The sequence below is a fragment of the Centroberyx affinis genome, unplaced genomic scaffold, assembly GCF_046629955.1.
Source record: "Centroberyx affinis isolate AG114_WGS23_722 - 3 ecotype Tasmania unplaced genomic scaffold, CSIRO-AGI_Caff_v1 ptg004854l_1, whole genome shotgun sequence".
In the NCBI taxonomy this organism is placed as follows: domain Eukaryota; kingdom Metazoa; phylum Chordata; class Actinopteri; order Beryciformes; family Berycidae; genus Centroberyx; species Centroberyx affinis.
Window position 1 is genome coordinate 1 of NW_027282372.1, and position 70,926 is coordinate 70,926.

Sequence of the window (70,926 nt, forward strand, 5' to 3'; positions counted from 1 at the left end):
CCATCCTTTCCGTGTGATTTCTAGTGAATAACATCAGACCGAACCTGCTCTCTTCTCTATCCACATGAGATTTGTGGTGACTGTTCACTTTAAGGGCAGCGGGTTCCCAAAGTGGGGTCCGGGGACCTGCACGGGGTCCTTGAAGAGGTGCCGGGGGGGGGGGGGGTCCCAAAGCAAACTGAGGACTAGTTTAATTCCACTATTTCATTTTGGAGACAGGAGAGTGAGAGGATGTTCTCTCCCCACCTACAGTACAGACCGTTTTCCACTTCTGCACTAAATCATATCCAGCAGCAGCAAAAAAAAAAAAAAAAATCTTCTCAGCCCCTCAGATAAATCAAACTGGGCAGCTTGACATGAACATATTTTGGAAGTGCTGTCCTGGAGCGTGTAATTATTTGAATGATGAAATTTTGTGAAAATTCATGACGAAATTTTGTGATATTCCCCCTTTTTACAGCAAAGCTTTGTATAATATTTCACTGGACATTGATTCTTTTTATTTGATTTTTCCTATATTCCTTGTTCTAATTGATTCCCGTTTGTGCTTTGTATTAATTTTGACCTAGTTTATGTATTTTTTTTTATGGCACAGAATCAGTTATTATTACACCTGTTATAGGTTATGTATTTGGATCACATGCTTTACCTGGGTCACACACACAACAGGTAGCCTGTTTACTGCAGGTGACAGCAGCTGTAATATATAAGCAGTATAAAACACAGCTCCCACTACACTACACACTGCTCACTCCAGGCTAAATCAGTGCTTTCTGCCCTCAATCCCACACACTGAGCATCATCAGCCCAGAAACAGCCCACGGCAAAGAGGTTTTACACGTTTCATAAAACCTCCTAATCATCTGAGAGATGAGTTTTAATTGGTAAACCGATTAGTCATTCAGTTAATTTCAAGTGTAAGATGAATAACAGCAGTTTTTTATAGCTTCACTAATCAGAAAAAACATGTATTTTTTATTTACAGTAGCTTCAAATGGCGGATAAATCCCCTCTACCTGTTTGCAGTTCAAACCTCGGAGGCAGATCCAGTATCTCAGTGCTGGCTGGTCGCCGCGCGCTCCTGCTTCATGTCACAGACGCGGAGTGTTGTGGGCGACAGGCGGCTCGCTCGGCTGGCTGGGCGCGAGAGGCTCCCGTGAAGTTGCCGCTCGCATCCAAGTGTTCGAGTCTGCGCAGTGAGTGGGGACCGGTGCTGCCTTCAGGCATTTGTCGGAAACACTGGCATTGCGAGGGGGCGTGCGCATGAACGACCCAAACGACCCAAGAAAAGTGGGGGAAGTCGAGATTTTCTATGATATCCGAATTGATACGATTTGATATTTAGGTGGCAGATAACATAGGCTATAAGCCGTGCCAACAACGGTTAAAAACGTTTTTTTTTTAATTTTATTTTTATTATTATATGCTATTTTTTTTGGAATTCTATGTAAATAATCAGTACTGCCATGCGTGTAAAAATTAGCACTATGCCAGTGTTTATATAAGCCCCCCCTCCCCTCATCAGAGTTACATTTCTGTAGTTTTGACGTGTTTTGAAGACACGCCCAGAGCCATATCAGCTCTATGAGTGAACAAAAAACACTCCAATCGACACTTCTAATCTCCAAATCATTGTCACGAATCAATCAACACGTATAAACACTGGAAAGTTTGGCGTGTGCGTTTCTATTTGCTCTCTATACATTTTATTTGTCACGCATTTTAAATGAATTAAAGCATCAGTTATTGTACCTGATGCGCATGTTCTCCCCTTTATTCTGCTGCTAAAGCACAAAGTAGCTCTGTGCTGTGTGTGATTTCTAAAACAAAACACCAGCCACCATAAAAACACTTGTTGCAGCGTCCATTTTGGTTTTTATCTCCAACCAAAAGCACTTGCAACGTCCTCCTACTTACGACTTGGGGTGTCGGAAATTGGAGCTTACGAGGAGCACTTGAAGGCAGCACATTAACTGAAATACAAACGTTCCCTGACTGAGCAGCTGAAGATTGTATTGTATTGCTAGTTAAACAGCTAAAATATCCAGATTTTGTAGTAACATTTCGGTAGAGTTAGTGAAGGGATCCTCCATATTATTGATAAGTCTGTCAAAACTGGATTATAATGTCCATTATAAGATACTGTATTTCATCCTGGTTATCCTAAAACAGGAGGACTGCTGGCGGTGGTTCAGGTACAGCTGAGCTCTGTCTCCCCTTAGTGGTGAACTGCACGTACTACCACTGTAATGTTGCACAGTGGTTCTCAACCTGGGGGCCGGGACCCTCCAAACGGCCGTGACATCATTTATAGAACAGGAAAGAAAATACATATTTCTACTATACAAATCATTATTATCATATCTATTTTTTCTGATTTTTCTCGATTTTTTTCTTTTTTTTTCTTGTGAAATACTGAATAGTTTAAAAGCCTCTAGGTCTCCTCTGATACTAAATCAAATGAGACCACCTGAAAATCATTCCTTGTTCACCACTCTGCATAAGAGTAGGGGTTTCTGGCACAACTTCACCTACTTCCAAGGTGCACGGAGAAGGGAAAAAGGTCTAAAAAGGTCAAAACTCCAGCAACACTTGTAGTATATAGAACAACTTTATTGTTAGACCAACGCGTTTCGGCTTGTGGCCTTCATCGGGGTCAGGCCACAAGCCGAAACGCGTTGGTCTAACAAGAAAGTTGTTCTATATACTACAAGTGTTGCTGGAGTTTTCACCACTCTGCATACAGCCTGTGACAGGGGGTCATGAGTGGTCATCTCTCTTTTAAGGGGTCACCACGAGCCAAAAAGGTTGAGAACCACTGGCCTAGCAGAGGTGAGGTTATCTAAAACACAGCGCATCACTGTCATCATCAGCTTAACAAACAGTATTGCATTTAATACGATTTATTTATTGTGTATAACTTTGCAAACACATTGACTTAAGCTTACATCAGAATACAAATAGGAGCAATAATCAAAGAAACTCCAGAGGTCATTAAAAGCTATTTACACAGCCAGTTCAATGTTCCCACTTTGTACACTGAAAGAGAATATTATACTGTTGATAGGTTTTTATTGTAGCAAATAAAATTGTAAGCAAAGTATTAATAAAAATATAGTTGCAGCAACACACTTTGCTGTATTTGATAAGCATTTCATTAGAGTATTGCACTGCTATTATTTCTCTGCATTTTAGCAACAGCAACAAGAATCTTGGTGATACATGTACATATGCATTTTTGGTCATATACTGCACAGTATAGGTGTCCTCTGCTCTCGTCTTTACAGTGAAATTATTGTAAACATTTTTCGGAATGTCAGTAACAGTGATAGAAGATTTTACATCAATCTTTGTGATCAGAATGTGTAGCTGATTAAAATGATCTCATGAAATTAAGAACACAGTTAACTCTGATCAATGTTCCGCTTTAAAGACCGTAAAGTAACCAAGGTTTTGTTATTATTGAGAGACATGGCTTACTTTAGCTCTGTACCATAAGCAAGGATATTTCGTGAAGCCCTGTCATGAATGCTATAAGGGCACTCGATTACACTGTATATTTACAACTTGATCACATTTTCAGTGTGAATTATATAGATCTTTCCTCTCTTTACAGGTCTACAACATGCAACCAAAGCTTGAAGTTAGCGCTATCCAACATCCACACCAACAAATGTTATCCTGTGGTTGGTAAGTCTGCTAATTCTGCTAGCCATTTTGTCAGGTTGCCAAACTTTTTTCAGTCTCACTTTTCTATCCCACCACTTAATTGGCCAGTGAAATTCTGAACCCACTAGCCACTGAGGCTGGTCGATGAGAAATTTAACTTCATCCCCTGTTCACAAGAAGTTTTCTTACTTCTTAGCTCCATCAAAAAACTTCATTTTCTCAGTGTGCACAGAATCTCTCAGCCGTTGAATAGATGATGCTGTTTCACCTGAAATGGGTTCAGCGGAGTCTACGCCAAATACGTGTGTCGTTTTTTTAGTTATGACAACTGTTTCACTGTTTTCACTCGACATTTGCCTGACTACATGCCTCTCAACCACCATTTTCTTGCCACTCTGTGTTTTGTATGTAGCTTCACTGGTCTCTAAATTTAGGGGCAGGCCTCCAGCGGATTGGACTTGGAAATCGGTTAGTAGCTTGGCATGCTGCGCTTCTGGGGTTGCTTGTATATTTGATGTAATGACATGAATTTTTCTAGATTCCAGTTTGAGAGTGTCTGCTGATGAAGATGAACCTTCAGAGGACAGAATGGTGACTTTCTCAGGCAAGTTGGGCTCAACTGAGATCCGCTCAGTTCTTGTGGTGGAAGTAATGACATTACTATGCACCTCTCCGAGCCCCATAGCGGCATTAGGATCAGAGTATTTCACAGTTACCTTGGTTGGTGAGGATAGGGACAGGCCAAGTTGTTCACTTGTCACTGTAGAGCTAACATCGGCAAAGGCGTCGGATGACTGGACTGAGCAAGTTGTGCTAACGTCCTCCGGGCTCTTTTCACTCTCGTGCTCCTTTTGTTCGGAAATCTTGGCAGGTTCTGATGGAGAAGACAATCCAAATTTGGGGAATCTCAACCAGCCTACCCTCTCAGGACTTTTGACAGGCTCTTGCTTGATATTTGTATCCTTTTCCTTTGTCTCCAACTTCTTTCCACTTCCCGTTGTCTCTGCCACATTTGTGCTATCTGCTATCTCAGTTTCCTCCGGTGACCGACTAAAACTCAGCCTGGGAAATTTGAATTTCGGTTTGCTTTTTATTTCTGTCATGTCATCCTCTTTCTGTACATGTTGAGTTTCAGTAATGAGCTGAACATTTAGTTCATCTGGTCTTTGGACCTCCTTTGAGGGTGTAAGCTGTTCTTCCACTTCCTTTGTTGGAACATCAAATTCAACATCAATGCTCTTGAGGATCTCCCCAAATGATGTTAATGTCTGTTTGGGTGATTTCCCCAGTCCTTGTGGCTCAACTTCAATTTCCAACTGATTGTGTTCCCATTCAGTGTCAACAGGGACATATTCATCTTCAGGTCTGGGTTTTGAAAAACTGAGCCGTGGCATTTTAAATGTTGGTAGTTTGAATTTACTTGGAGAGCCAAGGTCAGCCTCAGTCTTTGGTGCGTCAGATTCTAATGTTGCTGTTTCTTGTTTAGCATAATCAGTGTTGGAGACATCTGCTTTAATATCAACAGATGGAACTTTAATCTCGACTGCAACATCCTCTTTAGGAATTTTCAGCTCAGAACCATCCATGTTGAAATCCTTGTGCACTTCAGGTACTTCTACAGTGGCATCTGGAGAAGCTACTCCAAATTTAGGCAGTTTGAATGTTGGTGTTTTAAATTTTGATGGTGATCCTTCAACATCTTTCAGTTGAACTTCGATCTCAGGAGCTTTAATTTCTGCTTCAGGTTGTTTAACTACCACCATTCCTTCTGGTAGACTATCATTTACTTTTGGAAGACTGACATCAACTTCAGGTTCTTTAACACTTGGCTTTGAAAATGAAAACCTTGGTAATGAAAACCTTGGCTTTTTCAACTTGGCATCAACCTCTGTTGTAGGTGCCTCTGGTACTGAAATGCTAGCAGAAGGCTCTCTTACTTCAACATCAGGGACTTTGACCGTGGCTTTAGCTTCTGGTAGTGTAACATTTGCATCTTTATTTGATAAGCTTAAATCAATTTCAGGTCCTTTTACTGTTGGCATGGAGATCCCAAGATTTGGCATTTTAAACTTGTCTCCTTTTCCCTCAAGTTCAATTCCTGTAGCTTTCACATCTATAGTTGGGCCTTCAGTGCCAATGCCGGATGTTGTAATGTCAGCTGCAGCTCCCCCTTTAGGTATTTTCAGCTCGGCTCCATCAATGTTAACATCTTTGACCAGTTCAGGTACTTCAGCAGTAACATCTGGAGTAGCAGCTCCAAATTTAGGTAGTTTAAATGTTGGCATTTTAAACTTTGATGGTGATCCTTCAACATCTTTTAAGTGGACTTCAGTCTCTGGTGGTTTAAATTCTACTTCAGGTTCTTTAACCTCCACTTGTCCTTCTGGAAGAGAAACATCCACCCCTGGCAGGTTGATATCAATTTCAGGCTCTTTAACGCTTTGCTTTGAAAATGAAAATCTGGGCAATGAAAATCTTGGCTTTTTCAGTTTAGCGTCAAGCTCTATAACAGGTGGCTCCTCTATTGAAATGGCGCCCGTTTGCTCTTTGACTTCAACATCTGGGAGTTTGACTTCTGCTTTAGCTTCTGGTAATGTGATATCTACATCTTTCTTTGATAAGCTTAAATCAATTTCAGGCCCTTTAACCTTTGGCATAGTGATGCCTAGATTTGGCATTTTAAACGTACTTCCTTTTCCCTTTCCCTCAAATTCAATTCCTGTAGTTTTCACGTCTACAGATGGACCTTCAATGTCAAACCTTGGTGTTGTGATATCAATCGTAGCTCCATCTTTAGGAATTTTCATGTCAACTCCTTGAGTTTTTATATCTTTGTCCATATCGGGTACTTCTGCAGTCACATTTTGAGAACCAATTCCAAATTTGGGAAATTTGATTGTTGGCATTTTAAATTTTGATGGTGATCCTTCAACGTCCTTCAGTTGAACTTCACTCTCTGGGGCTTTGATTTCAAATTTAGCAGAAGGTTCTTGTAGTTCAAAATCAGGAAACTGAACTTCTGCTTTAGCTTCTGGTAGTGTGATGTCTGCATCTTTCTTTGACAAGCTCAAATCAATTTCAGGCCCTTTTACCTTTGGTAATGAAATGCCAAACTTTGGCATTTTAAACTTGCTTCCTTGTCCATCAAGTTCAGCCTCAATCTCAGGAGCTTTAATTTCCACTTCAGGCTGTTTGACCTCCACCTTTCCTTCTGGAAGAGATACATCCACCACTGGCAGATTAACTTCAGGTTCTTTAACACTTGGCTTTGAAAATGAAAATCTGGGTAATGAAAACTTTGGCTTTCTCAATTTGGTATCAATGTCTACCGGAGATGGCTCCTCTATTGAAATGGCAGCTGAAGGTTCTTTGACTTCTGGAAGATCTGGAAGATGAACTTCAGTTTTGGCCTCTGGTAATGTAACATCAACTTCTGGGACTGCAATGTTGACATCAACATCAGGGGCTTTAACACTTGGCTTTGAAAATGAAAATCTTGGCAATGACCAGCTTGGCGATTTCAATTTGGCATCAACCTCTATTGTAGGCGTGTCTGGTGCTGAAATGGTTGCAGAGGTCCCTTTGACTTCAACATCGGGGAGTTTGACTTCAGCTTTAGTTTCTGGTATTGTGACACCTATGTCTTTCTTTGATAAGCTTACATCAATTTCTGGTCCTTTTACTTTTGGCATAGAGATGCCAAAATTTGGCATTTTAAACTTGATTCCTTTTCCCTCAAGTTCATCTCCTGCAGTTTTCACATCAATGGATGGGCCTTCAATCTCAGTGCTGGGTGTTGTAATGCCCACGGCAGCTCCCTCTTTAGGAATTTTAAACTCAGCTGCATCAATTTCAATTTCTTTGTCCACATCAGGTACTTCAACAGTAGTAGCTAAGGTAGCAGCTCCAAATTTAGGCATTTTGAATGTTGGCATTTTAAATTTTGATGGTGATCCTTCAACATCTTTTAACTGAGCTTCAATCTCAGGGGCTTTAATTTCCACTTTAGAAGAAGATTTTTTGACTTCAACATTAGGGAGTTGGACCTCTGCTTTAAGTTCTGGTAGTGTGATGTCTATGTCTTTCTTTGATGAGCTTAAATCATATTCAGGCCCCTTTACTTTTGGTAAAGAGATGCCAAACTTTGGCATTTTAAACTTGCTTCCTTGGCCATCATGTTCAGCTTCAAATTCAGGAGCTTTAATTTCCATTTCAGGTTTTTTGACCTCCACCCTTCCCTCTGGAAGAGAAACATCAACGTCTGGAAGGTCGACATTGATTTCAGGCTCTTTAACACTTGGCTTTGAAAACGAAAATCTGGGTAATGAAAACCTTGGCTTTTTCAATTTGGCCTCAAGTTCTGCAGCAGGTGGCTCTTCCATTGAAATGACACCTGAAGGTTCTTTGACTTCAACATTTGGAAGACAGACTTCTGTTTTGGCCTCTGCCAATGTAACATCAACTTCAGGGGCTTCAAGGTTGACATCAACATCAGGGGCTTTACCACCTGTCTTTGCAAATGAAAGTCTTGGCAATGACCAGCTTGGCTTTTTCAGCTTGGCATCAACCTCTATTGTAGGTGCGTCTGGTATTGAAATGGCACCTGAAGGTTCTTTGATGTCAACATCTGGGAGTTTGACTTCAGCTTTGGCTTCTGGTAATGTGACATCTACATCTTTCTTTGATAAGCTTAAATCAATTTCAGGTCCTTTAACTTTTGGCATAGAGATGCCAAAAGTTGGCATTTTAAACTTGCCTCCTTTTCCCTCAAGTTCAGTTCCTGTAGTTTTCACATCTAGAGATGGTGCTGTAATGTCAGCTGCAACTCCCTCTTTAGGTATTTTCAGTTCAGGTCCAGTGATGTTAACTTCTCTCTCCAATTCAGGCACTTCTGCAGTGACACTTGGAGTAGCAGCTCCAAATTTAGGTAATTTGAATGTTGGCATTTTAAATTTTGATGGTGATCCTTCAACATCTTTTCCTTGAACCTCAATCTCTGGGGCTTTAATTTCCACTTTTGCTGAAGGTTCTTTTAGTTTAACATCAGCGAGTTGGACTCCTGTTTTAGCGTCTGGTAGTTTGACGTCTACATCTTTCTTTGATAAGCTTAAATCAATTTCAGGTCCTGTTACTTTTGGCAGTGAGATTCCAAACTTTGGCATTTTAAACTTGCCTCCTTTTCCTTCAAGTTCAGTTCCTGTAGTTTTCACATCTAGAGATGGTGCTGTAATGTCAACTGCAACTCCCTCTTTAGGTATTTTCAGTTCAGGTCCAGCGATGTTAACTTCTTTCTCCAGTTCAGGCACTTCTGCAGTGACACTTGGAGTAGCAGCTCCAAATTTAGGTAATTTGAATGTTGGCATTTTATATTTTGATGGTGATCCTTCAACATCTTTTCCTTGAACCTCAATCTCTGGGGCTTTAATTTCCACTTTTGCAGAAGGTTCTTTTAGTTTAACATCAGCGAATTGGACTCCTGTTTTAGCTTCTGGTAGTTTGACGTCTACATCTTTCTTTGATAAGCTTAAATCAATTTCAGGTCCTGCTACTTTTGGCAGTGAGATTCCAAACTTTGGCATTTTAAACTTGCTTCCTTTTCCCTCCAGTTCAGTTCCTGTAGTTTTCACATCTAGAGATGGGCCTTCAATGCCAATGCTGGGTGCTGTAATATCAACTGCAACTCCGCCTTTAGGTTTTTTCAGCTCTGCTCCATCAATTTTCATTTCTTTGTCGATTTCAGGTACTTCCACACTGACATTTGGAGTAGCAGCTCCAAATTTAGGGAATTTGAATGTTGGCATTTTAAATTTTGATGGTGATCCTTCAACATCTTTTACTTGAACCTCAATCTCTGGGGCTTTAATTTCCACTTTAGCAGAAGGTTCTTTTAGTTTAACATCAGCAAGTTGGACTCCTGTTTTAGCCTCTGGTACTGTAACATCTACATCTTTCTTTGATAAGCTTAAATCAATTTCAGGTCCTTTAACTTTTGGCATAGAGATGCCAAAAGTTGGCATTTTAAACTTGCCTCCTTTTCCCTCAAGTTCAGTTCCTGTAGTTTTCACATCTAGAGATGGTGCTGTAATGTCAACTGCAACTCCCTCTTTAGGTATCTTCAGTTCAGGTCCAGCGATGTTAACTTCTTTCTCCAGTTCAGGCACTTCTACAGTGACATTTGGAGTAGCAGCTCCAAATTTAGGTAATTTGAATGTTGGCATTTTAAATTTTGATGGTGATCCTTCAACATCTTTTCCTTGAACCTCAATCTCTGGGGCTTTAATTTCCATTTTTGCTGAAGGTTCTTTTAGTTTAACATCAGCGAGTTGGACTTCTGTTTTAGCTTCTGGTAGTTTGACGTCTACATCTTTCTTTGATAAGCTTAAATCAATTTCAGGTCCTGTTACTTTTGGTAGTGAGATTCCAAACTTTGGCATTTTAAACTTGCCTCCTTTTCCTTCAAGTTCAGTTCCTGTAGTTTTCACATCTAGAGATGGTGCTGTAATGTCAACTGCAACTCCCTCTTTAGGTATTTTCAGTTCAGGTCCAGCGATGTTAACTTCTTTCTCCAGTTCAGGCACTTCTGCAGTGACACTTGGAGTAGCAGCTCCAAATTTAGGTAATTTGAATGTTGGCATTTTATATTTTGATGGTGATCCTTCAACATCTTTTCCTTGAACCTCAATCTCTGGGGCTTTAATTTCCACTTTTGCTGAAGGTTCTTTTAGTTTAACATCAGCAAGTTGGACTCCTGTTTTAGCTTCTGGTAGTTTGACATCTACATCTTTCTTTGATAAGCTTAAATCAATTTCAGGTCCTGTTACTTTTGGCAGTGAGATTCCAAACTTTGGCATTTTGAACTTGCTTCCCTGCCCATCAAATTCTACTTGACTTTCTGATGGCTTCAGTTCCACTTCAGGTTGTTTGACCTCCAACGTTCCTTCTGGAAGAGAAACATCTACATCTGGGAGATTGACATCAGTTTCAGGTTCTTTAATGCTTGGCTTTGAAAATGAAAATCTGGGTAAAGAAAACCTTGGCTTCTTAAATTTGGCATCAAACTCTGTGGCAGGTGGCCCCTCTATTGAAATAGCACCTGAGGATTCTTTGACTTCCACATCTGGAAGACATACTTCTGTTTTAGCCTCTGGCAATGTAACATCAACTTCTGGGACTTCAAGATTGACATCAATATCAGGGGCTTTACTGCCTGTCTTTGAAAATGAAAAACTTGGCAATGACCAGCTTGGCTTTTTCAACTTGGCATCAACCTCTATTGTAGGTGTGTCTGGTATTGAAATGGCACCTGAAGGTTCTTTGATGTCAACATCAGGGAGTTTGACTTCAGCTTTGGCTTCTGGTAATGTGACATCTACATCTTTCTTTGATAAGCTTAAATCAATTTCAGGTCCTTTAACTTTTGGCATAGAGATGCCAAAAGTTGGCATTTTAAACTTGCCTCCTTTTCCCTCAAGTTCAGTTCCTGTAGTTTTCACATCTAGAGATGGTGCTGTAATGTCAGCTGCAACTCCCTCTTTAGGTATTTTCAGTTCAGGTCCAGCGATGTTAACTTCTCTCTCCAATTCAGGCACTTCTGCAGTGACACTTGGAGTAGCAGCTCCAAATTTAGGCAATTTGAATGTTGGCATTTTAAATTTTGATGGTGATCCTTCAACATCTTTTCCTTGAACCTCAATCTCTGGGGCTTTAATTTCCACTTTAGCAGAAGGTTCTTTTAGTTCAACATCAGGGAGTCGAACTTCAGCTTTAGCTTCTGGTAGTGTGACATCTACATCTTTCTTTGGTAAGCTTAAGTCAATTTCAGGTCCTTTTACTTTTGGCAATGAGATTCCAAATTTTGGCATTTTAAACTTGCTTCCTTGCCCATCAGTTTCTATTTCGCTTTCTAGTGGCTTAATTTCCACTTCAGGTTCTTTCACCTCCACCTTTGCCTCTGGAAGAGAAACATCCACATCTGGAAGGTTGACATCAACTTCAGGAGCTTTAACATTTGTTTTTGAAAATGAAAATCTGGGCAATGAAAACCTTGGCTTTTTCAGTTTTGCATCAAACTCAACACCAGGCTGCTCCCCCATCAAAGGCTCTTTGACTTCAACCTCTGGTAGTTGGACCTCTGCTTTAGCTTCTGGTAGTGTGACATCTACATTTGTCTTTGGTAAGCTGAAATCTGTTTCAGGTCCTTTAACCTTTGGCATAGAAATGTCAAGATTTGGCATTTTAAACTTCCGTCCTTTACCCCTAAGGTCTGTTTCTGTTGTTGTCACATCTATAGCTGGACTCTCAATGCCAATTCTGGGTGCTGCAGGCCCCTCCTGAGAAATGTTTATCTCAGCTCCATCAATTTTGATATCCTTGTCCATATCAGGTACTTCTGCAGTCACATGTGGAGTAGCAGCACCAAATCTAGGTAGTTTGAATGTTGGCATTTTAAATTTTAATGGTGATGCTTCAATATTCTTTCCTGGAACTTTGATCTCAGGACCTTCAATTTCAATTTTAGCGGAAGGGTCTTTGACTTCAACATTAGCGAGTTGGATTTCTGCTTTTGGTTCTGGTAGTGTGACATCTGCTTCTTTGCCTAATGAGCTTACATCAATTTTAGGCCCTTTTGCCTTTGATAATGAGATGCCTAAGTTGGGCATTTTAAACTTGCTTCCCTGTCCATCAAGTTCAGGAGCTTTCATTTCCATATCAGGTTTTTTCACCTCCAGCTTTCCTTCTGGAACAGAAACATCTGCTTTTGGAAGACTGACATCAATTTCAGGGGCTTCTGGGAGTTTGACCTCAACTTTAGCCTCTGGTAGTGTGACATCTACATCTTTCTTTGATAATGTTAAATCAATTTGAGGCCCTTTAACCTTTGGCATAGATAAACCTAGATTTGGCATTTTAAACTTGCTTTCTCTTCCCTCAAGTTCAGTTCCTGTAGTTTTCAGATCTATAGCCCCGCCTTCAATGTCAATGCTGGGAGCCTTAATATCAACTGTGGCTCCCTCTTTTGGAATTTTCATATCAGCTTCATCAATTTTGATATCCTTGTCCATGTCAGATACTTCTACAGTGATATGCGGAGAGCCAACTCCAAATTTCGGCAGTTTGAATGTTGGCACCTTAAATTTGGATGGTGATCCGTCAACATCTTTTAAATGAGCTTCAATCTCAGGGGCTTTCATTTCCACTTTAGAAGAATGTTCTTTGACTTCAACATCAGGGAGTTGGACTTCAGCTTCAGCTTCTGGTAATGTGTTATCTACATTTTTCTTAGTCAAGCTTAAATCAAATTCAGGCCCTTTTACTTTTGGTAACAAGATGCCAAACTTTGGTATATTAAACTTGCTTCCTTGCCCATCAAATTCAACTTCAGCCTCAGGAGCTTTCATTTCCACTTCAGGTCTTTTCACCTCCACCTTAACCTGTGGAAGAGAAACATCCACTTCTGATAGACTGGCCTCAACTTCAGGCTCTTTAACTCTTGGTTTTGCAAAGGAAAATTTGGGCATTGCAAACCATGACTTTTTCAACTTAGCATCAGCTTCTAAAGTGGGTGTCTCTGGCACTGTAATGGCAGCTGAAGTTTCTTTTACTTCAAAATCAGGGACTTTGATCTCTGCTTTAGCTTCTGTTAATGTGACATCTACATCTTTATTTGAAATGCTTAAGTCGATTCCAGGTCCTTTTACTTTTGGCACAGAGATGCCGAGATTTGGCATTTTAAACTTGCTCCCTTTTCCCTCACCTTCAGGTCCTTTACTTTTCACATCTATAGATGGAACCTCAATGTCAATGCTGGGTTCTGTAATGTCCATTGTCGCCCCCTTTTTGGAAATTTTGACCTCAGCTCTATCAATGTTTATATCCTTCTCTACATCAGGTACATCTGCAGTGATGTTTGGAGTAGTTGCTCCAAATTTCGGCAGTTTGAATGTTGGCAATTTAAATCTTGATGGTGAGCCATCAGCATCTTTCAGTTCAACATCTTTCGTTTGATCTTCATTCCCTGGGACTTCCATCTCTATGTCCTTTTGCAGTAATATATCCTGATTTTCAGAGCCGGCGGGTTTCATCTTTTCAAATGGCAGTGATACATCAACACTTAGTGAAGCATCTGCTGTTAAGGACTGCGGCACTGACTTTAAGGATAAAGAGTCTTCAGTGAGTCCTGGTTCAGTTTTTGACTTTTTCATTTCTTGTTGTAATTTATCATCTTTTTGTTCAGAGAGATTTCGTTTAGGCAGGTTAATACCAATGTCAGGGAATCTTATATCTGGCTTTGCAATCCCAAAGCTAGGCATTGTTATCTTTGCCTTCTTTGATTTTTTGTCTGATTCCTTAGGGCTGAGTGTAACCATTTTACCGGTTATTACTTTGTTTTGTTCTGTGATATCTGCAGATTCATATGCAGATTGGATGCCCTCTATTTCTGTTTTCCCAATTACCTGTGCCTGAAGATTGGTTGCTTCTTGTCTACTTTCCTTTCCAGGTATTTTAATATTCTCTTGTTTATTGAGCTCAGTTTTGACTTCGTGGTCACTTTGCTTTGCCTCGAATTTGTAATCCTTTTTAACTTTAACTTCTACTTTGGTCTCACTTATAGGTTCTTGGCAACTTAAATCAACAGGTTTGATCTTTGGCAGTTTGACTGAGGTCCTGGAGATTTCTGGAGAGGCATTTATGTCAAACGTAGTGAAATGTGCCTCTTGTTTTGTTTTGATATCTAGGACTTTTGTAGGGGTCACTTGTGTTTTCACTGATATTCTCTGTGCATTTGCGTCTATAACAGTAATTTCTTCAGGAATCAGTACTCCTGACATGTCAACTTTAGGCAGCTTATATCCAGGCAATTTTGAAACTGCCTCTTTGACACTGTCAACATCAATTGACATTTGTACAGTTTCAGCTTGAATTTCTTCAACATGTCCGGTTAAAACAGCTTTAGGTTCTTTAATTCTTTTGGTTGTGGTCCTCATAGATGGTAAATCCTCCATACCTGGTATCTCAATATCCTCACGTTTGGGAAGTTGTGTTTTGGAAAGACTGCTTTCTGACAGTCTTTCATAAGGATCTTCCTTCACTCCTGTACCCTCAGTCGTAAGATGCTTTATTTTTGTTGTGCATTCTTCAACATTTACATCAATTTTTTGTATAGTGTCTTCCATGGCAATGTCAGTGAAGCCTATTTTAGGCAATTTGAATGTCGGGCTTGTCTTTGTGTCTGTTTTTTGCTTAATGTCCATTGATAATTTCTGCGTTTTTTCTTTGCCTTTCTGTGGAGATTTTCTTATAAGTCCTACGTCAGACATGTCAAGGGAAAGATCGACCTTAGGAACACTTATTTCCATCTCTGTTGGCACAGGTTTGGCAGAGATTACACTGGCACTCTCATTGTTAGTTACTTGGGTGTTGGCATCCATGTGCGACACAATACTTGGGATGACAGCTGATTTTTCATTTTCCGTTGGATCTGTTATTTCAATACTTGCCCCCAGTGTTTGCAGTCTTTTTGGTGAGGATTTTGGTTTTACATCTTGCTTGTGTGATTTGTCTTTCCCCATAATTCTCATTTTTAATTCAGACTTTTCTTTCTTCTTCTTTTTCTTCCCACCAGAGGGACTTCCTTGATCTGCCAGAGCCACTGTTAGATCTGCTGTTTTCAGAGTGCTATCTAGACTGATAAGTTCTACCTTGTGTTGAATGCTTCCAGGTTCAGTCACATAAACTTGGGGTCTTTCTCCTGAGGGGCTTTCAAGGCACTCAGGTGAATGTATGTCTGATGCTCCCTGTGTTTGTCCAACTCCATTGATAGGTCCAGTTGTTGGTGAGTCTGTTTCCTGGTCTTCAGATGAGCTTATGCGGCCCCTCTTCCTCAGAACAGAAAGCTTTACCTTATGTCTTTTCTTGCCCTTGAGAGCGTCTTGAGATTTTATTGGCGACTCTGTGTCACTTGTGGTGGGACTCAGCTCCAGCTTCCTCTGCTCATCAGCCTCTGAGGAACTGTGAGACCTTGTAAAGTGGGACTTCCGTCCTTTGCCGAATGAGGGAAACTTTGGCCATGAAATGCGAGCATCACCATGCCTTTTTGTTTTTCCTTGCTCCCTCATCTGCGAAGAGAAGTCCTCTTCCTCCTGTTCAGCAACAAAAAAGTGGAATGTCAGTTTTAGCCCTAAGACTACTTATCACAAAGAGTCAGAGAGAACTTAAGAATAGTTACCGGGATGACTTCAGGTTGGAAGACTGGTTCACTCTCAGTGATGTCTGGCTGGCGCTTCAGGCAGAGCTTCACTTTGTAAGCCTGAGCATGTTCCAGAATCTGAATGGCATCGTCGTATGTCACATTGTCAAAATACACAGTGGCACTCAGAATCTGATCACCTATGTAAACAAGAGAAAATGTTATACACATATGACATTCATCAGAGGACATACAAGCTTGTCTCATGAGATTTTCCAATGGCCCAAAGGGGGCAGTGCATCATTTGTAAGGGCAGCATGTGTATCGTAGGCTTGTTTGATTTATCAGTTTCCCCATATTTCTCACTTAGAATGGTTACAGTAGGTTTAGTTTACACTCTGTCATTGAAAACATTTGTCACTATCACCGTTTTTCAAGCATTAGCTTACCTTCTTTCACGCTGAGATTTTTTGAGGCAGGTGACTCTGGCACCACTTCCTTAATGAAGAGTCCGTCTTTTCCCCCTCCACTGAAAACAAGACCCTCTGAACATCCATCTTTTGCTGTGTTCACGATCACCCCTGACTCCGGGCTGTGAACCTCCTGCCAATACGTCAAAAGAGAAAGCACAGTCTTTACCTTGAGCCATGTTATTCCCTGCTGCAACAGAACTTGAAGGGATTCACAACTATGGAGAAGATAATGTGGGAATGTCGCACCTTCAGTTTACTCATCTTTGGAGTTGAGCGCTTGTCAAACAATGACCCAAGCCCAGACTTTTTACCTTTCTTTCTACTCCCACCTTTGTGGAGTGGGTCATGCTCCACTTCACCCTAAAAGAAACACCATAAAACTTTTAATTCTGGCCAAACATAATACTCGTCAAAAATTGCAGTCAGAGATGAACCGTTATTTAAATAGGCAAGTTGACAAAGACATTTTAATTTCTAGCAACAGGCTCAGGGATTAGTTGCATGAAGAGGGGAGGGTTATATGCATACACATATTCATACATGGGGGCTGCCCAGTAAAACACCAGTCTTATACTGTTTGGTCTACTGGGGCAATTGGGGATAGAGGGCGTGTCAACACCAAGCATGTTTCAAGCGGTTTATTCAAACTCAAACTTTTACTTCTTTGTGGTTTATTAGGAGTGAGAACGTAATCCAAGCCAACTACAGGAAATGATCCCAAAACGCAAGGATTTATGGGTCTAAAGCAGTGGTTCTCAAACTTTTTCACGTCAAGGACCCCTAAACTGACACAAATTAGACCACGGACCCCCATTTGATAAGATTTTGTCCCAGAGTCCCCCATCTGGTAAGATTTTTGCTTTTAGATGTTTTATTACAGAAAGTGTATGAAACCCATGACCAAAATAGTCATACATTCTGTCATTGTGCTACTTATGGATGGAATTCTAGTGAAAATAAATGATTCCCCTTTTTGCTGGGGACCCCCTTGAACCCCCTCAAGGACCCCTGGGGGTCCCCGGACCCCACTTTGAGAACCACTGGTCTAAAGAGACGGATTTTGACATCTGATAGCCAGCAGTTCCTCATGCTTGGAAAGCCTAGCATAACAAAATGAAGCGACTCTGCACTGATGCTCATATTCAGCTATTTCTTCTTGTTTTCTTAAGTTATGTGAACACCAGTGAAGGTAAATAACAGCAAAGAGCGTAAACAAGTACAGGGTCTGGAATCAGATTTGTTTTGACTCCCCTCTTGTGCCAAAATTCCATGAGTTAAATTCAGTAACCTTTTGGTCACAAGCTTACTTCTCTAACTTTATTATTCTTCTGCCTCTCCAAAAGAGACAGATGAATCATTGATGAGGTGGTGCTCTGTACCTCCTTATCACTGTCTGTGTATTTTTCAGTTTCGGGATACTCCTCAACAGGGGACGATCCTTGAGGACGCGGTCTCTCTCCCTCTATGAACTGAGATGGTTCGTCACATGTCTGGAGTGTAGATACATGGTTACTAAACAGTTACACTGCCTGTTGTTTATTTCCATAACATATGTTGTTGATGTTTTCTCAAAGAATGATGTTTGCTCATTACACCAGATCAACTCAATGAAGCCTTTACAGCTTGAAAACCTGCCTTAAATTGATCAGTCAATACAGGTGCAAATACAGGTACCAACAACTGCTTGTTAAGATAAGACAAAATGATAAAAGGTAAGATAAGATGAAATAAGATAAGATAAGATGAAACTTAATGGATCCCTATGGGGAAATTAGGTCGTTGTAGCAGCAAAATAAGAGAATTCAGCGGGGGGAAAGGAAATAGAACATAAGCGCAAAAATATAATCTAAAAATAAGCACTAAAACAGTAGAAAAAATAAAATAATGAAACAGTAAAAGCAATAAATCAGAATAAACAAATGTATGGCTATGTAAACATATGCTGCAATTTCAACACATTAGACTGTAAAAGTCGGAAGTATGGGAATTACTAACATTTATGGATTTACTTACAATTGTTATTGACAGATGTTATGAACAGTCTCATTTTCTTGCTTAAATATGGATTAATAAATATGAAACATTTGTTACATATGTAAGTATAGACAAATATAAGCAAATATATATATATTTAAGAATGTTGTAACATTTGCTTTATGCATACGTATAAACAGAAGTAGGCCTATAAACACTTAAGGAGCTAACTTATGATTAGCAGTATTGATTGGTTAAAATGATTAGTGTTAACATTATTAACATACCATTTTTCAGTTAACTGAATTGCCAATACAGAAACATTTTCCAAACATTAGTTGCTGGTGAATAAAACCAACTAAAAGATGTCAATTAAAAAGTTCAAGTCATGTCACTCACTGAATCGGCCTCTGCACCAGGCTCTGCTCCCCTCAGCCTCCGGCCAGCTCCTGTTCGGCAATAACAGAGAAAACAGACATTCTTAACATTAATGCATTTAATGACATTTTAGTAAATAACTCTATTTTACCAATATGTTGCATGCTGATGCTTAGCTAAATGGAAAATTGCATTAGTTTATTTTAGCAGCGCCCGTCACAGATCAGCAAATTCCACTTAACTGCAAAGCAACAAATAATGCTACATGTAGCTTTTCACTGAAGCATTTAACAAAAAATCAGACAAAAATCAAACAAAGCAAATGTATTCAGCTTGATGTATTTGTATTTTTTTTTGTATTTTAATAAATTACAGTAGCATCTAAAGTACCTTCTGTAAAGTTATCTCAATCAGACAGATGTTTTAGTGCTATTGCCACGCGTAAATGAATGGAATATAGAAAACCCAAATTTAAATGCACACAAACAGGAATGAAACACCGGTGTTTATCTACAGTACTTCTATATTCTGCACAGTAAGCTGAAACATCCTCCCTGTCTCCTCCCTGACTCCTGGCAGTTGTTTTGAGGCTCTGAGAGACACTGGAGCCGATGATGAGACTATTTAGAGTTCTTCCTGGCAATAATTCCCCAAGGGAGCCGCTTCCTCCGTCGTCTGTTAAGTGATCCAGCGTATCGATCCTGAGATTTGACTCCACAGCTACTGAGCTCGACCTCGAAGGCAGTAGAAAAGGGAAAGTCTGGCTCTGAATGCGATTATTATTATTATTACCAGCTCTGATACTTAATCTCACTTCAGTATGTTTCCATTTTAAACTATCCCTGCTATCAAGCCATTTTGATGTGAAGCCCAATGTCAAGGTTTCCTACACAGGCTTAGAAAGGCTGGAAAAAGGGATGGAAAATGAATTTGGTAATTTCTGGGTCCTAATAAGGTGTGAAATTTATACGACCAGTGTTGGGGGTAACGCGTTACAAAGTAACGCATTACTGTAATCACATTACATTTGTCTGTAACGCAGTAATTTAATGCGTTACGGTTCCTAAATTCAGTAGTAACATTACAGTTACTAATCAAACAATTACTTGCGTTACATAAATTCTTCAATTATCTGCAGGATCTGGGATCTGGAATCTGCAGGATTATCTGGGCGGATAGAAAAAAATCATCAAACGTGCCTTTTCATGCACGCTTGCGCAACAACTTCTGACCTCTCGTGTGACTTTGGCTAGAGACAGTTTGTGCGGGAGAGAGGACAAAAATGGCAGAGCGGTCTACAACTTTCGAGGGGTGGAGGTATGCACATTAAAATTTGTTGCGCGAAAGGACAAGAATGTGACGGTAAAGTTCTGCTAGGCAACTGAGTCTTGTTCTCGCCACAACATTTTTCTGTGAAGTTCTCTTTGGGCTGGTTTTCACCAACTTTGCTGTCGGCTTTGTGGTGTTAAAGAGCATAAAAGAAAGATCTTGTGTATGTCCTCCTTATTAGGATAGGGATTTGTGCTGATATGTGGGCATATGTAAGGTTTAACGTTATATTGTTAACATGACAATGCATCTCAGGCGATGTTGCGGAGTAACGAAAAAGTAATGTAATGAGTAGTGTAACGAATTACTTTCTACAGGGAGTGAATAAGTAAAGTAATGCATTCTTTTTTTTAAAAGTAACGAGTAATGTGTAATACATTACTTTTTTTTGAGTAACGACCCCAACACTGCATACGACTATGCATTTTCTGTGGTGTAAGACCCCCCATCAGCTAATAAAGATCATCAAGAGACCACTGAGCTCAGACCTGTTGGTGCGTCATCCTGTCAGTTGAAAAAAATGGGGTACCATTCACCAAAAATAGCCTTTTAAAGAGGATAATTTTATTTCTATTGCAGACAAAACGTTTTTCTGGCCCCTGTCATCTCGCACATTCTGATATTTGTCGCTGTGAAGAATAATCTTCATCTGTAGAGTGATATGGAATAGTTTGTTAGGTCAAGATGACTATCTGCATAAATCACGCTGAACACCAAACTCTTCACATCAAATTAAGAAATTCAGGTCTGGAAAAAGTATGGAATTTTGAAATTGAAGCTACATAGGAATCCTACAATATGCTCATATTCATGTATTGAATATGCCATAGTGCCACAGCTGCAAAACTAATTCTCCCCCACCTTGCAGTGTATAAAATGTGTTGGGAAATGCTTTGTGTGCCTGTGTAAGTCCATTAAAGCAGGAGATTTCTAGTGTAAAAACATCCCACTGTATCAGGGTGTGGTGTTGCCTCAGCAAGTCGGTGGGTTCAGGAGAGTTCAAGAAATCTTCAAATCACATTAACTTTGCGTTCTCCTTACTGACACTGACAAATTCCCGAAAACACAAACTGCACTCTCATAAGTACAGAACACATTCAGCTGACATGGGAGAATTAGAAATAAAATTAGAGAACACAGAATACAGAATTCACACTGTGAAGTCTGATGATTACTCTCTGGCAAGCCACAGTCTAGACACGTTGTGAAACAGAATAATCAGAAGTCTTTACATTTCAGCTGCCTACGCCGTCAAGTCAAGTGTTGTACAAATCCTAACCATACAATCATAGCCTTGGTTCTCTTTCAGAGCAGGTATGACTAACAGCAACACTTTTTTTAGAGGTTAGAGACAATTTTAGAGGCCATTCTTTGAAAATTACACAAACAGCTCACCTACCTGCTGTTGTTTTCTATCCCTTGGAAATAAAGCTAGGTGTTGGTGTCACGTCGTCCAAACTCCATTTATATTCTACAGGTTTGAGTGCTGCTGCCAAAGTGGCTAAAGTGATTTGTTCAGCCTCTAATGGACAAAGAAGGCGGGACACTTTCAGCCTACTTTTAAGTCGCTGTGTTACCTTGCTTGAAGTTGCGTCATTCACTAACTGAATTAAGTGTTCCTGATTTGAATGCAATTGAATACAGAGCAATTTATTATCTTATTTCCCTGGTTTCTTATTTCTTTTTGCTATTTCTGTTGTGTCTCGTGGACTATAATATGCACTCTTAAAAATGATGGGACATTTCCAACTCATGGATGTATTAGGGTTATATATTTTTTTTTAAACATATTATGGATTGTGGTCAGAATTCAGGATCATATCATTTTCACATCAGCCTGGTCTTAAAATGCAAAAAGATTAACATTCTCTGTGCACGAAAAGTGAGAATTGCATTTCCCCACCATGAAAGCATTAGGTGGAGGAGACACGACTAATACCAGGAAGTAGTTTGATGGTGGAAAGTAAGGGTGTGGGGGGGCGGATGGGCGGAGACATTTACCTTCAACTCAGACGACCCGGGTTCGATTACTAACTCATGATAAGACGTTTTGTACTGGGAGGGAAGTTAACATTTTCTGTGGAAGGTTTTATTTCACATTGGCCAAAACCTCACTTTACCCCAACCTTAACCGAATTGTTTTAGATGCCTAAACATAACCCTATCCTTAACAAGAGTTGTTTCTGTTGCCTAAACTTAACTATTAGCTAACTTTTTCACATGACAAACAATTGAAAATGGAGTGTCCAGTTTGTGCTATTGTCAAATAATCCTTTCGTGGCGGAGAAATGTAATCTTCACATAATATGAGTCTATACAACGTAATCCACGTTTCAGAGGTTGTGCTCGTTTCACAAAATGTTGTGAGGCTGCGTATGTACATATATACATTCAGGATTCTGTAACTATGTGTGTTCAAACTGCATGGTTTCAGCTGTTCTGTGAACTGGAGTGAGTGACGGTCCAGTGTGCCATTGGGAAGTTATTTTTAACAGAATGAGATATATTAATTAAATTAGGGCGACTGGAGTGCCTGCGTCCCTCTGGCTGAAAAGTGTCATGTGCCATGTCTGCAGCACACAGACACTGTAGTAGTGATAGATGTAGTCAGTGTGTACAGTTAGCTTTATGGAGTATAAGGATTCAGTCCCTGCTTGACAGGACTGGATGATATATTTCATGTTATACACCACTTTGTTCACGTGGGTGTCCAGTATTCCTGCCCCAACAACTGGCACTGCGCATGCAGAAACTCCTTTCTCAAATATTTGTCATGTGGGCGCTGCAGAGGCTCGATAACAACTCTCACTGGTCACCAATACTGTCAAAATAAAATCACATACACAGTAAAACCATGTCCTTGTTTAATTTGTTATCATAGATTAGATATCATAGCCTAAATATTCATAGTCGCCTCCTAGCCTTCTAATACATTCTTAAATGCAATATTGTGCAGGCATTTAAACACAATATTACCCAAAATGTATGAATGCTAAAAGCAAAACCTTTAATATAAATATATATATATTTATTACTTATTTATTTAATTTTATTTGTGCTTGTTTTGTTTTAAGATAGTCTATTATTTAACCTGTAAATTATTTTAAGTGAGTTTTGGGATTTTTTTTCTTTTTTGTGCAAATAGGCCTATCTTGTCATTGTCAAGGTACCTACATCCCTCACATGAAAAAAACCCCAAACTTGATACAAAAAAAAGGAGAAGCAAAAAACCAAATTTTAAGTGTTTAAGCTTATTAAGATGACGGCCTATTTTGATCTCTGGTGTGAAGAAGAAGCAAAAAACATAATTTTAAGTGTTTAAGCTTATTAAGATGTCAGCCTATTTCGATCTCTGCTGTGAGAGCTCAAAACACAGTAGCAGTAGATCCTGAAGTCTTTTGTGGTGCAAATCCTGCATGAATCATATTTGGGTGGCACTGCAGCATTGTATCGGGGTGTGGCTCATCCCTCACTGCTGGGCCTCTTGTGCTAACTTGACGAGGAATGAGGCCAACAAACCGCTCGGTCTGTGACTTACTGCTTTCAAACAACACAGCTGGACAGTCAAACTCATCTGTGCTTACATGATGCTGTGAGACTGAACCTCATGTGATTGGTTTTGTTGACATTCATTAAAATCATCAGATCTGTTAGAAACTAAAAGATCTTTCTAATCGCAGAAACCTAGATCAGTTTGTAGATTTGACCGAAAATCCTTACTGTGTATTTGATACCAAAGTTACTTTTCCTCAACTCTCTTCTTACGTAACGAGCTCTGCCCCAGTTGGTGTGTTTCCCTGTTTAGCAGCACCTGGAAGGCTCCCTGCAGCTCGCCTGTTCGCTAAACTAATATAATACAGTTGATTACTTCTGCTCCGTTTACAGGGAGCCAGGATTTGGATTCTTCCCATTTTTTTTGTGTGACAGACACAGGCTCCTTTCACTGGAGGCCAGTTTGTTTGTATCCAAATTATAATAAGATTTGAGCGAAGGGAAAAACCAGAATTAGATTTTCTGCATGGATTATGTGAACATGGGACTGCGAAGGCGCATGCTTTCAATCTATTAATCTGGAACGAATGTACAGGGAGTTTCATCATAGTTGTGGAATTCGGATCTTAATCTGCCCTTATTCCCACGACACATACCCTTACACCAAAATTTAATCGAAACATTATTATGTGAGGTCAACAAGCCACACCTAGGTCAAATTGTATTTGCAAATACTTGTTCGTGTTTGTTTTACGCTGCTTGGAGCACCAGATGGCTGAGATAACACCGCAGGGTAATTCAGATTGTATTGGGTTAGTTGTCAGTAGGGTTAAACCGATATATCAGGCTGATATTGGCCTGTTATCAAATATTGGATATCAGCCGATCAGTATCGTCCTCTACTGGTATGATACCTACAGAGCAACAGTCTGGAAAACCTGAAGTCAAATTTTATTTTCTCATTTATTCATGTAATTAATCATGTAATGTTCAATTATGTTTTTTGTATATTAATTCTTAATTTAAAGGCAGTAATGTATCCCAGAGTTTCTCTACAATTGAATAGTTGGTGTGGGTCACTCTGCCTTAAAGAGCTGCTGACACTAAAAGAGTTTCATCAATCTGGGTTTTCAGTGGAGAGTTTTAGTGTCCCATGATGGTCTGAATGCTGTTTCAGAGGCTTTTCCACCCTGACGAGAATACAATTCCAGGCAAACACTGAAAACTTGATTTTTTTGGCATGAAAATTATACAAATATTGAACATCGGCACTAAATGTCAGCTATGGACGACTTCAATCTAAACATTTTGGTATCATTATCGGCCTTCAAAAACCATATCGGTCAAACCCTACTTTCAATTACACAAAAGTATTCTAAATTGACACATACTTTGATCGTGTTTGTTGTTTTATCCTATATGGCAAAAACCACCCATCTGGTACTCCAAGTGGGTTAAAACAAATGCTCAGATTTACTAGCATGCTTTTTGATCCAGGTCTGCACTGAGCGATAGCAGCTACACAAATATGTTTAAGTGGCATGATATTGATTTAAGAGCAGGATTCTTCAGACTGATACTGATGGTTTATAATGGATCACTTCCCAGCAGTAAGCTCTCTGTCTCCCTCTCTCTGTCTCTCTGTCTCTCTGTCTCTCTCTCTCTTGCTCTCTCTCTCTCTCTCTCTCTCTCTCTCTCCCTCTCTCCATCTGACCTTGAGCTTTGCCTCCAGCCTCTCAGAGAAACACAAACTTCTCTAAATCTTGAGGCAGATTTAATTAAAGGCAGACACTAGTGAACGTGCAGAATTATGGAAAACTGCAAAAACATCATCTTGTACTTCAACATGGGACAACATCAAATACAGTGTTATTTTGAAATTATTAAATAACCAAATATGCGGCTTCTGCTCGTAACAGAGGATGTTACAGTACTGGATGCTGATATTCACCTCCTTCATACTGTAAACATGCTGCCCTGATACTGTGATGTATACTAATAATATAGGCCTACAATATACAAAATATTTCAAGATGCTTTTCTCACCAGTACCAGGTAGTAATTCAGTTTACCCAGGTTGTTTCATGAAACAAATTTGGAATTTATGTAAGCATCTCTGTCGCTTTCTCCTTGTACTGTATATTGTCTACATGCCATGTGGGTGACACAGCAATTTAGTAAGCCAAAAATGTTATGATTTCCAACAGAAAAACACTGAAAATGTTGTTCAGGTGCCGGGAAATATCCATTGAATTCAATTGAAGCAGTGCATACAATGTCCACAAGCAGCAACAGTAAATGTAAATGAAATGAAAGCGACAACACAAACACGGAAGCAAAATGTAAGCCTTGTTGAAGCCACAATAACTATTTCTTATAGTTCAAACTAAAAGGGTTGACTTTACATTCATTTCCAGGAAATAAAACTCGTGATTTACTTAAAGTGTAACCTTTTTATCCACTTTCCAAATCTCACAAAGAGTACTAACACTTATATTCATCCTGGAGTCTGTGGAATTTGAGGAATTTAGCACTGATATGGCTTGAAGCTAATGAATTTTACACAAACCGCAGAACTACGTTCCCCTGACCGCATACATGATAACTAACTTGTATATTTGAGTGTAGATAATACTGAAGTATACAGACACAATTTCAACCTCCATTTTTTGTAACTATGAAGAAAACGATATAAAATGAATAACTGGGAATGAACCCTCCTTATCTTCATTTGTCCTACCTAATTCCCAACCAGGTGGCTGCATCTGATTCCCCTAAAAACCTGCATTTATAAATATGAAAATTAATAAAAGTTATGTATCATGAAGAGGAAGACCGCACATCACAGTGTTTCTCGGCTCTGTGTGCAGGAAATCAGACAATAAGATTTGAATTTCAGGGAAGTTTTACAGTTTTTAGTATCCAGAACTTTTTAGAAATTTTAGTTTTCCATGGGCTAGTAGACTAGTAGTGCCTCCCTCCTTCACACAAGGCTTTTCAATGGGGATAGTTCCAACTGTGAGCAAATTAGAGCTGAGGTTTTGTGCATTTTCATCCTAGAAAGTTATTTCCTACACTTTTGCTATTACCTTTAGAAGTCTGTACACATGATTTTGGCTTTGCTGAACCGCTACTCTAACCGTGTCTGTGTGTCTTTTAGCATCGACATCCATCTGCTTCAGATTCGCACAAGGAGGAAAACAAACGAGTGCAGAGGCGCCTGGGAGGATGACATCTCCTCACACTCCCTCCACACTGCAGACACACCCAGTGCTCACTGCAGGTCAGTAGCACAGCATCAGCACCAGCACCAGCCTCCTTACACTCTCTCTCTCTCTCTCTCCCCCTCTCTCTCTCTCTCTCACACACACACACACACACACACTTAATCTCTCCCACTGCACTACTGAACCCTGCTGCTGAATCAGTGAATTGTTCAGGGGAAAAACAGCAGAGGCAGAGAGAGTGTCAGAGAGGAGGAAAGGGTAGATATACAGAGATAGTGAAGGAGAGCGAGAGCAATGCCCACCCGTCCCTGGAGAGGCGTGCCAGTTGGGGAAGGCCAGGTGGAAACAGTCACACATGATGGCGGCGGCGGCGGCGGCTTAGCAGAAACCGGTGATGAGCTCCTGGGCCGGGCAGGCAGCCTCCTAAAGGGGGTGTAGGAGGGGGTGGATGGGTGGGAATCTCTGCCTGCTGCTTCCCCCTGTCCTGGATCAGCCTCTGTGTCCGGTCGTGGCGCAGGCAGGGATGAGTTGCAGAAATAAGCCGAGGCAGGAAGAGAGCGAGACAGCGGCGGGGCAGGCGAGAGGAGAAATGATCGCTGCTGCTTCCTCGGCGCTCAGAGCAGTCCACCGAGTGAAGGAAACTCCCTCATCTGTCCTGTAAACACCGACCTCCAGTGCAGCACGCTATCCTAATTATGGGAGGGGCTGCCCCCCCCACACACACACACACACACACACACACCACCCACCCTCCTCCTCCTCCTCTTCCTCCTCTCTCCTCTCTCATTGATCTGGCTCATCGGACAAGGACAATCACGATGTCAGGTTCTGGCTCCAGCTGCAATTGCTACGGGACAGGAAGAGTGAAACAGCCTATTGACACGGGGGCGTAATTCAGTTTGACGCGGCGCGGCACACTTAGTTTAAATCTCTTCATAGTAGACAGGAAAGGAAGATGCTCCCTGTGCCAATTTCAGATGGGAAAGCATGGGGAGAAGAGGAAAAACAGACTTGGGAAAGTTAGGAGAGAGAGTGGAGAGGGGGGGCGTTGTCCTGCTGAAGGATTTCACAAGTAAGATAAGATAAGATATCACTTTATTAATCCCCTTGGGGAAATTGGGGAAATAGAGTGTTACCTCATGGTCAGGGTGACAAGGGAAGACCTAAGGGCAGACCTAAGGGACCCATACACACTGATCAATTACAGGACAGTTTACCAATACATGATAAATACAGCCTGTTACAGTACATCATGTTTCACCCTGGGCTCTGGGAATACTCACACCAGTCATGCTTGTAATACAAGAGAGGAATGTGTGGCAGTCTCTTTCACACAGGCCAGTAACATAGCCTATACACTACAAGGTATACAATAACATAACTTAACGTGTGTTAAAATGTACATATATATTCTATTGGAAAAGAAGTGAGGTAGCTGGTGAAAACAGCACACCATGAATTATAAATGCTGATGGGAACAGCCTCAACCTGGAAGCAATGCAACATGTGAAATGCCTCTTAAAGTTAAAGGAAAAATCCACACTCATATACAGCCTGTATAAAAAAAATCTGTGATGTTCAACACATTCCAGGAGTTATTTTGTGATGAAATGTTGGAATTAACTTTTTTGGTGAACACACTTTCCCTCAACCTGCTACCGTCTACTTCTACTTCAGTTACTGATTTCCTACATTTCCCAGAATGCCTTTCAACAACCACCAGAGAAGAGGCGTGAACTTGTTGCATTCAATCAAAGGTCATATAAATATAGCTAACTAGCTAGTTTGTGAACACTGGTTTCTATGATCGCGGCCACGCCCCCCTTACTCAAAACTAAACATGTCTTGTAGCTGCACTGCATTCTGGTCTCTCTCCTGCTCCTGTGGGTGGAGAAATTAGTCTCTCTCCTCTTCTACGATGGATTTCTCCCTGTATGATTGTTGAACGTCTCTTGGTGCAAAATGGCGGCTCTAGAAAGAAGCCCTCGCTCTTTGATTCTGAGGGACTGACACCAAAACCTGATGTTTACAGCTGATGTTTTAGATCAAACAGATGAAGCATTTTCTGATATCAAACTCCATTGTAGCTGAGCTGGAATTATCTAGATGTGACGTAACACCACCTATTTAGCCAGTTATCAACTAGAATAAGAAAACTACACCACCTTCTAACGGTGTTACAGCGTTTTGGGGTGGGTACATGGACTACTTCTCTTGAAATCATGACACAGATTCCCACAAAACGACAGACACTTTAGGAACGCCGGCTCTTTCCCTGAAATAGACTGAGCAGGTGATCTCAGGTGAAAGCTGTGATTCCTTATTGATCTCACCATGAAGGGCAGATCGAGACGAAAGAGAGGAGACAGGTCAAAAGAGCATTTTAAAAATAATTAAATCAATTAAGACATGGCCGTTGTCCAAAAGGGGCAGTAACTCGGCGTTAGGAGGAGGTTCCTAATGTTGACCTGACCTTAAATTTATCCAGGAGGGGGTTTGAGAGAGGATAAAGTGTGATGGCAGCGCTCAAATTCTTGCATGCTCCCTCTCTGTCAGCAGCAGGTTTTAGTAGAAAATCCATGAGGATATTTTCCTGCTTACAATTTTACCTCCTTGCCATTACCCTTCTGTTAAATTTGAACAAATCGCCCTGCATCCGTCCCGTCTCTGGGTGCTATTGCGTCTGATCGGCAGAGCTAAGTGATGTTTCGACCCCAGAGTGAAACTAGCAGTGCATTAGCCATGTTGGACCGAGCGCTCGGATCAATACCGCAGAAATGCAAGGCAGCATTATTGTGTGAAAGGCAGCGCTGCTCATCAGGTATCAGGTAGCTTCTCTTATCCTGGGTTTTTCTGCAGTCAAATATTTGTTTGCTGTCTTTCTTCCTATGCGCTTTTTAGGAAGATATTTTTTACATTTGTGTGGAAAATAACTATAACTTGATGTCAGAATAGAGCAATCAATAAGATAGAAGGAAAACTTGGGTCAAACAATATTTGCCAATAATACTTTGTTTGGTTTACCAGATGGGTGTGTCCTGCCGCACCAGGACACTTACATTATCAGATATCAGGACAGATATTATTAGGTACAGGCTCAAAGTCTGCTAAATTGACATTTAAATAATTTCCACTGATTTATTTTCAGTGATCTATGTGGCAAAATCTTCCCAGTAATCCAATCTGCTAAAACAACACTGACAATTATTCAGATGTAAGTGCTATTTGATCCATGTCTGTTTGCTGGTTATAACAACTCTACATTTGTGATTCCAGAACTGCTGTTTTTCTGAATTTACAGTCAAGTCAGGGCAAATACAGACAGATGAGATCATGTCTTTATGCCTTTTATTTATTTATTTATTTTTTTGGTTCGGCCATGAGCAGCGAAATGACACAGCATTTAGTTTTGGCACAAGTTCAAAAAACATCTCGGAAACCCGAATCGGTTTTCTGGCTGGAGAAAAAAGAGATTCTCTGCTCCTTCACATGACAAACAGCCTCACTCTTCTTTGTCATCCTGGTGGAAAACACAACAGGAGGACGTGCTCGCCATATTCAGGTTTGTGGTACATATTCTGATCAAATATATGTATATATATATATAATAAATAGGATTTTTGTAGCGTTCCTCAAGGGCTCTAAGGCACCTTACATGAGAAGGCTAAACACAAGGACATCAGTAACAGAGAATCAGGAAAGGCGGTTTGTGCTGTCCTGCCTTCTTCTCATGTAATGTGCCTTAGAGTCCTTGAAAAATCCTATTTATTACCTATATATATGATCAAGTATCAATATGTACCATGAACCATATGGCAAAAGAAATCAGAAGTAAACTTACATCATAACAAAGTTCAAAGTCAAAATTCACTACTGAGCAGTCAGAAGGTAGATTTCAGTATTATATGTCCTGACCATGCTGTATGTCTATCATACAAATCTTGCTTAGTATTTATCTAGCATGCTCAAAACAGCCTGCACTGAATTATAACACAAGGATGGACAAACACACTTGGCAGCACAAGTCATGTTGCTATGGCATGTTTTTGAAGTGGGACAAAACGAAAAAGTACTTTCAACGTGTAACTTTTAATAAAGAGTACTAGGGATGGTACGATATTCTATACGCGATATGGGGTTCACGATTGAATACAACCACGATACGATGTAATAAATAAAAGATCTGTGCAGAATTATGTTTATTTCTGAGCCACAAATCTGTCTAGCTATGGCACTGGCTCGCTAGAATGTAAACAACAATTTAAAAATGTCATTACAAAGTGCAAATAATATAATTTCGATGGAGAACTTGTGAAATTGTGATGGGCAAGCCGTCTCATTTGTGATTACTACGGCAGAATAACATGGAGCTAATGTCACGATTCATTTTTCTTTCATTTCGATATATTGTCTGCATCAGGTAAACTCCTACATCAAGCTGCCTCACGCTGCCTCAAGCCTTTATTTCAAGCCGACTCGATTACTGTCACGCACTTTTTACTGGTCTCCCGAAAAAAAACCACTGAGAGACTTCAGCTTATTCAAAACTCTGCAGCTCGGCTATTAACCAGAACCAAGAGGAGAGAGCACATTAGTCCAGTTTTAGCTGCTCTACACTGGCTTCCTGTAACATTTAGAATTGATTTCAAGGTCCTCCTCCTTATTTACAAAGCCCTTAATGGGCAAGGACCAAGCTACATTTCTAACTCCCTTGTTCACTACTTGCCTTCAAGAACACTGCGATCATCTGCTGCTGGTTTATTGGAGGTTCCCAGCAACAGCCGAAAGAAAATCGGGGGTGCAGCCTTTGTCAATTACACCCCAAAGCTCTGGAACACACTGCCTATAGATATCAGGGAAGCCAGCTCACTAAATATTTTTAAAAGAAAGCTAAAAACTTATCTCTTCACTTTAGCCTTTAACTAGCTCTGACTTTCCTGATACAGGCCTTAAACTCTTTTTTTTTTTTTTTTTTTTTGCACTTGCTTCACACTTATGCACTGCTGCACTTCTTTTAAAATGTTGTATTTTACTTGATTTTTATGCATTCTATGTACTCTATTTCTTAATTTTATTTTTTATTATTATTCAGTGGGTTTTATTTTCCATCTTATGTTATGCTCATTCTATGTCTATTTTCATGCATGTAATTTCTTTGTTGTAAAGCACTTTGAGCTGCATTTCTTGTATGAAAGGTGCTATACAAATAAAGTTTATTATTATTATTATTATTATTATTAGACACCAGATCGGCTCCTGCCATTTGGATGGTAACAGCTTAAAAGTATCGGCTTGCCTATGAGCGATGCTGACAGATCGGTTGCGGTTGACTGGCTGTAAGAATGACAGGAATGATCTGTGATACGCTCAGAGGTTTGGATTCATTTGGGTTCCCAGAGGAGTCAGAACAGATGAGCGTCTGGTAACACGGCATCCGTTCCACTAAACACAGTGTGAAAACCCAACCTGATGTTCCCAGAGACAAGCCAGCATCACATGACACATGACACGGAGGCCTGGAGAGCACACACACACACACACACACACACACACACATACACACATCACAGACTCCGTACTAGACAGGTGTTTATCCTCGACTGCACTGTTGGAATCTGCATGGCTGACAACATGAGACCGTAACACATCCATACGCTCTGCTGGAAACACACTGAGCTGAATTCAGACTCCAGGCCAGAGTCATACAAGCACTTCTTCCTTATCAGCAACACAGATTCAGATGTGTTGAGAGGGCAAGCTGAGCCTTTTCTTGTGCCTTAGTTGCTTAGCTGCTTAAAGAAATGTATGTAAATCAATCATTATGGTCCAAACAAGGCCTCGAAAAGAGCAGTGTGCAAGCAAGTAGCCCCTTCATCACCAATTACAAACGCAATTTACCTCAGCTGACTAATCCACCAACGCTGGCCCTGAAGCCCCTTTATAATTGGAGTGTTCTCTGATCTTTTGTGTTGTTTTCAAGGATATATTCATTGGTGTTTCATTTTAATTGACACAACTAAGCAACATACAATTAACCAGGGAAGAAATGCAAATGCAAATGAAGAAAACCCTCTGCCTTGTTTGCTTGGCTTACTGGTGACGACACCTGCAGGGAAGCATCACCAATGATAGCAGCCATTTTGAACGGCCAAAGTCTTTACGCAAAGTGTTTATTGGAAATGTGGTCTCATTGTGCGTTCATGTGCTATCGGATCGGAAAAACAAATTACCTACTGGGAAATTTCACATGAAAGTCGGATTATTAAGTCAGAAAATCTGAAATTTTGCTACCCGAGTTTCTGAGTTATGATGCAATGGTGACATTTAACCTTTTCAACAATGCGAAAAAATAAAGTTTTGTTTCAAACAACAGTAAGAAAACGCACCCATGCAGATTTACTGCAAGGTTGAAGTTAGACAGACTAACATTACATTACATTACATTACATTACATTACATTACTTCATTTAGCAGACGCTTTTGTCCAAAGCGACTTGCAATAAGTACATTTTGTCAACAGTAGTGAAACCAACTGTGTATCACAGTCTTCATCAGCTAAGCCTTTAATAGGAATAAGTAGCATTTGTAGAATCACAGTTTTGTTTGAATTGAATTGTTTGAATGCAGTTCGTGAAATTAGCTTGTTAAGCAGCAGGATGTCCATGTTTGTTTGTTTGTTTGTCTTCGTCTGGTTTGATTTTCCGACAAAACAGCACGAGATAGAGGCGACCAGTCATCTCCCCCAAGCTCTCATTTGTTATTATACCAAGGTAGCACAATTAATTTGACAATGACACACATCTCCCCTTCATGACTGAAATGGATTTAATAGGTGAAATCAATAAGGAATCCTAGCTTTCACCTGGTCAGTCTGTTTCAGGGAAAAGCAGTCAGCTCTGAAGTTAGTGCAGTGTGTAACAGAAAGAGGGATCCGATTCTACGGTAAATATTTCAACTGGCGATTTTGATCAACTGCACACTTTCCACTTTGAAAAATGTGTTGGAAATGAATTATGTGTTTTCAGGCGCATGGCATGATTTCATTTTCCGGTGTGTCTATCCATGGACATGAGAATTTAAAGGTGGATAGGATGTATGTAAGTATGTAAGTATGTTCAAATGTAACGATGACAAACTTAATCTTTACATCAATAAAAATTGATTTAATTGACACTGGACTCCAGCACTGAATCAACTATTTTTCCCGTGGCTCGTTCCATACAAAGGATTTATTGTTGCTCCAAAGAAACTTCAGGATTTATCGTTACTCTATAGAAACTTTACCTAAGGAAAAATATATTAATTTATATTTTTTTCTCATATGAATTTAGGATTAGGCTACACTTCTCTATAAGTGGACTTGTGACTGGAAGGTTGCCGGTTCAAATCCCTGCACAGGTTGAGAAAATGTAGATGTGGAGAGTGAGTGAGTAACGCTCTCCACTTCTTAAACAACTACTGTTGAGTATGGACCTGTGTGATTATGAAACAGGGCGTTGCAGGAAAAGTTTCCTCTGCATCAATAAATGTTAAGAAAACTTTTTTATCGTGGGGCTTCTTCTCCTTGAGCCCTGCTTGGTTTGTGTAACATATTAGCGAGCTTTTCAAAACCCAAAACATTTTAACACTGTAATGGATACTGAATTACTGTTAATTTCGTACCATGTAAGTGTCATTATGTGCATTTCAACAGTCTGTCTGGCATCCTGAGGACAAGGCAGTTTGCTGAAGAGTGGAAGCTTGTGTTGCATCAGACCTGGAGAGACTCTTTACGTTCCCACTGACATTTCTAAACCCGATAATTAGTGATGAGAAAAGTGGAATAATTAACTGTGTCAAAACAGGTTAAGTACTTGTTCCAGACAGCAATACGTAGAATGAAACCCTGGATTTACCCTGAACATCTGTTAGCATTTTTGGCTATACATAATACAAGAGGGGTCCAGATTATTAATGCTAATAATCTTTATTTATAGAGCACTTTTTTTCAAAACAAAGTGCTTCACTAGCAATAAAAATAAAATTGAGCAAATGACATGGATCAATAAAACAGAAAGAACAATGAAGTGAAATAGTCACAGCTATAGGGATAAAATATTAAATAAGTAAATAACAGACAAAGCAACAAGGATAAAATGAATAAAATCCAAAGATTAAAAAAAGGCCTTAAAATAAAAGTAAGTTTTGAGAAGTGATTTAAAAGATGATACTGATGACTCTTCCAGCCTGTTGACATACGATGAACTATAACAGTTTTTATAACAATTTTAATAGTATAACATCTCTGTATTTGTATATAACCCTAACCCTAACTACTGGTAATATTATACTATACAGGTAATTCTATCTGTAATCAATCTAAAACTGCATTTCTCTCATGGGATCACCGCATGATGGACCACCTTATATGTTGGTAGAAGCACGTATGCAGCAGGCATGTGTCTTAATCTACGTGAGACCAGTGGCAGACTTGACTAATAGCTTATCCTCTGTCTTTAATTACCCACATTTATAATTCATTTTGAGAAAATTAGATTGAACTGCGTAGGCAGTGGCATAGTATCACTCTTGTTCTGCTTGAAGAGTGGAGGACTGGAGCTGGTTTCAGGCCAAGGCTCGTATCGTCATCGTCAAAAATCCAATTGTGGTGATTTTGATGTTTTTGCTTCAGCTGAAGGCTTTCATGCTCCTCGATGGATTGAGAGTATTACACAATCCTCGGGCTTAACAAACCCTTTCCAAACCCACTGGATAAACTGAAAACATCCATGATCGTCAAGCTAAAATCAAGGCTGTTTTCTTAAGTTGCTGAAAAGTTGAAAAGTTTTGGAGCTAGAAGGTTTTCAGAGTCCGGTCTGCAGTCTGTATCAACATGTACTAATCCATCTGACCCATAACAGATCAAGCAATGATTAAAATGTTTTGAAGTGACATTGAAAATGTCATTAGCAACAAAATACTATAATTTTCTTCAGCTTGTGCAACCAAAAATGTCATTAGTGCCAATATACAATCATTTTTTCGCCAAAAATGTAATTACTCCCACAATTCATATTTTATCGGGTTCACCAAAAGGTTTCAAAGTGCACCAAGTGAGGCACAGTGTGTGTGTCTGTGCCTGCAGAGTTTTTGGCAGGGGGTGTTTGGTCTTGACCTGGTCAGTAACTTCCCCTTATTTCCCTTTTCAATTAGCGAGTCCACGTGGTTTTAGCGGTGGGGTCGCAACCCGTCGAAGAATGCTGAATCGTAGCAGTCAAGTCGGTCGTTTTGGGCAAGGAAAAACAACATACTCTCCTAATTTGTGAAAAATTAATTCTGGGTTTTTTCTTGGTAGAGGACGGGTCAAATCCATTTCTGCTTTAACGCTGGAGTTCAGGACGCATTCAGAGCCGGCACTAAATCACTTATAGATAATCAGACAGATGGGGGGGGGGGGATTTTTGCAGATATTTGATTATCTGGTGATGGTGACTACATGTCCCTGGGTGTTTGTAATTCCTCTCTATCTTCATCTGAAAAGAAGTCAAGGTGTGTTTACTCACAGAGAGGTTTCAGTCCTTTCTTTATTCGTCTGATATGAGGTTACACATATAATGTCATTCGCAGATTGGCCCTCTGGCCTGAGCATTTCCCCGCTTTTGGACATTCTAGATAAAATACCTATGAGTATGTGTTTTCTTTATCTGTTTACCTATCTATCTGTCTCTGTATCTGTCTCTGTATTTTTAGACTGAAGTTGCAGATAGCTGATATTTTGTGCCAATATTCACTATCTTAAAGTTTTACCATTTTCATGCCCCAGAAATCACAACTATTTAGTGTTTTCCCCAGAATTGTATTCTTGTCAGTGTGGAAAAGCCTCTGAAACAGCATTGAGGCCATCATGGGACACTTAAACTCTCCACTGAAACCAGACTGATGAAATCCTTTTAGTGTTAGCAGCTCTGTAAGGCAGAGTGAAGCCTCACTTTGTGATTTAAGCTGATAATTCATGTCTGTTTTTACCTAAAATGTTGCCTAGTGCAGCCTGATTAAAAGGCCAATATCGGCTCCATTTATTGGCAAACTGACATGTCAGTCTAACCGAACTAGTATCGATCTATCTATCTATCTATCTATCTATCTATCTATCTATCTCTCTCTCTCTCATCATATTCATTCAGTCCTTAATTTTTCCTCCCTTTTCTGAATCCTCTCGCTGGTTTGCAATAGGTTGTCTTCCTCTGGTAGTCTTGGGTGTCTGTGAGGTGTGTGTGTGTGCATGTGTGTGTGTGTGTGTGTGTGGGTGTGTGTGTGTGTGTGTGTGTGCTGAGTCAGCCTGGTAGACGGAGGCTTCCAGAGCCAAAGCCCAGATTTAAGCCTCCGCAGCAGGCTGATCTCTGCCACCAGAGAAACACTAAACCACACTGACACACTGCTGCTGCCAGGTGGGCACCTTCAACCAATGTGCTTTCAACCAAGTGCTTTCAACAAGATAGATAGATAGATAGATAAATAGATAGATAGATAGATAGATAGATAGATAGATAGATAGATAGCATTATTTTGTGCTAGGCTTCAAAATGTTTCAAGATTCCTTTCCTTTCTCCTCTCTTATTTACCTCTTCAGTCTAATGTTAGTCCGAAAAACTGTGGTTCTTTTGCTCCGCCCACTGAGGTTTAACTCGACCAATGAGAATATTTCTGCCTCTGAGAAATGTTTACTTACTTTAGGGGTTCTCACACATTTTCACGTCATGGACCCCAGAATAGACTCACATTAGGCCCCATGTACCCCCGATTTCATCCCAGGGAGCCTTATGGGAAGCTTTTTGTTGTTGATGTGTTGAATTGTAGAATTAGATTAGAAACTAACTCTTTTACATTCTGTGATGAGGACAATTTCCATGGATTTTAAACATAGTGGATTTAAACTGTTCCTCATGTTGCTGTGGGACCTTGTGGAACCCCCTGAAGGACCCCTGAGGGTATGCGGACCCCACTTTGAGAACCACCACACCTTTTTATTAGAGGGAGAAGTGCTGCTTTGACTCAGGATCAGCTTCCTAACATCAACCATGAGTGGTGAAGTTGCAAAAAAAAACCCACACAACAGCACCAACAAACATGAATGTACAGTATATTTCATAAATGTGCACAGTCATGCACACAGTCAGCACTCATCTGCTGTTCTGCTAAATGTCCAGCAGGGGGCAGGCTGAGCTTCTCTTTCACTCTCCAGCCATGTTAGAAAACACAGTACATTTCCAAATCACATGCAGTCAGTCATGTATGGATGATATAATACATGTGTGTGTGTGTGCTTCATGTATGTTAAGGCATTGATTTTAAGAACTTGATTTAAATTACTGCTTTTATGATCTGAATGTGTTTTTAAAATCTGGATGCAATTATGTTCCTTTGATGCAAACAAACACAAACAGGCCTATATGATATTGCGTAACACGGCCTGCTTTACAGTTAGAAAAAGAACGAGACTCAGACAAGCCACCGAGGGTTTTTCACTGTATATTTGAATAAAATCTATAAAATATTCCACAAAAAAATACAATAAGTCATCAATCATCATCTTATTACCCAGCAAACTCATCGTCCAGTTGCATTTATTTCATAATCAGCATCAACAACATACAGCTTGTGCTTTTACAGACACCGGTAGACGCTCATGTGTTTTCCAACAATGATAAATAACGGCCGCGGTTTCTGCTTCCCGATCCCGGTATCAGACAGATTATTAAAAGAAATGGCAGAGTGTTTTTTCACCAGCTGAAGTCCAGCGGCTGCAGAGCAAAAACAAGTTGTTATTGGAGGAGCAGTGCGCTTCTCTTACATCTCACATGATTGGTTGGTGGTGTGAGACTGGGCAAAACACCACTAAGCCCCTCCTACTTGACAAGTGACGCAGACCGCCCCTCCCCACCCACCCCCCTACCCCCACCCCCCCTGTTTTTTCCTCCCTGCCCACCTCCTCTCTCAGCTAGTTCACTGTCAGCATGTCAGAATAGATTAAGCTCATATGCTCAATACTTTTCATGGACCAGAGAGAGGCAGAGGAAGAGAAAAAAAAAAAAAACGTGACGGCAATGGTGATGATGATCTTTGCTTTTAGTGCTTTACACCACGCTCCGCACTGTGCTCGACCCTCAGCCGCATTTCTCATTTCTTAGGGTTTTTTTTTTATCAATGAAGCTCGAGCTCAAACCACCACGAAAACCTCAACGCAAATGTGAATCAGGTTCAGTAGTAAGGCACGTTGTTAACATGAGACGAGAGAGGGGGGATGAACACAGAGCGCTAGGTTTTCAGCCGAGATCACACGATGAAATAAACTATCCTGAATGATTTATATATCAGCTAAAGTCCAATGGCTCATCATATATTATATTTAAACAGGAGTGTGCAGGTAAACCGACGACAACGACAGACATAATGCGGATCAAGAGGTAGAACAGGAGTAAAAACACAGAAAACGAAAGTGAAAGTCGAGCATCTACTTCATCGTGACCTTTCACTTACTGCATCACATCTACTGGACAGGAGATTTGAGTGTCAGTCCGACACACATATAAAACTCTTTTGTAAAAAAAAAAAAAAAAAAAAAAAAACGCTTCCGACATTGCAATAAAAATACATACGATCAAGGCGATAAAAATACATAGGCTTACGTTGTCATTTACAATTCTGAGACATGGCAGAGTTGTCCTGATGTTGACTCGAGGCAATCAACTCCTCAGTCAGGACCAGACTGGGATTACATTACTATTTGGAAATAAATGTTTTATGCTGCGTTCACGTCATGTTGGATTTACCGTAAATACAAGCTGCCGACGAGGGAAAAAAACGTTCACACCGGCCCACTAGTGCTAATTACAAGTAGGACATGTGGGGATAATAAAAGTTAAATTAAATTCACACTAATACAATCAACTCTACTTACAAAGAGGGAGTAATAGCTGCTGCAATTCGTTTATGGTTGATTTTAAATTCATAAATAGAAATTATTTTGGATGAGGGCGTTCCAACGGCTTCAACCCGTTAACGCTTCCAGAGTTGTCATTTCATTCTTTCACTTTTTCCAATATGATGTGAACACAGCATTAGTCTTGAGGGGATTGAAAGCAGGATGGGAAACACATTTTTCGTCCACAGGCCACATTGGCTGGTAAATCCCAAAATTCAGTTGCCACATTCACTGTTTTTCCAGCCAAATAGATATTTAGAGTAGGATAAACCCTCTGATGGGTGGATACCTGTCTGAGTGGCTAGTAGACAAACTTAGTAGCCAAAGATTTAGCAGCATTTGACTTCTGTCTGGTGTCAGTTTCCCAGTCTAATTTAAAGATCCTACCTGGTGCAACAGGAACCAGTCAGTCCCAGCAGTGAAAGGAAACCCAGCCCTTTGCTCTCCAGGCCGACTAAAGCAAACCCTCTTAAGTAATTGAAAGGATTTCAATTAATAATCAACCCAGGTCTGGTGCCGCAGTCTGACTGACGCACAAACCCTGACAGCTCAGGTTCCTTCCCCCTTGTTCAAACTTAGTAAGGGGAAGCGCCGGGGATACACAGCTTTGCTTTCACTCAAACTTCGCCTGAAATAGGAGAGAAACATGGCAGAACCGCTGTGAGCCTGGAAATATAAGAGTCCATCTGCATTTTTGGAGTTTTACTGGGCATTAAAGGAGAAATCCACCCTCAGATCCTTTTATACTGTTCATCAATCTGTGATGTTCAGTGCATTCCTGGAGTTATTTTGTGATGAAATGTTGTAATTAAATTTTTTGGTGAACCCACTTTCCCTCAACCTGCCTCATCTGCTTCTACTTCAGTTAGTGATTTCCTACATTTCCCAGAATGCCTTTCAACAACCCCCGGAGATTGTACCTCAACCTGTTTGATTCAACGGTGCATTACACCTGTAGCTGGAGAGGCCGACGCCGATAGCAGAGTAAGAGCAAGAGAGCAAGTTGGTCTCTCTCAAGAAATTGGTCTCTCTCCTGTTCAATGGATTTCTCCCTGTATAATTGTTGAACGTCGGTTCAAAATGGCGGCTCTAGAAACATTTCATATCTAACTTCAGGCACATGTAAACACCTAATGCAAGCTCATGTACATAACTCATGACGTTAGAAATGAGTTGCGTACATAAGCTTTAGATTTTTTTTAACCAAAATGTCAGATGTAGCCTTACAAATCCAAGCTCACGTTACGTCTCATCTGCCCTCAGATCAGTCCATGTTCCCCTTCTGCACTGTCAGAGCAGCTGTGATCAGACTGTGAATCCTTTATTCGCCAAGTACAACTAAAGTTCAGGAGTTTGTCTTGACGATCAGGACTTCACCAGGATCTCCATGATGTGGTCCAGCTCGTTCAGGTCCATCAGACAGGACTGCAGCGTCCCGGCAGAGGCGTGGCCAGACGGGCGCATCTTCACCTCCTCGTCCCCCCAGAATGACACGCTGACCGCCCAGGCCGCCGGCAGCTCCGACGTCTCGTACATCGACGTGTCAATGTCCTCGAAGATGTCGTCCAGGGCGAGGTCGCTGAGGTAGCCCACGGCGTTTACTGCATCACTGAAAGCGTTGTGTGGCGCGGCGGGCTGGGATTTCTGCTGGCCGTTTGCCTCGTGTGAAGGGAGAACAGGCGACAGAGAGGGATGTGGCGGCGGCGGCGGCGGCGGCAGAGAGGGGCCTTCCCTGTCGCCCTCTGCACATCCCGGACACGTAACCGCCGTGTCACGTCTGAGGAGGCGGGAGTCGGGGTGGACGCCGTCGAGGGGCCCGTCGCACCGCGGCTCGGCCCCGTCGGGGGTGCGGTTTCCCGGGCCGTCGCTCCGCATGTCGTCGTGGATCTGCCGCAGCGTGTTGATGAGCAGCACGGAGCGCCGCAGGCTCAGCTCCACGCCGGCCTGCAGCTTCTCCAGGCAGAGGCCGAGCACCAGCTGACGCTGCTGCAGCCGGCTCACGGCGGACCTGGACCCAGCGCCCAGGAGGAACCCGCCCTCCTCCTTCTCCTCCTCTTGCTCCACATCCTCCTCTTCCTCGGTCACAGCGGCAGGGACTGTCTCGGCCTCCAGCTCCTCCAAGCAGCTCCACTTCCGCTTCACGCCACGACCCAACATGGACCTAGACAGACAGACAGATGGATAGATAGATAGATAGATAGATAGATAGATTCAATTAATGTAGGCCTACATAATAGGATTTGACCAATACAGGTTTTGGAAGGCCAATGCTGACACCTATATTTTTGTTCTGAAGCTGCTGATATTTAGTTTGTTAAAATGTTTCCATTGTCATGCCAAAATATCACAAGTATTCAGTGTTTTCCATAGAATTGTATTCCTGTCAGGGTGGAAAAGCCTCTGAAACAGCATGTAGACCATCATGGGACACTAAAACTCTCCACTGAAACCCAGACTGATGAAATTCTTTTAGCGGTAGCAGCTCTTTAAGGCACAGACCACGCCACACCACACCTACTCAATGGTAGAGAGACTCTCGGATACATTACTACTTTTAAATGAAGAATTAATTTACAAAAAATAGTTGAAATTTTAGAAGAAAATCTATTTGATTGACTGTTTTTCTGTAACTGTGGTCAGGCAGGAACATCCATGCTATCAGAGGTGGACGACATGACAGGCTGATAGCTGATAATTAATTAAAAAAGTAAATATCGGCAAACAAATATACCAGTCTAACCCTAGAACCTGATACAGACACATTTACATTTTGTAGCATTACAGAGTACATACAGACACATGTGGTACAAAGGCAACAGTGCAACAGATACTATGGACAATACACTGTACACATCACTTAATATACTGTATATGCATCCAATATTCGAAAATCTAAAATCTATCATTCAACATAATTCATGTGTGTTACTGCTGTTATCGTGGACAGTTCAGTCTGGATCTGTGAACATGAACAAAACTCTCTCAAAGTTAGAAACACTGTGTAAAGTCACTGAGAGAGACCTTATGGAGCCGCTCCATGGACAGTGAATGGGAGACCAACTTTGTCGACACGAAACAGAAACTAGGGTGATTTTTTTTGGAAACACTAGGCCGCATCCTGCATCAGATCTAGTAATATTACCATGTAATAAACCTAGTTTCTGTGTAGAAGCGCAAACAAACATTTTATGAGCGCACACACTTGGTTTCTCATTCATTTTCAGTGGAGCAGCTCCAGAAAAACTGATATCAGAGATTAGAGTCTTGGTTCTCCTGTTTCTAGGTTTAGTAGAGTTGTGGACAAGTTGTGAATAAGTGCTTCAAGACTATAGGACAATAATGTCAGTTATGTTTTGTAGGTTTTTCATTTTAAGATAGCTGTAAACTGAAAAAAATTCACTGTTATGACTTAGACCTCTGAAATATACTGTAGGTTATTCATCTTATTCCTCCTACATACTGTATATCCTATATATCAGTTGTTCCCAAAATATTTCCCCCCCAAAATAGATACACATCAGACCATGAACCCCCATTTGGTAACATTTTGTCTCACAGACCCCCATCTGAGGAGATCACAGCTGTTAGATCTGCTTTAGTACAGACCTGAACGACTGAAAGAGTGAAACCTCCTGCCTGTAACATCCTCTCACTGTCCTGTCTTCACATTAATGAAATAACAGAGACTTTAATATATTCCTCATTTTGCTGACGACCCCCAGGGACAGCCTCCAGGACCCCTAACGGTCCCCGGACTCCACTTTGAAACCCACTGCTAGGCTACAGATACTGTATTCTTCCCCCTCCTCCTCCATTGAGAGTTAGTAGAAAACTTAAGTAAATAAACACCTAAAAAAAAACAAGCTAACTCACCCTTGGAAGCTGTCATGAGGCGTGAATCCGTCGTGTTTCCAGCTCGCTTCGTTGTCGCGATCTTCTCTCTGCTATCAAGTCGTGAAATGTGAGGAATGTACGGTTCCATCCACAGGGCGCTCCGAGGGCTGCGCGCGAGGGGGCGGGGCCACGGCAGCCGACGGCGGGCCGCGATTGGTCGGCCGGGCCGTTGCTCAAGTCTCCGCCCCCGCCTCTCACGGGGCAGCGAATGTGCACCGTTTGTTCCGAGAGCTAACTTTTGCTGCCTTCAGGTGCTGTCGTAAATATGATGATTTTGTATCAGAGCGCACGTGAATGGCCCGACATAGTGGTAAATACGATTTGGGAAAGTCGGGATTTTATTATGAGAGGGGTTCTCAAACGTTTTCATGTCAGGAACCCCCCCCCCCCCAAAAAAACACGAGTTTTGTCCCATAGAGATCCCGATTTAGTATTGAATTGTATACTACTACTACTACCACTACTACTACTATCACTAGTACTAACAAAGTGATTCACAGAGACAATGAAGTATAACAGAGATAATAAAGAAAATAAATAAATACAAATAAAAAAGAAATAAAATCAAAGCCAAAAACCGAAATGTGATGTTTTTTGGGGGGTGTAAAGAGCAAGAGCACGGTCACTGAGAACTGTCTCACTCTTTAGTTAACTTATAATTGTCATACATTCCTGTTTTTAATAAATTCAAACGTCAATCACATGCACTGATGCACATTTTCTCACAAATCGCTCTGTGCTGCTTGATCTTTGATTTTCTAAAGTAAAGCAACAGCACACCAAAAACAACTTTTGTTACAGGGTTCATGGCGACGGGGTCGTATTTACTACTCTTGTGCTCGGAAGTTGGAGCTTACGAGGAGCGCCTGAAGGCAGCACTTTAAAGGGACAAGTGACTCGGAGCGGAGGGGGAGGACGTGACCGGATAGAGGAGGCGGGCGCAGACCAAATAAGGAAACTCTTCATTAGCAGCAGTGTTGAAAATCACGTTTTCCATCTCTCACTATGAGGCTGCCGCAAGTTTCCCTTTACTGGGACTGTAAAGACGAATCAAAAGCACGACGATTAAAATACACTTGTTGTAAGATAATAAAAAATGAAATATGAAAATTAGAGGGTCACCGAGGTTATTATAACATCCAATTACTTCAAACATTTATGTAAAGAGAATATATTATAGGAATGAGAAAAAGTGTTAGTTACAAATAATTGAAAGTGATTGAAAAATAAAGTGCATTTTTTGTTATCCGTTGATCTCAAGGACTTGATGACAGGTTCAAAAGCCTTTTCTTTGTAATAAAAATAACAAAACACATCTCTTTAAGAAACCCTGTAGAAACCCTGTAGTATGATATTCATAATTACATCTCCAGTTTTTCATTTTACTGTATATTGGCTTACTACAGCTAAAGAAAGCTTGTGGCATATCATGACACAAGTCTACATTTTCCAAGGCTGGATTTAGAACGTTTTATGTCAAGTGGTAAATATGAATGGGAAAATCAGAATTTTCTATAAAACCTGAGTTGCCAAGATGTGACGTTTAGGGGATGGAGAGCATGTAAGCCATGTCAAAAACTGATAGTAACAATCATGTTATTTATTACTATATGTTACTATTTGGTGCCCCATGTAAATAACTAAATAACTATTGCTGTATGTTTAACTTTTATTTGTCAGGCATTTTTGTTTTTAATAAATTAAGACATATATTACATGGCTGATGAGGATTTTCTCCTCTTCATTCTGTCACCGCAGCAGTAGCAGAAGTAGCTCTGTGCTGCTTGATTTTGAAATCTTCAGCCAGCATAAACTACTTTCATCATGGGTCCATTTTGTCACTATTTCCGAGCAAAAGCACTTGAATACATGACAACTCATTATGTACGACTTCCGATCTCGAAAGTATAAGATTACGATGAGCACCCGAAGGCAGCATGAGACCTGGACCGTTGGCATTTAGTGACCCTGAATCAACTCACCTTTCTAAAGGCCATGTGGTTGACTGATAGCTGAAACAGAAAGATGTGTCAGTGACAACACTTGCATTATGTTTAATTGAAACTGCCAGACTGAGTCAGAAGTGAAGGGAAATGAGCTTCTTAACACTATAGATAATAGTGAAATCCCTTCCCTCCCTCTCTCACACACTCGTGTGAGTTTTCTACATTACATTTCTTGTGTTTTCTCTCTTGTTCCTTTTTAAGGCTCCATAACCTCTTTCTGTAATGTCTTGGTTTTTCATTGGGCTGCATTTCTGCTGAGTCACAGAGAGCCCATTAATCTTTAACTACAACCCAAACTAGGTGCTAGTCTAAAATGTAGAGCAGGCTAGAATCTTATTTTGTTAATACCCTGCGACAGTTTCAGACCCGCCTGTACATGAGTGATTTTATTTAACCGACTGTAAGAATATGGAAAGTTTCACTAAAACAGAAGCATTCATTGATAACAGAAGACGTAAGGATACACAGAAGTCCTGAGGCTTATTTCCAATGTGTCTTTTTAATGTGAACGGGCTGTGTAAGATGTCCTGTGCTGCAAACAGACCAGAGCACTGTTAACATTAAAGCAGAGTAACTCTCCCTGCATATCTAACGCAACATCTCATGGTCCGCCGTCATCATGTGAGTGCACATGGGGACAAAGGTCCTATTGGCAAACTACAAGCCTCTGCAGAGCGGCTCGTCTGCAGCGCATCAAATTAGCTTTTATCAGTTTTGAAGTCATTACCGGAAGGGAAAGGCTCATTCCCCGCCCTCAGTACTGCTGCAGTGCCCATGAGCAAGGCGCTTAACTCCCACTACTCCACTGCAGCTGCTCAGTGAAACACTCAGCCGTGGAAGATGGATTGCACTGGGCAGCTCCCAGTGGCCAAAAGTGGAAAAATGTCATTGTACTGGGCACGTGTGAATGCATTTAAAGGATAAGTTTGGCGATTTTGGACTTAAATATAATTTGTCTCTTACATACCTGTTGTATTGTAGTTCAAAATATCAACAAAAAAGCTCACAGGGGAGTTGAGATGACGTGACTCAGTTATCCTTTGAGTGTGTGAGTGTGAAGCAGAGCGATCAGCAAACCACTCTGACAGAATTAATCACGGATATAAAAAACATCAGCAGTAGTACTAGTAGTAGTATGTGATCAGGATAATGTGTCCGTCCCTGTCCAAGCGTCCCACGGCATGGGCACTAAATCCCTACCTGTACCCAGGCAGCCTCTGACCTTTGACCCCTCTGGTGAAATGCAGAAACGTCTGTGTCTCGGAGCCCAAATGAGGGATTCTGGATCCGTGAAAATGGGCAGGAGTGTAGAATGATCGCCTTTAACTACGTCCAACGCTAATATTTACTATTTCTGCTTTTGAGGATTCCTGTACTCTGCATTTCTTTATTTGTTGGTTTGAAGGGTTTGAAGCTGCACTGAAAGAAAAAAAAAAAATCCTAAAAAGTCCTACTTGGCTGAGCATTCCAGCATTTTGTGGCTTTGTGAAACGAGGATAACGCAACATCTGTACCATGGTTACTAGCAAAGTATGTTTTAAAACTTCAGAACCACATTAAATTATGCAATAACTTTGTCATGTCATCATTTCTACTCACATTATTTCACCCATTTTGAGAACTGGCAAACAGGATCCAAAGATCATTTCTGCCATAGATTCAGATAGAATAGCCCGAGATTAAGACAACACTTTAGAGCAGTGGTTCTCAGCATGGGGTCCTGGGACCACCAGGGGTCCTTGAGGGGGTTCCAGGGGGTCCCCAGCAAATTGATGAATTGTTAAACTTCAGCACCTATTTCATTTACAAGAAGTTAACACAATTAGAGAATGTAGAAGAATGACTGTTTTGATCATAGTTTCACCGTTATCTCTCCACCTACAATACAGACAGTCATGGAATTCTGGATCTGGATCAAAATCATATCAACCAATAAAAATATTCTCAGATTTGGGTCCGAGAGACTAAATCTCATCAAATGGGGGTCCGTGGCCCTAATGTGGACTAAATTAGATTAGATTTCTGAGAAAACCCCTCCATTGCCATTTCTGCTATGAATGCTAAAAAGCCTTGTTCTCAAGCCAATTACTAATTACAATTACTATCTGATTTCTTGAAGCTACAATCTGTGATTTGTGCTCATGTGCTCTTCCGTGCGAGAGGAATTACAAAAACATGTTCCCCAGCCTTGCTGACGGTAACTAGTGTAGCAAGACTGTAGCAAGCTGTTTGTCACTGGAAAACCCTTTCAAGTTTTAGTGCTCTCCATTTGACAAATGCTGAGCTAATATTGATCCAGTGCCGGGAGCGGTCATGCACACGTTTCTTTTTGTGAGGTTACTTAGCTGTAGATGAAGGATCAGTAGATGTCCAAACCAGAAAATCCAAACAGCAGTAAAAAAAAAAGAGGAGGAACAAGAAAAGATTCCTCAGGAGAAATGAATGGGACTTATTTATGGTCACCGCTACATGATAAAATCATCCATTCAATAATAACCCACGTCAGACAATCAATAGTTGCACCTTTTATTATAAAAAATATTTACAAAGATGCTACAATGTTTTTTTTCCTTAATATAAAAAAATGCATACATTTTACAACGGTAATTAGTCTTTGAAATTCTAGCTCCCATTCAGACCAGAGTGACATCCTTCAGAGGAGTGTTGTGGTAAGGTATTAAGCGCATCGTAATACTGTATTTTCGTCAATACATTTTGTTTGCCTGAGTTAATCTCTTCATCGTGATAACAAGGAACAATTTTGAAAATGCATTTAATTTTCCACATCTTTAGGAGAAAGGCAACTGTTTGCATAAAGGAATTAAAGGACATTTGAATTGTATACAATCATTTTGAAACATGTATGATAGAGCTGCATAGTGATTTGAATAGTAACCCGGTTATTATTACTAATAATAAAAATGCGAGGAATAAATAGGTACTGCATTTAAAAAGGGGGAGGGCGTAATTTGGATAAATATAATTTCATTGGGTCTTGTGGTTGATTTGAGAAGTCAATATGGCATGTCTGTACCTAGATATAATAAATACAATAAATAAAACAGTAATAAATTAGATGGGTCAACACATAGAATTCTTTGTGTGTAATTCTACAAATGAGAGAAAGAAATATGGCTTCTTAATGCAGTTATCGCCCCGGGGTTTCTCCAAATGCTTCAACAAAAGCTGTGTGTTATTTTATGAAGTCTATACATAAAGTCTGGGCAGGAAACTTAACTGGTTTTGTCCACTGGCCGCTTTGTCATTTTACCAGCCAACTAGATTTTCAGAGCAGGACAGGACCTCCAAATGAGGCCCGTTTACCTGCCAAAGTGACTGGAAGAGTGAACAAATTTACCAGCTACAGACAAAACTTACCAGCATTTGGTTGGTGGCTAGTAGTCATTTCCCACCCTGCATAAAGCTATTGAGAAAATGAAATAACAGCGCCTATAAAAGTGTGACAATGCCAGTCCTGACACCTTTACAGTATACTCGATATACCAAACCATGGGAAGACATTGTGTTGAGTCTGGCTACATTAAAATCTTAAAAACCGCTTGGGAGGGAAAAAAAAAAAAAAATATCAAATGATACTTGCAAAATCCCCCAGCTGTATAATGCAAAAAATATATTTCTATATACACATACGTACATATACATATATTTCATTCATAATTGCTCAAATCTTTAGGAAAATATGTATTGATTCATAGATTTGGATTTACAATTTGTTCTGGTTTCTGGTGCATGTAGTGTAATGAATTGTTCCTCAGTCCATGTAACAATAAATAGAAATGGACAAAATGGCAGAAAACATGACCGAAAAGACCTAGTATGACAGAATGTATGACAGAAGTAAACATGGAAAGTATGTAAATGAAAAATGCATCATGGTATAGGTAATTATCTTTGCCTTCTCACAGATATTGTCGAGTTTTGGATTTCATAAACAATGTAGGAAACCAACTGTTTTGCCCACTGGCCACAGTGGCTTGTAACTCCAAAAATTCACTCATGAAAATGGATTTTCACTACTTGATCTGTCAATTACATTTTTAGAATAAAAGAAGAAGGTCCAAACAATGGCTGGCTACCTGCCAAAGTGGCCGGTAGAGCAGAATACAAACCCACCCAGCCAACGCCAAATCATTTAATAGCATTTGGCTGGCGGCCGGTGTTAATTTCCCACCTTGTTCACAAAATCTCCCACAATCTCCACATGTAACAATACCACATACAGAACATGCACACATGTAATGTGCATAGTCTGGTAAGAGTCTGCGAGATCGGTTCAGGCCGTAGGAATGTTCTGAGTTTCAAGAGCCCACTATGATCTCCATAATGTGGTCCAGTTCGTTCAGGTCTGACCTGCAGCTCGTGCTGGAGCTGAGGGCCGTGGGCCCGTGAGAGGAGAGGCTCTCCAAGAGGTCGTAGGGCCCCATCTTCGGGGCGCTCTGCATGCCCGTGAGCACCGTATCCAGGTCATAGTAGGACGCGTCCACGTCTGAAAACAGTTCCTCGAGCGCGGGGTCGGGGGGCGGCGTCGGGTGCTTGATCTCAAAAGTCCCAAAAACCTGCTCTCCTGTCCTGGAGTCTGCGGTCAGGTGGTCCCGGTCGCCCTCCTCCCCCTCCGACGGACACTCTTCGCTGTCCTCCTCTTCGTCCTCCTCGCACTCGCCGTCTTCCTCCTCCTCCTCCCAGCAGGGTCCCATGCCGAAGGGCCCTGCCAGGTAAGAAGCCGAGGACAGCTGGGGGGAGACGGTGGACAGAGTGGACATGGTGACCTCCGTCTCCCCCTCTCCCTCCATCACCACCTCCTCCGAGTGATAGCCTTCCTCCAGCCCCACCACAGAGAAGGGCTTGGGGCTCTGCCCGGCCTGCGCCGCCGCGTCGGTCTGCCGGCAGAGCACCTCGGTGGCCACCAGGCGGTCTGCGGGACACTGGGCGGCCGCCAGGGCCTGGGTCATTATCTGCCAGGTGCCGTCCTGGGTCATCTCCTCCTGGATCTGCCGCACCGTGTTGGCGATGAGCACCGACCGGCACAGGTTGGGCTCCACCAGCATGTGGCACAGCTGCAGCTTGATCAGCGACATGTCAAGCAGCGACTGCCGCTGCAGGCTGTAGGACGACGACAGCGTCCGAGCCGCCATGGACGGAGCCGACGGGCCCTGCTCGCCGCCGGAGACCGGCTCCTCCCCGGAGTCGGAGAACTTGCGCTTCGTGCCCTTCGGGAACATGTTGGCTCTCTGTGGTGGTGATGAGGAGACAGAAACAGAGTCAGACGCCTCACGGCAAAACTTATCTAAGCATCAACAAACTTATCACACTGACACAGACACACAAGACTGTTCACTGTTCTGCTGAATTTCACTAGTGGAATCACATTTGTAGGAATAAATGCCATGTAATTAATTATGTAAATGTGTGATGTAATGAGGCTATGTGGTGTAATATTTGTGTATGCTAATGAGGGAGCTAGGGGTACAAATCCGCTAAATACCAGCTGAGATTAATAAACTCTACAGACTAAAAATCTTTGTGGACTACAGTAAACACTAAATTGTTTGTTGTAGTTGTTTTTTCTTAGAGTTTGCTATACCTTTCCTGTTGAGAGGCACAGGCAATAGCATAGCAGCTTGGTCCCGGCTGCAACGCTTCAAGTACTTTTGTACGAGCGACAAGCAGCTTTTGTTCAGCACCATTTCTGCCCATTTTAGGCCAGTCTGAGGCAAGACTCCTGCTGGGCGGAACAACCACACTTTTAACAGACCACTGAGCCACCGAAAATAGCATGGTTACCAACTAAATGCGGACGCTGCATCAAAGTTAGCACAGACTAGACCTTTGTCACAAAACAAAACCAAAACAGCACTCAAGTTACATGATCAGTGCGTTTATATTCCTTCCCACAGCCACCTGCGATTAAGAAAATATCCTAATCAATAAGGTTGATTTCTTCTCTCTTGTAAGGTAAAAGTTAACAGAATGTGAAAAGGTGATAGTATTTACAGTGTTCATTGAATACCACTGATATTTACAAGGGATATCATGTTACCAGGTCTACACACGCCACGCTTCAAAAACTAGTAGAGCAAGAATTTCACTTTCTCTTCACTGGGGAGGGGAAGAAAAGTAAAGAGTCAACTTCCTCATTACACGCAGCTTCAAACACAGAGATGTCTTACAGCAGAAAAACAACACTCCTGCCAACATTAAAGGGCTCCTGACTCCCAGAATAAACTAGATGTGAGTAAATATGAGACTGAGCTCTGAACAGTGGCCTGTGGCATTTCATTTTCCATCAGACTGAAAAATAATACGCAGTGTCCGGCTGCGTCTCCCTTGTGTAAAACCTGTGGGCAGGGCATTTGGGTTACTTTGTGCTACAATCAGTCTGGGGGGAATGACGATTTCACTTTCTTCACATTTTTGTTGGTGATGAAATTTTAAAATAATTGGAAAAAGAATCACACATACAGACACACAAAAACAAGGATAATGCAATTTAAAAACAGTGTTGGGACTGTAAAGATAGAGTTATGGTTTACAGAACAGAAATCAAACTGACTGAAAACACTGAGTTGACAACAACAATACCAAAATCAACCCACTTTTTTCTCCCCAATAACCAAAATGAAGCTATCTAGACTACTATCGGGATCTGTACACCAACAAGGTACAATCTTATTTTTTTTTATTTTATAGCTTAGGAATGCCAGTCATTGCTGAGGGCCTGTAATCATACAAATGATAAACTATCCCAAAATGAATACATTGTGGCACTGAGGCATGCTGAAAGAAATTATGAGTTGTGTACCCCCAAAAAACTGAAATCATAAAAACATCACATCCCTTAACGTGTTGTATTTTTAAAACATGTTGAAGTACGTCACCCAGAAAGTGAGCTCTTGTTAATTAGGAATCCATGGTAAACTCTCATTCACTACTGCCTTCACTAGAGGGTGGTAATGTGCTGCTTTCATAAAGCCTAGACATGAATACCCTGTATAATGACTAATGATGAAGAAATGTCATTAAATTAGAGCTATTGCCCTCGCTGAATGAAGAGACAAGCGTGACCTGGATACAGTCCTGTACTTTGAGAAATAATAATTCAAACCAAAAAGAAGTTTATCTAATTCATACTGAGTGACTTGGAAGCCTGTCTTGGGTAAATGCAAGTGCTTGAGCCCTCGCTTGCATAGACACATATTTCCTGACAATGGACAGAATAAGAAAAGTCATTATGAAGTTGCCGGGTGATCTAAGAAATAAAGGGTGAGAAACAATTATGGACATCTGTTGTCTCCTTATGTAGTGATGCATTTGTGCTGGTCCCTGTTAAACAAAGACACTAGAGAGCACTACCTCCCTAAAGGGGAAAAAAATGCATGTGTGTATAAAAAAAAAAAATCAAACGAGGAAGGTTAATTGCCAATAACTTGAGAGAGAGCACACTGCACAGAAAAAAAAGACAGCTTTGGACATTACAAAATATAGTCACAGGAATATTCAGATATCAGGAATTGAGTGATTAAATGCAAAATCGTACGTGTTTCGCCGTATCAAATCCGCTAAATGACATAACACAGTATTATATGTCTGATACTACTACTATGCTAGGAGCCAGAAAGCCAAACAAAATGTAACCTTCCTTTACGTCAATGGCTCCTAGCATGACCCATCCCCCACTGCACTGAGAGAAAACCAGCACTTTCACAGCTCACTGTGTTATTTGAATGAATAAACTCACGGCACGGCAGTATAAACCGGCATGTTTCCCAAATAAACAACATAATAAATCTACCATCAGAGTCCAATTCGAGCCGTTTTAGCCGCCGAACAGAGCGGCTGGAGCTCGTCGCCGTGACTGCCGCATGCTTTGTCTTTGAGCATCAGTTGAGAAGGAAGCTAGAGCGACAATGAGGCCATTTTGCTCTAGTAGCTAACAGCTAGCTGGCTAGCTAGGCTACGGACATAACTTTAAGCTTGTGAGCTAGCTAACTGGGCTAAGATGTTCAATGAAACGGAAAGATGCCTCGGTGGAAGTATAAACCCACGAGTTACGCCTCTGTTCGGCCTACTCGAGCGTATCTATTCCCCCCAAAAAATCATTGCTAGCGAGCGTAAAGCTAATTAGCAAAAGCGCCCACCCATCTCTCCGCGGTCCTTCCTCCTTCTAGCCAAAAATAAGAGTTTTCACGGCGGCTGGCTTTAAGTTCCTAAAACCACAATGTTGCTCGGCTGCCCGGTTAAAACGACGATTGTCAGGCGGTTAGCTCGCCGTACTCACCTTGTGTTTGTGTTATTTTATTCCCGTCTCGGTCATAGGATCGACTGTAGGGAAGCGGAGATCAGGTTCAGATGAGATCATTCATGCCACGGCTTCAAAACTACCTCTGTCCTGCTGCTGTTGTTGAGCGGACGGCAGGAGGGAAGGGAAGGGGGGAGGGGAGCCAACAAAAGCTAGCAGATATGCCTTGGGTTTCTCTCTACGTGCCCCAACGAGAAAAGACAATGTTATATTTTTAAAGCCCCGTGGAAACCCGAGGTCGTTGTTAAAGGCAAGAACTAAATGTCGGATTTTACTTTGTTTAACCGACGACCATTGGCGCTATTCTTCCCTTCCAAAGAAAAAGAAAAAACAGTTGAACTCGAGTGCAAAGACTAAAACAGAGATGTAGTGGAGGGTTAACCCAGCTAAACTAAAGTTTAGCCTCTTTACTTGTGGAATGCAGTTTACCCACATTTTAATCTGGCATAAATCTTCTCATCATAGTAAGAAGTATCAACGTGATGTAAATTACATGTAGATTGCTTTTTAAGGGGGAGAGGCATAAAGTAACGATTTTTTGAAAATTGAATAGTTTTTTGTTGATATTATTGACCCTGTGATGATCGGTTTGCCCACCTTTTTATTTATCAATATATCACTGGACTCAAACGTGTAACTCTCTCTACCAACATGATGACAAATACATGAAATGAACACGACCTCGTGTGCATGAATAAATAAATATAATTTAAGATAACTGCATCCCCTGTTTTGTGCTTTTCTGATAAATGTTCTATGTTAATATGTGTTTACTGGTGCTTTTCTGTGGTGTGTGTGAGTGACAGACAGAGAGAGAGAGAGAGAGAGAGAGAGAGAGAAGCAGTTAAACTGGAGTGTTGAAAGACTACAGTTACCATCCACTGCATTGTTTTGGATTTGATAAATTTGTCTGACTTGGCTACAACTCACAACTACTGAGATATTCTGACATTTACAACCAAGAGATCAACCAAATAATCACTCAGTTAATTAATCAATCACTAAAAGCTATAGACCAAACGATTTGACACACCCAGATAGCCCAGCAGCATCATTATCATCATCATCGTTATAATCAAATTGCAAATACACTCTCAAAGTATCAAAATAAACTACAAAATACAGGCAGTGAGAAATGTATGTAGGCTCATTAACATCCATGTTTTTTTGTATTTTCGCAATACTAACACACCGCACCAGGCAACCTGGCGGCTCCAAATGGCAGCGAGAAGTAGTTGTTTGAAAACCTCAATACCCAGCTGTACAGCTTTCATACCGGGTTTAAAGCTGCACTAGGCCTAATCCTGTAGTGTGAGGTCAGTAAACGTCACACAGCTTGCTCATGTTTACCGACCAGCCGGAGTCTGTGATGCTTTATACCAAAGAAAAACCAAAGAGACGAGACTAGAGGAGAAGATCTAACGCTGGAGAAGTCCAGCTTTCTCTGCTGCTGTTTAGGAGACAGATTGGATTTTTCTCTTAATGTTTTGATTTGTCACTTTCTGTAAGTGGAGAAGTGACCAAACCTGACAGCAGAATCACATTTGGGCAAACAGGGAGAATCTACAGGGTCTCAGTTAGTGGGGATTAGATGCTCTTCTCTGTTGCAGCCCCACTTTGTGATTTAGGCTGATAAGACTGGTGTATTTTATAAAAAATCTTGCCTAGTGAAGCTTCAAAACGTAGTGAACAGAAGAAAAATGTGTGAGACCAAGACGTTCTGTAAACTCTCCAGCTAGTAGGGTCACCGTCCCATGAGCTTATTGTTAGTGAGGTTGAAGGTGAGGTGAGAAATTACTGGGTGAGATTTTGTGGACTAGGTGTAAGCCCAAGTGTAGCTGCAGTGTCAGGGCGGTGTACAGCAGGTACAGTGTAGAAGAGTATACTCTCGCCAGTCAGTGTTGTGTGTGTGTGTGTGTGTGTGTGTGTGTGTGTGTGTGTGTGCTTCTGAGACACCAGAACTTCCTGTTGAGCTTTCTGGAGTTGTTGCGGGTCTAATTCAATGAAACACCTGTGATGGCAGCTGTCTGCTTCATAACCCCAAAGACAATCCCGCTCTCACCCACTGCCTTTCCTCTAACGCTCTGAAGCAGTAGGGTGATGCAGTGAGTAGAGAGACCAGACCGTCCTTCACGAGTTCAAATCCCCAAGTCGGCAACCATCGTCCCTGCTGAAGCAAGACACTGATTGTGTTATTCATGTGCTATCGGATATATCAGAAAAATTACTTTCCTTGTTGGAAATTTCACATGAACGCCCTCCAAAGTCGGATGATGAAGTCAGACACTCTGAGAAAACAAGGCGAAAAACTCAAGTTTTGTGTCAGTCAGCAGTAAGGAATAGGGCTGAACGATTTTGGAAAAATATCTAATTGCGATTATTTTGACTGATATTGCAATTGCGATATGATTTGCGATATTAGAGGGAATGATAATTTTTACATCATTATTCTCATTTTCATTGAAAAACGTGTTCAAATGATTATGGTGTGATTTTTGTGGGGATCTGTACCAAACAAAGATGTTTTCTTAAGTCTGTAGAATATGATGTGTAGGCCAGGACATCTCTGCAGCACGACAATATTTCATTTAAAATGGTATTTTGACACACATTTCGCCTTAAACAAATATTGCGATTTGAAAATTGCATTAGGCCATATTGCGATTTCGATACAATTTTGATTAATTGTTCAGCCCTAGTAAGGAAACATACACATGCACTTTGTTGTTAGCCAGACTAACCTAACATTTGTTTGAATTAAGTTTGTCAAATTAGCTTGTTTAGCTGCAGGACGTCCATGTTTTATGAATCACTTGGCTATTATCAGATCCTGTATATTGTAAAGTGTTTTGACCCAATTTCTCCATGGGTATCATTAAAGTTTCATCTTAGTTATCTCAGTTATGTGTCTCTGTTTTTATGTGATGTGCTGTGTAACCTCATTTTTTAGGTTTTGATGTGGTGGACCTCACCACCATGTAACAGCATTTAGCCCACACTCTGAACCAGAGCTTACAATGAGTCAGCAGGTAGGGGATCAGTGTCTTGCTCGAGGACACATGGCTGCTGTGGGAATCAAACCTGTGACCTTTCAGTCGCAGGATGGTCTCCCTTGAACCACTAAGCCTCGTGTCTGCTGGGACCAGACATACAGTAAAGCATAGAGGACGTCCCTAAACAGGACATACTGCAGTTTCAAGTTTCAGCTTGACCCACAACATACATAAAACATAAGATTAACAGGCACTACAAGCAGCAGAGAGTCAGTCTTTTGTAGCATCGATATAGAGTTTCAGGAAGCAGCATAGGAGAAATCATCATCATCGTCAGCATCATGACATCATGGCCTTCCTCGTCTCTTCACCTACATTTCAGAGTCCTGAGGCAGTCGGGATAAAAGAGTCCTGATACCTGTTTTTCTTGACAGTGGCGCAACTGAACCGATGGCCAGAGGGCAATACCTTCAACAAAAATGTAAGGGATTGGTGCAGTCACATATTATACTATTTAATTTGTTTACTACCCGCCTATATATATATCTTTATATATCTTTATATATCTTTTATCTTTCTTTATATCACTGAGGCTACTGGACTGTGCTCACTGCCATCTTAGTGCCCACCTTCAGTCATTGTAAGAGTGTTTTTACCTCTAATGCCAAGACTAACATACCAACATACACTTTGACTCGGATTGGCAGAGGTGACCAAGTCAACTTTGAGTCAAGTCCCAAGTCAGTCTCAAGGCACAAGTCTCAAGTCAAGTCCCAAGTCTAAATGTAGAACAAGCAAGTCAAGTCAGAACAAATCAAGAGTCCAGTATCAATTTAATATCTTAAAGAAAACTAAATATCTAGGACTTTTCAATGCAATATGGTTTTAATAGGATACAAACTTGGTAAGCGCATCATGAGTTTGATTTCTATAATCAGTTTCACCTTCAATAAATTCAATCATTCCATACAAATTCAGAAAACAGAATTTAAATTCAGTCGTCTGCTGGAACAAATCTCATCACTTTCAATCTGAGTCATTTACTCAAACACAAGATCTCAAGTCAAGACTTTAGAAACCTTTTCAAGTCATCTAGTCAGAGTCTAGTCCCGAGTCACCAGAACCCAGATTCTCTTTGTACATCAAGTCAAGTCTCAAGCAACTCAAATTGTGACTCAAGTCTGACTCGAGTCCAAGTCATGTGACTCGAGTCCCCACCTCTGAAGACTGGTATGACTATACCTGTACTGCTCTATCAGCTGGATATCTCAAAAACTTTTGAACAGATTGGGAAATTTGGTGAACAAATAGCCTTTGGGCAAACAATTGAGTCGACTTTGGTGATGATCTGGATCTGGGATTTCCGCCATTAGATGATTAACGTTTTTAGACTTAACTATGAAACTAACAGAGATAGACACTTGATTCCAAATCCTATAAGGGGATGTTTGCAGGGCCAAAAAGAAAATCGATTTAACTCAAAATTTAAGTGATATAAATTTCAGTCAAGTTTATTTGTATATCCATTAACCACAGTGAAAGCCTCAAAGGGCTACAAGAACAGATACATTTTCAAAATGCTTTTACACAAAAGTAATCTTTGAGAGGAAGTGTTTAAAGTATTATTAAAGTACAAGAATACTGTCCTTCGATGTATCTTTAGATGACACCTTCAACATGAAAATCACAAAATACTCTCATGTAACTAAACACGTTTTTCACAAATTGCCTTCTTTCTACGACCCTTCTTCTTCTTCTTCTTCTTCTTCTTCTTCTTCTTCTTCTTCTTCCTGTTCTTGTCAGTTTTTGGCAGACTAGACCAGTGGCTCTCCATGTGGGGTCCGGGGACCACCAGGGGTCCTTGGGGGGATTCCAGGGGGTCCCCAGCAAACTGATGAATTGTTAAACTTCACCATTATTTAATTTACAAGAAGTTAACACTATTAGAGAATATAGAATAATGTTTATTTTGATCATAGTTTTTCTGTTATCTCTCTACCTACAATACAGATAGTCATGGAATTCTGGACAAAATCATATCTAACAATACAAATATTCTCAGATTTGGGTCTAAGAGACAAAACCTCATCAAATGGGGGTCCGTGGCTCTAATGTGGACTAAATTAGGGTCCTTAATATGAAAAAGGTTGAGAATCACTGGACTAGACCAGTGGTTCTTAACGTGGGGTCCGGGGACCACCAGGGGTCCTTGAGGGCATTCCAGGGGGTCCCCAGCAAATTGATGAATTGTTAAACTTCATTATTTCATTTATAAGAACAATCAGAGAATGTAGAAGAATGACTATTTTGATCATAGTTTCACTGTTATCTCTCTACCTACAATTCAGATAGTCATGGAATTCTGGACAAAATCATATTTAACAATAAAAATTATTCTCAGATTTGGGTCCAAGAGAGAAAATCTCATCAAATGGGGGTCCGTGGCTCTAATGTGGACTAAATTAGGGTCCTTGATATGAAAAAGGTTGAGAATCACTGGACTAGACGGCACGAGGACTACAACCTTTTTTTACAACGCGGAACTTTTCTTCGGAGAAACAGTTCCGGGGGCATTTTAGCATATTCCACACAGTTCCGTTTCCAGCAATTTCTATACTGGGCTGTAGAGCCAGCAGCAGCAGCGAGAGGCTTCTAGAAACGTGCACCGCGAGTGGACGGACGGGCAGTCGCCGGCAAAAAAACCCTGCTCTCTCTCTCTCTCTCTCTAGACCCATAACGGAAGACTTTTAAAACTATTCAGCTAGCCAGATGGCTAAATGGGGAGAAGGGGACCCTCGCTGGATTGTGGAGGAGAGAGCTGATGCGACTAATGTCAACAACTGGCACTGGTGAGATGATGAGACAGAGAGAGAGAGAAAAGGACACGGGTTGCTAGCGAGCTAATGCTAACACCATACACTGAGCTTACTCGTATTCTTATGTAGCTAAAGCTGTAATTAATTAGGTTTGGCTCTCTACACATCAGCTAACGTTACTAGGTTCTGGCTAGTCAGCTGTGTGTGTGAGATGTTGAATATTAACTGATTTAAAGCAGCACAGTTGATTGAATTAGCTAGTGTTAGTTCCCAAGTTAGCTAGGTTGTTGCTAGCTAATCTAGCCAGCCTGTGTGTCTTCAGATGGATGTAATGATAAGGTTGTTAGCATCACCACGGCCCGCTTCAACCCACAACACGTGTGTTTACCTGTAATAAAGTTGTCGGCCGCTGTTAATATACTGGCACCCAGGTAGTATGTCAGTGCAAATGCTGTGGATTTTTGCCACCTGTAATTTATGAATGGATCCAGTTTTGGATGATCTGGGTAGTTGTTTGCATCTCCGAGTTAGCACTGACAAGGAGAATTGTCAGGAGGAGAACCATTAAATGTACTTAATAGTAAATATTAGATTAGTCTAGGTACTTTTCTCGTGCTATTAGAGAACATTTTGTTTCAAGGCTGTTGGGGGCATAGAGATATCTCTATGGTTGGGGGTTTATTGCTAGTGTAGATTCATCTCCATGGTAACTTCATTCAGTGACAGATTTTGGGGACTTTTTTTCTTTATTTGACAAATTTAAAAACCACATAACATGCATGTGAGGACAAATCGTCAAGGATAACACAAAAAAGGCCTGCATTGTTTCCATTTTGTATATCCACAATGAGTTTGTTTCAGTGGCAGCTTGCTGGCAATGAAACAACTGTTCAGTGTCAACCTGGGTACAAGTTCATAATGTGATGAGACGCTGCTGTTTCACTGATGTTGGGTTGAAGTTATGTATCTGCTCAGAACAGGTTTAGAGTATAGAATATACAATGCTGCATAGAAATAAAGACAAAATGCAAATTTCTCCATCGACTTGAGAGAGAGAGAGAGAGAGAGTAAACTTTATTGTCCCCGAGGGGAAATTTGTCTTGGGCACAGTGCTACAATCCATTGCTTCACATAAAAAAAAACATCACAAAACATGAGAAGCATTTGACACAGTTGCTTCACATAAAAACACCTTCCATGTATAATGGGGTTTTAACAAGTTTCAATGGGCCAAGGGTCATGAAACTCAGTCCACACACAACTGACCATATAAATATTCAAGAAAAAGAAAAAATCAAATAGTGGTGGGGTTTTTTACCCACTTGTATTTGTCCTCTCATCGCTGCGGTCTCTGTTGGACTTTTCAGGACCGAACGAGATGCAACAAACTGGTCGTCTGACAAGTTAAAATCCCTGCTGCTGGGGCTGAGCGTGGAGAACGAGGAGGGAGTCTGCGAGGTGACGGAAGTCGGCAAGGTGGAAGGAGAAGCCTCCATCAACAACCGCAAAGGGAAACTTATCTTCTTCTACGAGTGGAACCTGAAAGCAACTTGGACCGGTATGTGCGGGGTTAGGACTACTGTCTCTTTGGTTTTGGAGGGGAACTGGGCTGAATTAGTGTTGTTTTAGTGTTAAATGTGTTTAATGTCACCTTTCCGCTAACAATGGTGGTGACTTTCACAGATTAAACAAGCAGGAAATTCACTTTTTAATCCACGTAGTGCATTGTATTCTAAAATGTAGTAGCCACATTGCCATTATAACAGCCAAAATGCTTTTTTAAATAGAAAAAAACATAGATATCTGCTTAAATGGCCGATTGAGTGGACAAACTCACCTGCTACAGCCCAAATTTGCCAGAATAGTGCAGGTGACTGGTGTTAAATCTCCCAAAATGTTCTCACACCTTTTTATTTTCCGTAGTGAAGAAAAGAAACAGGAACATGAAGATTTTGAAACTTCTGTGACGCCCGTTTTCTCTTTATTTTACCAGGAAAGTCAAAATCCGGCATCAAATATAAAGGAAGTATTGAAGTTCCAAACCTCTCCGACGAGAACGACATGGAGGATCTCGACGTAAGTTTTGACACGTAACGCATATAATAACGTGATTATGATCGATTTGTAGGACGTTGTTGTGACGTCCGTCTTGTGCTCTTCGTCCAGATTAATATTTCGTTGAACAAAGACGAGCCAGAGACGCCGCTGACGGCCCTGATGAAGACGAAGGGCGCCGACAAAGTGCGTGAAGCCCTGGGAAGCTATGTAGGCTTCTTAAAAACAGGTGAGATGTGTGGTTTCATACTGAGGCTTTTATTTTCACTGGATAGTTACAGCTGAATTAAGTTCTACAGAGACATTCTTAACAAAGTCTCTCACTTAAATAAGGAGTCAAATTTAAGATATAAGGTTTAAGATAAACTATTTATAATAAAATGTAAGATTATTTATTTGTATGCAGCAGTATTTTTCATAAGCAGGTACAAAGTGCCTTACAGACAATAAATATATGTACTAGATAAATACCAGGTAAAAGTCAATAGAAATATAATATAAATGAGTTGACATGTAAATTGTGACATACCTATCTTTTTTCCTTCTCTGGATATGAAAATATTCATTTCAAAATGAGAAATCTGCGGTTTTATGAACATTTTTCATGAAAATTTGACTTCATATTTATTTTTATTAAACATATCTTAATTGTAGACCTTTGCGTAAAAAATAGTCTCATACTAGATTATATAATTGGTTGTACTTTTACAATATTGAGCATCGGGTAATATTTTTTTTCACTTACACAGATATATACAGTACTGTGCAAAAGTCTTAGGCATATGTCAAAGATATCCATAAAGCGAAGATGCTCTCAAAAATAATGAAATGAAAAGTTTCTGAATATCAGAAATTTACAATAAACAGCAGTCTACTGACACACTAATGCAGAAAACAAATAAACATCTAAGACTTCTAAGAAATGTATATAGAAAATCTAGGGTGCCTAAGACTTTTGCACAGTACTGTATATATATATATATATATATATATATATAGAAACCCTTTATATTTTACTTGTTTGAAGTTGAATTCCTTTCTGTTTGGGAATTCCCAACAAAGCTTCTTGCTTCACTGATGATGAAGATAGTGAGTTTGTTTTTAAACTAAAATGTCGTTGGTGTTGTTTTCATGGCAGAGTTCACACAGGGAATGATCCTGCCTACCGCCAACGGTGTGTCCAAGCCTCAGTCTTCACAGTCCAAAGCCAAGGTGGATAAAACTCAGGTTGGTGCTGAGAGTCAGTTCATGACAAGACTCCTTTGACCCAAATCTCCAACATTACAAGTCACCAACAGTAAGGAATACAGGTGCTACAGCACATAGAGCTTAGACAATGATAATGAGAGATGTAGTTAAAGGATACAGCTGGTGTTTTTAAATACATTTCTTATCGTCAACAAATCCGATGAAAACAAAATCAACGATATGTTTGCTCTACTCCCGTTACTTTCCGACTTCCCACGTTCCATTTTTTATCCTTCAAACCGGAAGTCATTGGCTCCAATTATAGGCTAAAAACCTTTAAATCCAGCTCACAAAGACATAGTTTCCATTTTAACTGTTTCCATGAAAAGTCAGGCTGTTGTAGTTATTACCAAATCAAATTCAATGGGAACAAATTCTTCATTACGCCGGGGACCTATTAAGTTGTTGTTATTAAGCTGAGGAAAAAGTCGGCTGGGCTGGTGCATCGCGATGATGAAATATGCTGCCCAGAGCAACGGCATGGCTCTTTGACTGGGTTTTAATTGTTTTTTTTAATACAATGGAGTTCTGTGGCTGCTGGGACATGGCTGCATTGGGCACGGGCTACATGGACCAGATTTATTGGCAAAACAAAATCATTGCTTATTTGTTATTTTCATAGGATTTGTTGACAGTAAGAAATGCATTAAAAAAACACCAGCGTTATCCTTTAACTAAATAAAGCTCTTTGTTGTTGGGAATTTCCCAATGCCAATAGCAGTTCAGATACTTCAAATTCGCTGTCAGTTCTAAAGTAGTGCTGTTTTTGGTCCCTTTCTTTGTAGAATAAAAGGACGTTTCATAAGCAAGAGGGTAAAGTTCTTTCTGTGTAATATTTAAACAGGCAATAGTAAGGTTTTTACTGTCCCATAGCACAAAATGATCAGAATATACTGTATCCTCGGGGGTTGATAGTGTTGATCAATACCAGTGACCCAACGATTACTTTGCCAGGTGCTGAGATTTCTTTCAAAACTCACTTTGCAATCCAAATAAAGCGTGGAGCTCAGTCAGCTTTACCTGGACACATTTAAAGTGACCTGGAACTCTTTACGGTTAGTTTCTGTTGAGGAAGTGAAGCAGACCGTCTCAGTATCTTCTCTGACTGCTGTTTTGTTTTGTCGTTGCAGATTTCCTCAGGCAGCACAGCCGCTCCGCCCAACACCGGCGTCAAGATCCCCACCTGCAAATTCAGCATGAAAGAAACCTTCCTCACCTCACCGGCCGAACTCTTCAGGGTCTTTCTCAACCAAGAGGTGAGCTTCACCCGTTCACTCCCTCTGCTATCACCTTACTCCATTTTCACTTCTTTTTTTCCACTGTTTGTCTTCATGCCTGCTCTATCAGCTGACCCTCGGGGATGATAACGTTTAAGAAATTGTTTTTTTTATATTTTATTGTCAAAGGATTTCTTTTACAACATGTATGATACGTTTCAATCAGATACGTCTTTCCTTTGACCTTTTTCTCTTTAATATATACTTAATATACATAAATATAGTCAAATAAATAAAAAAAGAGCCTATACTTTGTGGGGAAAAGAAACGGGGGGGAAAAAATTGTCTTAACACTACAAAATATCAATTTAGCTAGTTCTGCATTAACTAGCAGTGGTTCTCAACGTGGGATCCGGGGACCACCAGGGGTCCTTGAGGGGGTTCCAGGGGGTCCCCAGCAAATTGATGAATTGTTAAACTTCAGCATTATTTAATTTACAAGAAGTTAAAACAATTGGAGAATGTAGAAGAATGACTGAATGATTATAGTTTCTCTCTCTACCTACAATACAGATAGTCATGGGATTCTGGACAAAATCATATCCAACAATAAAAATATTATCAGATTTAGGTCCGAGAGACAAAATCTCATCAAATGGGGGTCCGTAGCCCTAATGTGGACTAAATTAAGGGTCCTTGATATGAAAAAGGTTGAGAATCACTAAACTAACACACGTGCACACAGGCTTTAGTGTTGTATCTTAAAATATGTGATGTTTATCCATGTTTTTAGGTGTGTTTAAGCCGTTTGTTGGTCTGGAAAGTGTTTTGCTAAAAGCGATTTATGAATAAAAAGACCAACTTTATCCGACCAGTATCCGTCTCCCTTGTCGTCCTGCAGATGGTGCAGGCGTTCACACACGCTCCGGCCACAGTGGAGGGAGAGAGGGGAGGGAAGTTTCGCCTGCTAGATGGAAACGTTCTCGGTGAATTCATGGAGCTGGTGAGAGCTTTTGTCCTCGCATCGATATGTGAATTCATAATTTTTATTTGTAGCATATTAAATCTTTATTGTGCATTATGTGATATGTTATTATGCCGCTGTACAACAACATTTTTTCATTCCCACCAGGTATATGAGCAGAAAATAGTCATGAAGTGGAGGTACAACACCTGGCCCTGCGGTACGTTGGGATGCTTTATACCACTTTATTTTTTGTATTTTTATTTATTTTATTTTTTTTACAGACTTTTTTTCCCATAACACTCTACTCAGTTGTATGTCTGTGTCACATCATTGTCGCTTTTGTTTTTTTAAGCTGTGGGATAAAATCATTTTGAAAAGGAGTGGGGGGGTGCTAACCTTTATTATTATTCAAGAAATTAAAAAAAAGATACGTTTAAAACCAATTTCCATATATATCTATTATAATATAATATGCCCTATGTAGTAGTAGTATGCTGTTTTACATAGAGCCAGTTTCACAGACAAAGCTTTGCAGAAACATGGAGGGAAGCTATAGAAAAAATAATTTAGATTTTCTTTTGTACATAAAAGGGTTTGTTGGCTTTCTTCTATTAAAACAGACTCTGAGCTTGACTTCACTCAGCAGCTTATTTCATAAGCAACGATAAAAAATAGAGACTGAACATAAAGGAAGGACACTAAACAGGCCGGCTCCCACCCTGCCTGTGTTGTCCAGGGCTTCTTTTCCTGCCCCGCCTTACCCAGTGTTCATTATCAGAATATTTTATAAAGTATGTAAAGGATAACGAACAGCGAGCCGGCCTGTCTTATAAGCCTACATCACAGAGTGGGACTGCAACCAAGAAGAACATGTGATCCTCACCTCACCAGCTTTAGTTGCCTGGCGCAGCTTTGATCATTTGACACAAAGTAACAATCTTCCGCCGACAGTACTAGTCCAGCAGGACTGTCTGCAGTTGCTAAGGAGCAGTTGCAAGCTAATGTGATTAGAAATCAACAATATGAAGCGGACGTCTTGTCTGCAGAGTGATATGATCAGATATGAAACAGCAGTCCGTTATTCAGAAATAACAGAACTCAGAATTCATTCATTGGCCAATCAGAATTGGGAATTAAAGCCGTTTAATAAAACTAGAGCTGCAACGATTAATCGATTAGTTGTCAACTATTAAATTAATCGGCAACTATTTTGATAATCGTTTAATCGGTTTGAGCAATTTTTTTAAGAAAAATAAGTCAAAATTCTCTGATTCCAGCTTCTTAAATGTGAATATTTTCTGGTTTCTTTACTCCTCTATGACAGTAAACTGAATATCTTTGGGTTGTGGACAAAACAAGACATTTGAGGACGTCATCTTGGGCTTTGGGAAACACTGATCCACATTTTTCACCATTTTCTGACATTTTATAGACCAAACAACTGATCGATTAATCGAGAAAATAATCGGCAATGAAAATAATCGTTAGTTGCAGCCCTAAATAAAACATTATGTTACTGCTTCATGTCGGGGTCTTGATTCATCCTGTCGGGGCTTATTTTGCCATAATGACTGGCTTGCTTTACATCATCCCTCACTAATACAGTTCATAATATAAAGTGTCGTGACGTTCCTTCAGTGACAGCAGGTTGACTCGTGGTCGTTTTTTCGCCCCTCAGAGCATTACGCGACCATCACCTTGACCTTCTGCGACCGAGGCAGCGAGACGGAGCTGAAGGCGGAGTGCCGCGGCGTCCCGGAGAGCGAGGAGGAGCGGACGAAACACGGCTGGCAGAGATACTACTTCGAGGCTATCAAACAGACTTTTGGCTACGGAGCGCGGCTCTACTGAAGACGCTGTATTGTAGTACTGTTATTTTTTTGTTTTTTTGTTTTTTTTTTAAATCATGCCGTTTGGTCTCTCTGGCACAAGATGTCCAACTGTAAACTCATAGCAAGAGTAACGAAAGAGACGAAATCGATGGGATCAATCTGTCACCTGTCTGTGTGTGTAAATGTTTTAATTTCTAGAACATATTTAATTCTAGAAGATTCTCCTCCTCAGTATTTTGGTCGTTTTTTCAAAGGAGCATAAATGGACTGTGCCTTTGGGACTCGATGGAAAATGGATTAATAAAGAAAGAATCTATTGAACATCTAATGCAAATTGGCCTCCAGTATACATATTTAATTATGACGAGAGTAAAAAAAAAAAAAAAAAAAGATTTCTTTTATTTGAAAAAAAAAAAAAATTGTGTTGCTTTGAAAATGAATGTTATTTTTTACTTCTTTTATTCTTTCAAGTTTAACTGTAGTAAAGAAGCTTTCAGCGAAGATGCATGTTCCATTTAAAGTGTCAGACGGGGGAATGACTACTGGATCTGAACTATACTAGTGAACTCTGTCATAGCTAAGCAGTACTGTACCTTCAAGTTTGGTTCAGTTTGATTTCCTCATGCACATTACGCCCCGGCGTCAGTCTGAGCCGGGGAACACCGGACGGGATTGGACTTTTAGCAGGAAACGTTAACTCAAATGTACGTAAATGTCGGAACATGTAAATATTTTCAATTTCTTATGCAGGTAGCTAGCGTAGCAACTAAAAAATGAATTGTTTTGCTATATTGGGCCTCAAAATGTAAATTTCCAGAAAAAATAAAATGTAAATTTCCATAAGGTTTTCAAAACAAAATGCATCTATTTATTCCTCATTTCATTCCTGCATTGTAAAAAAGAAAAGTTTCTTGTAATAAACCAATCCCTGTATCAACTTGACTGTTTTATTTTTGTGAGTGCATCCTTTAAATGTATGTTACAGCCACAAAGGTTGAAAGGAACTTGTTTTATTTATTTACAAAGTATTGAGAATCTATAATATTTAATACGAAAATATTTATTTTTTAAAATGTCAATTTACAAGTGCTTTAAAAATTAAATGCTCAAAACAGTTGACCACAAAGGCCACTATCAAGCAAAACAAGCACTTCATTTTGTCTTAAAGGGCAAAGAACAGGATTCCTGAGAGACATTTGACCCACTTTCACATAATTTTCTCATAGCAAAACAAGCACTGGATTTGACCCATTTTCACATAATTTTCTCATAGCAAAACAAAAAATAATGAGCAAGTTCATAAAAAATATCTGTGATTTCACCACACAGAATGACTTGCCCCTGAAACTGTCCACACTGGCCTGTAGTCAACATGTTAAACAAGATGCACAATGTCTAAAATGGTCTGGAAAAGTATGGAATATCAACATGGAAAATGTATAGAAACCTTGAAAAAAATTATTAATCTTACCATCTAAACAGTAACTACTAGACCAGAGGTTACATTACAGCATATTCTCAATCCAACTACAAAACAAACAGAAAAACATTTGATATAACAAATTCCCTCCTTTTGTGTCATAACCATTAACAAAAATGTGTTTATCGTATTGTAATTTAAAAGTCTTCATCTTTTTTATACAGCACCATTTTTCTTAATTATACATACTCTTTTCTGCAGTGCAAACTTTCACATAGCATTCAAAAACAAAAAGGTAAAGGGCTTCATTCCAAAATACCATATATCCATTTATGAAAAAAAAAAAATTATCACTTTAAATTCATCTCTCAATAGTTCAAAAACTATTATTTGGCAGGCAAAGGTCTTAAAATAGTTAATAACATAAATGTTTTACTTTCATGTCAGCAATCGCTCTGTAAAAGTAGATGTCACTTTTTTTGGTTTATGGTGTCAATCTTCTGGAACAAACTCTTCAAATAAAGAAACTTATAAACAAAAAAAAAAAAACATGATGAAACATGATGAAATAAGATGCTGCTGGAAATTCACAGCTTTTTGTCTGGTAGAGAGAGTCACAGGCAGATGAAGAGCTCCGACTCCTGGAAGAGGAAGAGGAAGAGGAAGTGAGTCAGTGAAAAACCCCCACACACACACACACAGGGGTTTTCAGGTGACGCCCTGAACTCACTCTTTTCAGCTCTTCATCAATGTTCGTGTCTTTCGATCAAACACGTGCATCCTGGTCATAATCTTGTCTGTTTCCTGGATGTTGTGTGAAAATCCCGGTTTTGTGTCGCCTCATAGCGTCTGAAATGTCTGATCTGAATGAAGATGTTCTGGTGGTGTCGAGATTTTGAAAGTTCCTCTTCTGGATTTTTCAAAATTGTGCTGTAGGCGGTGAAAGGCTAAAAGTGAGGGTGTCCTATCCCTTTAATGCACCCTCTGTCGGCCATATTGGAGGTCCTCAGCTTTTGGGTGCCAGTGGCTGTGAACAGCTGATTGTTTCTAAACTTAGGCTAAACGTCTCAACAGAATGAATTAATTTAATTTCTGTGCTGTATCACTGATCCATCTGATTGATTTAGTGTTTAGATAATGTCAGCTTGTTAGCTAGCTAACCATATCTGGTCAGCTAACACTGTCTTGTATTTAAAACATCTGATTAGCACATGATTAGCATGTTCACATTAACATCAGTGTCTTTGCTGGCTAGTTAGCTAGCTAACAGTTTGTTCAGGTTAAAGGTCCCATATTCTACAGTTTCCAGTGTTTTATTTTCTGTCTTGAGGTCCATTCAAAGCTGTGTGTGTGGCGTCATGAACCAAAAACACTCTCAATCCATTTTGAGACGTTCATTTTCCAGCAACTCTCTGAGCCTTACCAAGAACAGGCTGTTTCTGTCGCCGTGTCTTTAAGGCTCATTAATATTAACGACCCCTCTGTTCCGATTGGCTAACCGTTTCGAGAGTGAAACGTGAGACGCCGCGGCCCGGCGGCTACAGGTAGGGAAAACTCTCCGGTAATAAACAATGACAACCGCTCAACCGCTTTGAAAAAAACACTTTGTTAGTCTATTATTTCTTACAAAAATGATAATGAGCGAACCTTTGTGACGCCACAAAGTTACAGAAGTCCAAACGGCTCGTTTAGAGGCTCGCTGCACTAATATGGATTGTGTGGATTTAGTTGGCGACCGTGCGTTTTGATACTTTCACCATGTTTAGATAGACCATCCAACTCCTTTATCATCACAGAGGGAAGGGAAATCCTGTTTTGCACGATATGGGACCTTTAACTGAGCTGACTCTTCTCAAGCTACAACTCAGAGTGTTTTGGAGTAGAGACTAGGGCTAAAGACAAGACAGTTTACTGTGTCACAGTAACCTACATTTGGAAACAAATCCACCTTATCACACTATTGACTTCTACTGAGAACGTTACTGAATGGATCTACAACTATTTCCTGCAGGAGTCTCTGTTGCTGCTCAGTCTTGTGCGAGAAACTTGTGTAGGAGGAGATAAGTTTTAACGATGTTGTTGTCTGTTCGCCGATAAAGGTCGATGAAGATGATAGATGACTTAACGCCCCTTTAAACAGAGCCGTGAGGTAAAGTTGCCGAAGTGCCTCTGAGCAAGCTGGGCATCTAACACCGACATGTACCAACCTGCTGCAATCACCAGATACTTGCAATATGTCAGAGTGTTTGAAGTACAAAGATGAACACATACTGCATTTGTGTTTTACAGGAAGCCATAGAGTTGAATGTGAGTTTAACTGAAATGAAGTAAATTCAAATGAACAGATAGTGAGTACATACACTGGAGCTGGCGTCGTTGTCCAGCGAGTCGCGGCTCGGTTTCAACGGCTTTTCTCCAACTTCAATCGTTTTTTTGACTGAAACTTCCTGCCGTTTTGTCCTGGAAAGGAG

General features: G+C 40.5%; 5 protein-coding genes across 8 annotated transcripts in view; 1 reads left to right on the forward strand and 4 right to left on the reverse strand.

The window, feature by feature from the left end:
- Window positions 1-3,031: 3,031 nt before the first annotated feature.
- On the reverse strand, window positions 3,032-27,086 carry LOC139666182 (neuroblast differentiation-associated protein AHNAK-like). Its single transcript, XM_071545312.1, has 10 exons — window positions 27,032-27,086; window positions 18,703-18,749; window positions 17,709-17,819; window positions 16,576-16,689; window positions 16,306-16,459; window positions 15,896-16,056; window positions 14,124-15,809; window positions 6,222-13,817; window positions 4,818-6,038; window positions 3,032-4,670 (listed from the first exon to the last, which is right to left on the reverse strand). The coding sequence occupies exons 1-10, from the start codon at window positions 27,084-27,086 to the stop codon at window positions 3,855-3,857; spliced, it is 11,961 nt and encodes a 3,986-aa protein (XP_071401413.1). The 3' UTR covers window positions 3,032-3,854.
- Window positions 27,087-38,687: 11,601 nt separating this feature from the next.
- LOC139666186 (cell division cycle-associated protein 4-like) lies at window positions 38,688-43,642 on the reverse strand. The gene is made up of 2 exons (XM_071545319.1): window positions 43,564-43,642; window positions 38,688-41,851 (listed from the first exon to the last, which is right to left on the reverse strand). The coding sequence occupies exon 2, from the start codon at window positions 41,845-41,847 to the stop codon at window positions 41,056-41,058; it is 792 nt and encodes a 263-aa protein (XP_071401420.1). The 5' UTR covers window positions 41,848-41,851; window positions 43,564-43,642; the 3' UTR covers window positions 38,688-41,055.
- A 4,460-nt stretch (window positions 43,643-48,102) lies between these two features.
- Window positions 48,103-53,993, reverse strand: LOC139666183 (cell division cycle-associated protein 4-like). Of its 2 annotated transcripts, none has more exons than XM_071545313.1 (2): window positions 53,887-53,993; window positions 48,103-50,839 (listed from the first exon to the last, which is right to left on the reverse strand). In XM_071545313.1, the coding sequence occupies exon 2, from the start codon at window positions 50,828-50,830 to the stop codon at window positions 49,910-49,912; it is 921 nt and encodes a 306-aa protein (XP_071401414.1). In that variant the 5' UTR covers window positions 50,831-50,839; window positions 53,887-53,993; the 3' UTR covers window positions 48,103-49,909. The 2 variants fall into 2 exon arrangements, with proteins under 2 accessions (XP_071401414.1, XP_071401415.1); XM_071545314.1 differs by lacking the exon at window positions 53,887-53,993 and adding an exon at window positions 51,193-52,867.
- A 5,560-nt stretch (window positions 53,994-59,553) lies between these two features.
- ahsa1b (AHA1, activator of heat shock protein ATPase homolog 1b) lies at window positions 59,554-67,956 on the forward strand. 3 transcript variants are annotated; one of them, XM_071545316.1, is made up of 9 exons: window positions 59,554-59,749; window positions 61,084-61,274; window positions 61,710-61,792; window positions 61,883-62,000; window positions 62,910-63,011; window positions 64,160-64,275; window positions 65,138-65,239; window positions 65,369-65,420; window positions 66,882-67,956. In XM_071545316.1, exons 1-9 carry the CDS (start codon window positions 59,670-59,672, stop codon window positions 67,052-67,054), a joined length of 1,017 nt encoding a protein of 338 aa, XP_071401417.1. In that variant the 5' UTR covers window positions 59,554-59,669; the 3' UTR covers window positions 67,055-67,956. The 3 variants fall into 3 exon arrangements, with proteins under 3 accessions (XP_071401417.1, XP_071401418.1, XP_071401416.1); XM_071545317.1 differs by having other exon boundaries at window positions 62,910-63,002; XM_071545315.1 differs by having other exon boundaries at window positions 62,910-62,998; window positions 64,150-64,275; window positions 66,882-67,955.
- Window positions 67,957-69,069: 1,113 nt separating this feature from the next.
- LOC139666181 (dr1-associated corepressor) overlaps window positions 69,070-70,926 on the reverse strand; it is a 5,496-nt gene continuing 3,639 nt past the window's right edge. Inside the window, exons 5-6 of the mRNA XM_071545311.1 lie at window positions 70,816-70,915; window positions 69,070-69,096 (exon numbers count right to left, since the gene is read on the reverse strand). Coding sequence (XP_071401412.1) covers window positions 69,070-69,096; window positions 70,816-70,915 — 127 coding nt within the window. The remainder of the gene's footprint in view (window positions 69,097-70,815; window positions 70,916-70,926) is intronic.

What these genes read in the sequence shown, in the direction of transcription:
- LOC139666183 (XM_071545313.1), bottom strand. Translation starts at nt 50,830, where the DNA reads ATGTTCCCGAAGGGCACGAAGCGCAAGTTCTCCGACTCCGGGGAGGAG.
- ahsa1b (XM_071545316.1), top strand. Translation starts at nt 59,670, where the DNA reads ATGGCTAAATGGGGAGAAGGGGACCCTCGCTGGATTGTGGAGGAGAGA. An exon ending in GGGTCTTTCTCAACCAAGAG is followed by an intron (nt 64,276 to 65,137) that starts GTGAGCTTCACC and finishes GTCGTCCTGCAG; the next exon opens with ATGGTGCAGGCGTTCACACA. An exon ending in TCGGTGAATTCATGGAGCTG is followed by an intron (nt 65,240 to 65,368) that starts GTGAGAGCTTTT and finishes CATTCCCACCAG; the next exon opens with GTATATGAGCAGAAAATAGT.
- LOC139666182 (XM_071545312.1), bottom strand. Translation starts at nt 27,086, where the DNA reads ATGTGTGACTGTTTCCACCTGGCCTTCCCCAACTGGCACGCCTCTCCA. An exon ending in ACACAGACAGTGATAAGGAG is followed by an intron (nt 16,690 to 17,708) that starts GTACAGAGCACC and finishes TGTTTCTTTTAG; the next exon opens with GGTGAAGTGGAGCATGACCC. An exon ending in TCCAACCTGAAGTCATCCCG is followed by an intron (nt 15,810 to 15,895) that starts GTAACTATTCTT and finishes GTTGCTGAACAG; the next exon opens with GAGGAAGAGGACTTCTCTTC.
- LOC139666186 (XM_071545319.1), bottom strand. Translation starts at nt 41,847, where the DNA reads ATGTTGGGTCGTGGCGTGAAGCGGAAGTGGAGCTGCTTGGAGGAGCTG.